Below are 72,089 nucleotides of genomic sequence, written 5' to 3' on the forward strand. Positions count from 1 at the left end.
TTTTCTACTTGTAACGGAGAATCAAACATTGATGTGACCGTTGTCTCTTCAGGGTATGATGGGAGGATTCTACATTGGGATGTGAATCATATGGTGAATAGTGACCATACCGTTATTTCCTTTCATATTGCTCCTGAGTTTGTACAGGAGAATTTTTTGAGAAGATTTTCAATGGACAAGGTGAACTGGGATAAGTTTGGTAATTACTTGAAATCAATATATAACATCATAATGTAATAACTCTAAACGAACTTAACGCTCAAGAGTTAGTAGCCCACGTTGAGTATCATCTATATCAGACAATGCTACAGAGTACTACAAGAAAACAATTCAGATTGGCCCCGGTTCCTTGGTGGGCTCCGGCGCTGACTGAGTGAAGGTCTCAGGTATTAAGAGCTAGGAGAGCGCTACAACAGAGTAGACATTTGTCGGAGCCAGATGTACAACTGTTCAGAGAGAATTATAAAACATTGCGCAGTGAATATCATAAGGAAATTACTCGTGCTAAAATTGATTGTTGGCAGAGTCTTGTTAAAGAGGTGGGTAATTCAGACCCTTGGGGATTGATATATAAGATCTCGCAAGATAAGCTTTTGCATGGAGATATTTATAACACTGTTGTATCTAACGGAGAGGAAACTGATAATTGGTATGATACCGTAGAGCATATAGTTAAAGAACTCTTTCCTGAGGATGAGCTTGAGTTGGATAGGAGAGATCAATCTAGAATACGTTTGGATAATGCTGAGTATGTGGATTCATCTGATATAGGTCTTTTCTCCTTATTGGAATTTGGAGTTGCCATTGCTAAACTGAATGTTAAAAAATGCCCAGGTCTAGATTTGATTGAAAACAAAATGTTGATTAAACTTTATGATCTTTGTCCACAAATTCTGTTGAAAATGTACAAAAAATATTTATTAGAGATGACGTTCCCAAGATCTTGGAAGATCGCTCTGCTTAAGATTCTGCACAAGCCCGGAAAACCTATGCAAGACCCTCGAGCGTATAGATCTTTTTCTCTTTTGGCTAATCTCGGAAAGTTGTTTGAAAGGCTGTTGGCTCCTCGAATTGTCGAAACATTAATTGAAAATCATGTTACATCAGATTGTCAATTTGGGTTAAAAAGGGACACACGACCGAGGAAGCTATTTTGGCATTAATAAACTACATAAAATCTTCTTCTGAAAAGTATGTTTTGGTTGTCTTTGTTGACTTCAAGGGTGCTTTTGATTCTGTTTGGTGGGAGAGTGTTTTGAAGTCTTTAAGAATGTCTGGATGTGACAGGCATATTTATGGAGTTATCCGTTCCTACTTCAGTGATCGGCTAGTGAAGATTTGTGTGAAACATTTGATGTTTGGTAAATATGTCAATAGGGAATGTACGCAGGGATTCGTTCTGGGGCCGATATTTTGGAACGCAGTTCTGGATCAGTGGCTAAACAGACCAAATGCTTCACGATGCCTGCAGGTGGCTTATGCAGATGACTTGGTTGTGGGAGTTTCTGGAGGATACAGAATGGTATTGGAGCAGAAAATACAAGAAATTTTGGTGGACCTCTCTGCGCGGGCCGCCTTAAATAAATTAAAAATTTCGTCAAAGGAAACCAAGTTCATGGTATTCAAAAAGCATTTTGACTATAACCGTCCGCCCAGAGTACTGTTGAATGGAAGTCAAGTTCCGCTTGTGTCTAGCATTAAGTACTTAGGAGTAATATTGGATGATAGATTGGGCTTTCATCTGCATGTGTCGCATCTAACTGACAAACTAAAGAAATTCACCTCCTCTGTGATTCGTATTTCCAAGAAAGAATGAGGAATTAATAAAAGAACTTCCTTGTATTATAAGACTATCTTTGTGCCAATTGTTGCATATGCTGCTGTAGTGTGGATGGGAGCAGTGATCAAAGTCAGAATAAGAAATAAACTTATGTCGCTTCAAAGATCAATGTTGTTGGCCTTGTTGCACGCTCCGAGAACCGTATGGACGGCTGCGCTACAGGTTATTGGGTGGTCCCTTCCTCTTGTCCTATTCATCGTTTATCGTGGGATGCTTTATGCATTGAGAAAAGGAACTCCTACTCATTACTTGGACATTTCCATTAACCTGGCTGCTTGTATTAAAGAAGAGAAACTTAGAATTTGGAATAGTTTAATTGAGATATGGAGGACTCATTGGAGCTCTTCTGAGGATGGAGAGGTAACAAGGAAGATAATTCCATTGACGGATTTTGCCATTTCAAAAACAGTTTCGCCATGGTTTTGCCCCTCGATGTTCACTAACTATATACTGGCAGGACATGGGTAATTTCGTGATAAACTGTGTTCTAGGGGACTGGAGCCGGATCCGTGGTGTTCTTGTGGTGAGGCGGAGTCTTGGTAGCACGTACTGTTTCTTTGTCCTTTTTATGGTGCTGAGCGGCGTCGTCTTATTGGAGAAATTTCTAATCTTGCTGAGGATAACGTGCAGGTTCTTCTGAGTGGAGTATCTAGTTTCCAGGTTTTGCAAACTTTTGCTGCTGCAGTGTTTGCCAAGAGACTGATTATAAGGAACCTATCAGAAATTGAACTGGCACCATATGTGAGCAATGCATGAATGCATCTGGTCTTGGAAGCTTCAGACCTGTGAGCTGTTTGCTTGGTCTGTGGCTCCCAAGCATGTACCACTACGGTGGTTGTTTTTTTTTTTTTTTAACTCGGTTCGTGGGTTTGGGCAGCCTGAGACCGGGAAAGCTGGCACCCAGCAGTATTGCACTTCCTCTGTTGGGTGTGGGATTGTGCTTTGGCACTACAGCCGATAATAGTAGAAGTAGGTCCGGCTCCACGTGCCCGGGACGGGCATAAGTTGGCAGCTGTTGATGTCAGCTGCTTCCTGATGGCAAAGTGACCTGACATTAACAACACACTAAACACACAAATACTTCTTTAATACATTTTTAATCTTTTCTATACAAAAATTTACTATTAATTTTAGATACTTGCGCTTAAAATTGTCATCAATTTCTCTTGTTTTGAAAATTCAATTTCTTAGCTATATGTCAGGCCCACTTTACAGTTTTTCTGTAATCTTTAACGAATTAGGTGGAGAGGGGCATATGCCTAGGAACCACCCCGACACAGTACACACACACACACACACACACACACACACACACACACACACACACACACACACACACACACACACACACACACTGATAGGACAGTCCAGAATACTCCCCACTCCCTGCTCACTCCTGCGGGCTAGGTCAAATGTAAATCTGTGCTGTGGATACTTTATTGCGAAGCTTTAATCGGTAGGTTACATGCTGTCTTCAACTTTAAGTTTCGTGATCACTGCTGGCACTCAGCTGGGTGCGAGTTCAACAAGAGAGCGCTATGCCAATGCCGTTCGCGCAGGCGCACCTGCCGAGGACTTTTATTCCCCTTCGCTACACCAACTTCCATTAAATCCATGGTGAACTTTCTTCACTATTAGTCCACTTTCTTTCACTGCACAGTCTGGTCGAACTCTCTTCAACAAAAAGGTTCTTTTTTGTGGCCTCTGTCAGGAAACTCAGGCGAACCTATCAGAGACCAGCCAGAGTATGATGTGAATCTGGTTCACCTCCCAGTGGTGGTGGCAGGCAACGCTGGGTATCAATAGGGCCCTGTGGCCAGGCAGCCAGAGACACGAAAACAAAATATAACGTTACTCTGACACAAACCAGACGTTACACTTTTTCTTGGTTTTAAGCAGAGATTCTGTACTTCTTCACAAAGTACCATGGCGCAGATGTGGGGAACCAGCCGCAGCGCCTTCCACCAAACACTATGCCACTATTCCACTACGATTCCCTTTACAGCCAAAGTTCTTTGTATATCTCGTTGTTCAATACACGTTTCTCCAACTGGAGGTATAGGTCAGAGGAAAAACAGAGTTTCTTAAACAATACGAGATCAATATTGTTCCGAAGTTTTGATTGTTCTTGTTCTTGGTTATCTTCAGAAAATTAATTTTATCCAGCCAGCAAACACACTCTTGTTTAATTTGTTTATTATTACCAAAACGAAAAGCTATTGCAATCATAATCAGTATGCATTTAATTAAAAGTAACATATCATAGAATTATGATGAAATTCCGAAAAAAATTAGTTGTTTATTTTGTGACATTGGTGAGCTCAGTTTTTAATTGGGGTAGTTAAGTTCGTGTTTGTAGTCATCTGTTTCTTTGTAGTCATCAGTTTAACAAAATCATAAACTTTAAAAAAAAATTTAATAACTTAATCGCATACAATGATATTACGTAATTATTATTTTTTTATAAAGAGAGGAAAGGGTCACAATCTAAAGATAATTGGAGAATACGTGACCAAGCATCTGGCATTGATAGTTAACGATCACAGAGAAGGAACAGAGAGATGCTTGCTCCAAAATTAGACAGGGTGTCTTATCTGGGCTCTTGTTTACAGCGCTTATCTCCCCATTCGTTGAATCTGGGCATGATTCGTTATGCCATGCTGACGATATGACGGTCCCACACTTATTTCTCCATACGATGATCTCCTTGTGATAACAGCACCAATTAAAAATACACTCCTGGAATTTTCAAACTATCTCAACCAGTTTGGATTAAAAATAAATTCAGAAAAGCTGAATTTATGATATTCTCATTGAGGAAAACGCCTTCCTATTTTCAGCCAGCACTGTGAAATTGCCCTTATCCCCATTGTCAATGAGCATACTGATATCGGGGCTGTTTTTGATTCTAAGCTCTCCTTCAGGGACCACTTGGACAAGTTGCTCACCCTGGAAGCAGTACTCCGATGGATTGCTAAACAGAATTTACATTACATTAATGAAATCACAAATACCAGAAAATATATAAAAGTACGGTTTACTCTCCCCCTTTTACATGCTGCAATGGTATGGATATCTACTGCCCCTACCAAAATTTAGACACTTTTTTCTGCTAAGTTTGTCTTTTAAAATAGGCCATAAACAAACATAAACGTCCTCCACAGTTGAGGAGAACTGAAATGGCCAGTTTGATACCAGTTCACAGGCGGTTCCCCACGCTTTTTATGATGAAATGCCTTACCACGACTATTAAAATTATCGTTGGCAAGATTTTGGCACCATCATTCTGGGACTTGTGTTCGGGACAGTCCTTCAACCTTCCCTTAGAGCGACTCAAACTCTTTGCCCACATCTCAGCCGTCTCCATTCTTTCATGTGCCCATTCATCGGATGCTGACCTAAATAAGTTTTCTTTTGACAGGGAATACAGAATCTGCCTTGAATTGTACTTTCCTGTTCCTGATCCTTCTGCTGGAAACTCGTCTTAATGCCACAAGCCAACAATATCATCTGATATGAAGATTCGTTACCAACTTTTCAGTATTACAGTGAGCGATGATCAACTTACTACCTCCGTATATTACTTTATAAAATTATTTGTTTCAATCGAGATCTTCTTTGAATATTGTGATGTATATAACTGAATTATACTTTTAAGCTGTACTTCCTTTTATGCGTCTACATATGTATTTCCTTATGTTTGATTTATCAACGTTTTCTGTTTATTATTTTTGTAGCAACTTGTTAACGCTTGGCCTCATGGCCTTGACGGGTAATGTTGCAATACATCGATTTGTATTATTATTATTGCAATAAAAATTTCTATATTTTTTTTTCTAACCTTGTGTTTAATATTTGGATGGTTTAAACTGCAACATTAACTATTTTTGAAAATAAATTGATGGTTTCTTAAGGTGGTTGTATTGCACACATATAGGAGATACACAAGAAAAATTTCTCTTATATCCAACGACAAAAATGTCTCTCTTATTCTGCAGAATGTCTCTGGTTGTCATTTCACCAGGATACAGTAACACGCTCTTATCCTTTTTGACTGCTGTTGAAACTGAGCAACCAATAATGAGTATTGAAGCATTAGGAGAGTACAGCTTGGAAGAATTTCTTGTGGTACCATAGTGTATCCACCGTTGCATCCTTTTTTTTCTAAATGATTCTAATTTTATAGTTTTATTTTATCCTTAATATTGAACTGTAGTTTCAGGCGTCATTTATAACAACATATATAAATAGATATGCACATTTCAATAAAGATGATTTATTCATTCTTTATTCTAACAATCATTGCATTAAAACAGGACCGGCGTACTTTATTGTTTCCAAGATTGTTAACAAAAATAATTCGTTTTGTTAATCTCTCCCAACAATTGCAGTTTGCCATTTGAGTGATTTCTACTGACAAGTTCAGAAGCAAATATTTTCTCAGAAAAGTTTCGATAGACGCTTTAATTATACTGATAGAAAAAAAAACAGATAGAAAAGATAGAAAAGACTGATAGACAAGATAGAAAAGATAGAAAAGACTGAATATAAAAGATAGAAAAGAGGAGACTTTAGGAACAGTGGTAACAAGACATCCAACATACAAAGGTATCGACAGGCCTCAGAAGATAGAAACATTACAGCCTCACTCGGGGACGAGGAAGACAGCTAATACTTCAAGCTTTCACAAATCAAAGCTACACAGAGGTAACAGGCTTATCTTTTTATATTTGGACAGAATTTTAAAAAAAAGCGAATTTTCATATAAGATGGGACGAATTAGGAGAGCAATAAAACGGATTACTCCATGTTTTTGTGGATACGTAAAAGAAGACAGCGCCATTATACCGAAGGATCTCTTTAAAGAGAAAGATAGTGACTATTATGACAGACAGGATCGTGCTGTTCTTGTGGATAATGAACCTGTTTCAAAGGAGGACGATGTTTCTCTTCATTTAGATGATGAACATGGAGCGAATAAATCAGACACTCAATTTTACAGTGCATTGGAAACTGGAGATTTCTCTGGCGATAACAAAGAGGTAAATGACTTTTCGGAACAAGACTGGCAAGATTGGATGAACGACTTACTTCAAAAAGTGGAAGAAAATTTAGTGGAGAGAAAGGAGGCTGATCAGCAGCCAGAAATAAACAATAATTTGCCCGAAAATGAAGAAGTTGCTGAGCCGGAAAATGTAGTTGTTGTGCCACAAATAGCTGTGACATTTACAGAAGATGCTCCCATCATCCATCAATATGTAGTCAGCAGGAAGCAGAGGAAGTCCGACCAAAAACATTATAAAAAAATGAATGCCAAGTGGGAATTCCGCGATCAACTTGAATCGCTATATGAGCATTACAGAGGAATGACAATGCCTTTGATAGAAAGTCCAAAGAAATGGATCATCACGCCGAGTGTAATGAAAAGGAAGGAAGATGCCACGTTCTTCGAACGGATTCATTTTTACTTTGTGTTCTGGATGTGGAGGCGCAACGAGCATTAGGCAGGAGTTTGCCCTCCTTCGGGTTACTAGAAGCCCTACTACAGATAATGTGTTCCAAGTCTGATTGGATCACAGAAGAAGCAATCATTCTTATGCAACCGACCACTTTTAGGACTTACAAATGTAGCTGGTTATCCTCCAGAAATGAAAAGCCACTCGTCTTTGTTTGGCAATCACAATGGTATTATGATTCAAATTCTTTGAAAATATGAGCACAGAATTCTTAATTACAGGAATTGATTCTTTTGGGCGAGTGACTTGATGGTTCTCTCTCCCCTTCGAAGATGTTTTTGTGCATACATGAATGCCATTTTATATATTTCTAGTAGTTCGAATAAAGAAAGATACAAAAGTTGCTACTTATTTAGTGTTTTGGTGAAGAGATGACCGAAAATCAACGAGCCAGCTAAAATAGTGAAAATTTAAGAAATTCTAAGAAATTCTAAATCTTGTTCCACGTTACAAACAGTCCGATGCTATCTGCATTTCATCAATACTATGTTTATATAAAATAATCATACGTCATTTAATGACACTGGAAATTACGTGTTATTTTATTTCAAATTACTCTGTTATTTTCAATAAAGTTTAAAAAAAAAAGTGTTTTGTGTTCTGTACCTTGACACAACCAAAAATTAAAATTTAAATATTCACCGAGCTTAGGGGCATATCTATTGAAACTTACCTATTTAGTTTAATTTATACTTTACTGTTTAATTTAAACATTACTACTGCATTTCATTTATAATATTTGAATAGCCAACAATTTGGATAAATTGACATTATTCTCTGTCTTAATACATCGCATGACATAGCAGAGGGAAAACAAAAGTGAGAGTTGGAGTGTGTTATAGAGAAACTGGCCAACTCGATTTTCTGCATGAACAATTCTACAGAAAATCGAGTTGGTTAGTAAACCGGAATATCTTATAATGGAGAATTTTAACTTTCCTGATATCGACTGGAACTTTTGGGTTGGTTCCTCATTATCAAGACTTTTCTGGATATATTGGATAAGTGTTCCTACACCAGAGTATTAGAGAGGCAACAGCACAAATATACTAAGTTATACCTTGGAGCTAAATAATTTTGTGATAACTGAGAGCAAAGTGAAAGAGAAATTGTTGAAGATAAATGTAAATGATGAACCTGGTGTTTGATGGAATTTATACAATTATATTAAAAGAAGCACCAAAATAGGAAAGCAAACGATTGGCCATAATATGAGAGAATCCTTGGATTCAGAGGAGTCATCTATAGATTGGAGATGTGCAAGTATCTCTCTCTCTCTACCATTCTCTAAGGAGTAACAGAGGATGACTTGAATATCTACAGACCAGCTTGGTTTCTTTAACAGGAAAAATAATGTAGTCACTGTTAAAAAAGCAATTCAAATCATCTTGGAAGTAATGCTGTCATACAACAGCAATCACTGCATGGATTTCTTAAAAGGAGAAATTTGTTGAAACAACCTAAACCAAATTTTGTTTAGCTACTATGTCAGTAATAAAGAAACTGAATACAAAATTAAATTTGATATACATTTAGATTTCTGGAGGTTTGGATACTGCACATAAGACTTGTACAGACTGGAGCAGTGTAGCAATACGGAAATATTGGTGCATGGTTAAGGGTTTGGCGCCATGAAACAGATTTGTATTAATGTGTTCAATAGTCTTCTTGGATTAACGTTATTGCGAGAGTGTCTCAAGGTTCATTGCTGGACCCTTCATAAGAGATATATCATCAACCTGTGGTGGGTGGTTTTTTATTCCCCTTCAGATAGGCTGGTATTCAGAACAACAAAAACTAAACACATATTGGATAAAAATAGTTTATTGTACATATTTACAAAGATACATCAACACAAAAGAAATTTATTAAACTCATGACCAAATAAATTCAATTTCACCTACTTAGAACTGAATGCATATGAGCAAAGGTATATTTGCCTATTGAGTATAATCAAGCAGGGTTATCTCTTTTACTTATATCATAATCAAATCTCCCCTCTTTTAAACTAACAAAATAATAATGTTTCTACTTCCTTATTCCTCATCAATTGACTTTTAAAAGAATCTGTTAACATTCTCCTTTCATTACAAAACACTCCAAATTGATAAAGCTCCTATACTCTTAATTTCAGTATAAATCATTACTCTGTTGCCTAATTACACCACTATCAAATTTTTACATTTAACTACTTGCACATTTGAGGGTTACTGACATCCGTCTATTCCCTCTATCCCCTTCCAAAATTCATACTTAGTCATTCACTTATTTAACCAATTACTAACAGGTATCAATCACTTCAAAAAATGTATATATATCTATTCCCTTCCAAAAATTTTTATATATATTGACTTGCCCTGGCTAATGTCCTTCAGTTCATACCGTTCACTAACTTATTCATTACAATATAGTACTTATACATATCTCACAGTGTTTAGTCACAAGTTCTGATAAATTGGTTATCGGGTGTCTATAGTCTTTGTGTGATGGTGAGAGTACTTAAGTAAACTAATCACTTACTTAGATAACTTGGCGGACTTCGCGGTACATCCTTCATCCTTCTCTAAGCGAGTAGTGGATCTTTTCCATCTGGGTCGCATCTCACAATCACTGGGGGAGTTCAACATAAGATACTGGATTCCTTCTTGGGTCTCGGGTACCTTTATTTCTTAAAAACGCATTATTTTCATCTGATCAGAATGGCTGTACTCTTTTTTTTTGTCCGGCTTCGGATTTCATCAGCTCCAGCATAATTGCTCTCTGGAATATCAGGCAATCTCGTTCCTTGATAATGGAGTTGACTCCTTCTCATCTACTTTAAGGATCTTGCAAAATTTCCCCTTTCTCTACGGCACGTGTTCTTCATCTCTATCACTCCTTCACTTCGAAACTCAGTCTATCTTTGATTGGTTGACTAACTGTCTGACCGTCTGTCTGACTGACTGTCTGACCGACTTCTGCATCTCAACTTCATCTTTCCACTTACTCGACTGCCTCTCTCACTAACTTATTAAATCAGCGACTTAACTGTTCACTTTCATTTTAAAGCTTATCTACCCCTCACACAAACTGACTACACATTAAAACTTAGCCACTTTTCTCCACCGGCTACTCCATCTAAAAAAACTCTTTCTTTTCTTTTTCTTCTCCAATCTGACTCACTAACTCATTTCACTAACACTGCCAAAAATCCCCACTTTTTGTTTTTCTCCGACCCCTTCACTCTCTTTTTGTTCTACTCCTCCCACATCTTACTCCCAAGTTCGGCACGCCTGTTACCAGTGACTCCCTCCAATCTTATACTCATCTTCGGATTTCTTCTCCTTTCATTCGTTAGAATACCCTTACTCAGCCTGCCCAGAAACATGTGTTTCAATACTCCCCCTTTTACTATTCTACCAGATCTGCTCCCATACGATGTGCCCTTTGATGTTTGCCGATTATCCCAAAAAACCACTCCCCTCTCATCTAACGCCTTGACCCTGTAACGTTTTAAAAACACGAAACTCACTTCTAGTGACCACAGCATCTATTTAAGGAAACTTAAATGCTGGTCAAGAAACCACTTCCTGTTTGCGCCTGACGGTATCCTGTTTGAAGCAACTTTCACTTCTAAGTTCGCCCCCGCATAAATCTTAATTCGTCTGTTTGTGCTTGGACCCATGCTGCTTTAGTGTAGTTTTCCCTTAGTTTATTCCCCGAGTATAACGAAGTTAATGGCTTGGACCTTGCCTTTATTTCTTACCCCTCACGAACCTATCTATTTGCGAATAATTTTATTTTATTTTATTTATCTTACGCGGTATTACTACTTTATTTAACTTGCGACAAGAATCTATTAGTTAATAAAACTAATTTCCAAAGTTTTTAAAAAGATTTTATTCTGTAAGATTTTGTATCTTACAAACCAACATAGATAACAAGTTTGATGTTTACGTACACTGTAGATATAGACACTGTCAAGTGGCTATTGACAGAAATCAGGATATGATACTTTATCAAACCTAGAGAAAATAGGCAGATGGGAAATGGTAAATGAGGTTTAATATTGATAACTCCAAGGGGCTGCATTTAAAGTAGCAGTTATCCCAGAACAACACACCAACTGAGTGGATATTTGAAAAGGTGTGAATGATGATTAATCTGAAAATATGACATGTTTCGAATGATGAAGTGCTCAGTTTTTGTGCTGTTTTGCTAGAAATTGGACTGCTATACTCACATTTACTTCTACACTTATTCTTGAAGCAGCAGGTCTATTCTTTGGGGCTACACTCCTTTTCCAGTATCCCATTGTGTGTCTTTCAAACAGCTTCGATTTTCTGACGCAATTTCTCATATCAAATTTTGTTTTTCCATACTTGTTGAATGCAGACTGTTATCTACATCCTTTCGATAGTTGCTCTAAATAAATCGAGAGTTTTAGTTACTGATGTCCCTGCTAAACGAGCACCAACAATTTGACCTCTTTCGAAGATTTGTTATTTTCTTCGTGTACCTTTTTATATCAATTCTAAATTAACATCAGCTTTTTATCGGCTTTCGTTTACAGTAATACCTGCAAGAAACAACAAAAATCATCATGCATATTCATAATACATCACATAACCATTACAAACACTATTACTTTCATATTAGGTGCTTCCATTATTTTGTCCACCCCTTCGTATATGTGATATTTTCGTTGTCATGATATTTTTCGATAAATAGTAAAATATTTAAACATTATTGCTCATAATTTATGGACCAAGACCACTGCTAAAGCAATTAAACCTTACAACCATCCGGATAGTTGTAACATATATAATAGGATAAGTTTATATAGTTTGAATTTACTGAAGGCACAAAAAAATTGCTTATTTACATATTACATGTATATACATTGCATTAGACCAAAAAAAAGAGATTTTATTGTGTCATTTGTGCTGAAACCTTTTGCTTTTATGACAGCCTTCAATCTTCGCGGCATACTTTCAACCAGTATTGTTAATAAATGTCAGGTGATATGTTCCTCAACTCGGCCTTAAACGCAGCCACCAGTTCGGCCTTGTTTTTTACGCCCTGTTTTTCTTCCAGCAAAACAGGCAAATCGACCAGAGAAAACATGCAATTTATAGACACAAATACGGGTTTATGTAGTCATTTACGGGAAACCCTAATATAATAATTTGATTCGAAGAAATTAGGACTGTCTTGACAAGTCTGGATGAATGATGACATTTTCCTATGATGACCCTCTTTGTTTCGTTTTCTGGTCGGTGAGGATCTGCGGCATAAATTTTGCACATACCTTCCTTTTCCCTAAATCTTCATGCAGAATTTGACAAATCGTATCCTTTTTGATATCCAACTCATCAGCGATCATTCTTAGGGTCAAATGACGATCTCATGCCACATTTTCCCGAAGTTTTGAAACTCTGTCCTCACTTCGAGAGGTTGGCTGACGTTCTCCCACTTTTTTAGGGCATCGCGAACATCCTTATGGCGTCTTTGAACCACTTACAGCATTCAAACACACACTGACTTAACATTTCAACACCATAGACAGTTTTAACATTTGATACATTTCTGTTGCAGATTTTTCCAGTTTAAAGCAAAATTTGATAATCGTTTGTTGCTCCATTATAAAATTGGTCCACAATCTGAGTAAAGAAACTCAGTCCAGTAGACTGTCCGGTTTCTGACAGCCCACTGGACAATCTCTGTACCACCATCCGTTGGAGGAATACGACATACCACTTCCGTTTATTTTCAAAATTTCATCGAACATGACTGCAATGGCACCAGTCCGGGAAAAATTTTATTATCACAACTATGTAGGAAGGTAACTAAGTGGATAGCAAAGTGGTTATTATCGCTGTCCTTCCCACACCGGTTCGAAACCCATTAATGACACGAGGAACTTTTATAGGCATTTTTCACTACGTGACTCAATTAGTCGGTCTCAAGCGAGGACAGCAAGGTTCCTCACCCTGGAAACTGTGGTTTTACGTCCATAAAAACAGGCAAATCGACCAGATACACGTAGACAGCGCTTGGATTGTGGTTTAATTGAAAAATTTAAACCACACTATTCTAAAGTTCTATGTTCAACTTCAGAATAAGCGTTGTAAACAATGTGGACACTACCTTTAAAAAAAGTAAACCCTTGTGGCTCATTTGTGCTATATTTGGTGGCAGTTGATTTCCTTGTATCTTAATGCAGCGGTTAAAATGACGAATAATAAATAATTGCTATTGAGTACTCACCCAACTCCAAAAAGGGTTCAGAATATATCCCCTTGAAAAGCAAGTTACAAATTAGAAGCAAATATTTGCTGTAAAGAGACATTTTTCTTAAGGAGTATCATATTCTTAAAACCAAGTACAACATAAGCCTCACTATTTTAACCAGAAGAAAAGAGATACAAAAAAGCAAAATTGCCAATCCAAGTTGATTATTCGACATTTATGTGGTTGGTTTATCAAACGTACGCTTCAAGTACATCATCCATTTCCATATTGAATCTTTCCATTGACAGAGAAATGCATTGCAGCCTAAAGGCTGGTTTACTCATAGTAGTTGGTCAACCGACTTGAACAGACTATTAATGACGTAGGAGAGGGGATGAGGAAATCTTGCGTGCAAATTCGTGAGAATGCAAAAATCATGAATATTTATAGAGCTGCAAATGAAACAAAACTGCAATATCAAAGCATATACGAGGAGTGGCAATAAAGTTTCCGGATTGGTACTGGTGGGTCGTGTTCGATGAGTTTGAAAAATAAATAGAAGTAGCTTGTATTATGCATTTCCTCCAGCACATTTCTTCTAGCACATAGATTGCCCAGTAGACTGTCAGGTTGCATATAAAACCAGTTTCGTTAGTAGCGTTAATATTCTGTCATCATTTTGCAATGGAGCAACGAACGATTATTCATTTTTTGCCTTAAACTGAGAAAATCTCCAACAGTAAAGTATGAAACTTTAAAAACTGTTTGTGGTGATGGAACGTTAAGTTACCAGTGTGTGTTCCCCCAAGAAAAACTATCTGACCCTCGTGTCGACATTGACTAACTCACCTACGGTTTAAAAACCCAATTATTGACATCTGGTGTGTATACACCAAAGGCCAACATAAAGCATAACTTAAAGCGCATGATGTTCCTGTTTGCCTATAGAAACATTTTAGTTTCATAAAGAATAATGAAAGGGAAAGTGTGGGTAAAAAAGCATGTCATTCATATATTACCAATACACTTTATCGAAAAAATCACTAATGAAATATCAACAAGTGGGTTTATTTTTGTTTATTTCTACCTTCTGTATAGCAACGATATGCATTATTTCTTTTATGCAATTCTGCGGTCCTCGTAGCAGTTGGTCCTGTTTCTTGTAGAACGCCTCTCTGATAAATCGCATGCATACATACACTACATAAAAAAGCATGCGCGTTAATGAAATAAATCCAACGAAGTAGCGGTTTTTGCAAGGAAGCAAAAAAAGCAGCTCTAAGAGATGATATCGGCTTATATTGACGTAACCGAAATCCTCCATGGATCCACCAGCATGGATCGGAATCCATGCTGGTGGCTTTTTCTCCTGGAAACTCAGGTTTTACGTCCAGAAAGCAGAAAATCGACCAGAGAACACATACAGAGTTTACAGACAATATACACGAACCAATAAGGCCTTAGTCGTTGATGCTCCTAAAACCCTGCTACAACAACAGCAACAATCCATGCTGGTAACCATTAATCAGATGAAATTTTTCGTGACGACCTCAATCACTGGGAACCAGTCCGTCCTTTCTATACGAACTAAAATTCCAGTTAACGACCCATTGCGCTTTTTCAGCACATTAGAAGTAATTGAGAATCCATTAAAGAACATACTAAGTTTTCTGTAATGCAGCACGCACGTGATGTTGTACATAAAAGCATCTTTACTTCTGTGAATTTCTTTATTTAGGTTTCGACAACGCGAGACATTTCCAGTCTAAAAAGTATAAATAATAAATTATGCTTTTGTTACCAGCGTCATTTAGCATCAGTATTAGTATTGACATATGATGCAAGAAAGCGAGCTTAAACAGAATCAGGAGAAGAAAAAAAAAAACACCAACCTTCCCATATCACCTGTCACGCCCTCTAACAATTTATATATTTTACCCTAGAATTTATCCAAACTAATCACTTCCATAACCACAGTTGTTGTTGTTGTTGTAATAGAATTTTAGAATCATTGGCGACTGCGGCCATAGTACTCCATAATATTGTCTGTAAATTGCGTGAGTTCTGGGGTTGATTTTCTATTCGCTGGACGAAAACCAGAGTTCCCGGGAGAAAAAACAATGCTGCCCTAACTCAGTCACGTTGTGAAAAAGCCCACAAAAATTCCTCATGACATCGGCGAGATCCGAAATCAGGTCTTTTCCACCCGGTGTAGGGAGGACGGCGATTCTTTTCAATGCCAGGGGTTTTACATTGGCTGGTGGACAATAGCCTTGGAAGTACGCGGCCCACATAGAGGTCCGGGCTCATTCCCCAGAGCCAACAGCAAAATCAGTGCCAGATTATTTACAGAATATTATGCTTTTGACAGTATTTACAATGTATTAATAAAGATATTTATATTGTATTTATATTCATAAAGATATTCTTGACTTTATTCACAACACATTCATAAAGCCATCGTACTTTAAACATTGTTTACAATATATTGGGCATTATTATGTTGGCCATATCAATGTGCAGTTTGCCTGGCCTAGGCTCTTAAGGATCTGTCTTCGGTACCTCCGATCCTTCGAAAACTTGCAGAGGTCTCCGTCAATTGATTGGATTGTGGGGAGCATCTCCCTGGGGAAAAAGCGGTCACTAAGAGCTAGTCTGTTATAGTGGGCTGTGAGCATGGGAACTGACCTCGGTCTGGGTAGAAGGATTCTCCAGCCCCACGGTTCCCAGATGCTTGGCTCCGAGACCATTCCGGTTGTCATTTTGGCAGTGAGAACAAGGCGTTTTTCCAATACAAGGATCTGGAAGTCGGGCAAAATTTAGTGAGATCGCCATCGCAGTTGTCCTTTGCTGGGGTGGACGACGATGTTTATGCGTGATCCAGCGAAGGAGACAGTGTTCGGTGGAGTACATGCGCTTGATGTTGGTAGGGTCTGCGGACGCCCAAATTTCCCAAGCATATAATACGACGCGTATAGTGAGATGTATACGTACCGACGAGTCACATCCAGATCCCTAACGTGGAGCAGTTGTTGTTTGGTGGTCCAGCGCATTTGACAGAATTTTGCTGTGAGCTTGTCAATGTGGGCGTTGAACTTCAGTTTATAGTCGAAGACGACTCCCAAGTCTGTATGCATCTTGACCACTGGAAAGGGAATGCCGTCTAGAAAAGCTTGGATTTCAATGGGTTGGCGCTTCAGAGAAAAGACAATTTGGACTGATTTGGCAAGGTTAATCAGGAGGCCAAACTGATGGAGATAGGATCCTAAGTCGTGTAACTTTTCATTGATCTTTTTATTGATGTTGGAGAGATGTTCGCCGGAGTTAATCTGAGTACATATCTTAATATCATCGGCATAGCAGATTATGTCTTCTCTCTATTGCACAAACGGAATAATAACTGCAGTGAATAATGCTCCGGAGAGGACTCCGCCTTGGGGAACTCCCAAGTGATCTTTCTCCAGATTGTGTGTTGATCCGCTTTAAGAAGAATGGTTCTGTCAGAGAGCAGGGTTGTGATAAACCACAACATGGCACCTTTTATGTAGAAGTAATTTTCTAGGAGGTGAACAAGCGAAAGGATACTGATTGAGTCGAATCCAGCTTCCAGGTCGATGTACGTGACGGCAAGCTCTGCTTTAACTTCTAGTGCACTGAGAATGGTGTTGGTTATGGGTGTTAAATTGGTGACTGGATCTTCTGAGAATGACATAGTGAATCTATGAGGATTTGTGAGGCATGATTTCATTGGTGATGGTTGAAAGTAATGTCTTCTCCGTGAGTTTCAAGAGGCTGGAAGAATGAGTTTGGCCTGAACTCTAATGATGGTTGCAGATTGGCATTTAGGGTGTGGCCTCACGGCATATCCGTTCCAGAGAGGTGGAAAGTAGTGCTGTGTTAAGACATAGTTAAAAAATTGATAGTAGGGGATCGATGATAAACGAGCTAAGACATTTAATCATGAACTGTGGCACAAGATCGGGGCCTGCAGTTGCAGTTGCAGTGGGAGGCAATCCATTTATGGCAGTTATAAGCTACTTCCTGGTGATGTGAACGGTGGCGAGCCTATCAGTATGAACGTTGTTGACGGGTAAGTTGCCTAGGTACATCGGTGCCACAGGATTTGAGAACCGTGCAATGTGATCCATCCACAATTCAAGGTCCAGTGTTTTTGGAATTACTGTGTGCTAAGAGTCACAAAACGATTTGCCTTTTCGTAGGGTTGCACTTAAATAGTTTTTAGTTGCAAATGATTTCTAGCGGTTGAACACTGTTCGGACTCTGGAGAAGACAATAAGATGTTGCTGCATAGCGCCTGACTCTTTCCATCTCTTATGCAGATTTTGTTTTCTTTAAAGCTGTCGTTCAATGCTGGTGTCTACCAAGCTCTCGAACGGGGAGTAATGCAGAATGTCTTTGTAGCACCATAACTTGCAATGGTTCAAATCCACCTGGTCATGAGGTCAACAGCTAGCTCGAGATCATAATTATAGAGAGCCTCTCAAGGTATCGAGGATGCGGCTTCGAGACATCGTGGTGGATCAATGAATTTGGGTGCTGTGATGTCTTTTTTTTTTTTTTCTTTTTAGGGCCTTGGATATCGATGTTAGGTGCGGCTAAGTGCAAGAGTATGGCAATTGATTCGTGCATCGGATTGAAATAGTTTGTCGGGACTGTCTTCAAGGTCGCAAGGTGCTGAAGAGAATATCAAATCCAAGAGATTAGATCCTCTGGTGGGTTGGCAGTTAACTAGGCTGATTACCCAATGAATCCAAACTGCTAATGAGTTTCCTACTAAGATATGTGAGAGTAGGTGGAAGATTTAAATCTCTACAAATAACGTGGTTAGCAGTGGTGATTTACCAGCCAGTGAATGACATCTTCAATTATGTCTCTGTTTGGGCCTGGTGGAATGTATACTGTTGCTATGTCTATCAGGTTGGCGTTGAACTTGAGGGACACCAAAAGCAGTTTCAAATGCAAGGGATTGGGTTACCACAGAATGTGCCAATGAGAAGATAGTGGTATTATAGAGTATTGCGACTCCCCCTCTCTACGATCCTCTCTAGAGGAACAGAGAATCTGGTACCTGGCCTGAGGAGCGCAGGCAAGGGAGTCCCGCCCATTCCCAAGCCACGTTTTTGGCAATGCAAAGAATATCAAAAGTTTTAGAGAGGAGAAGCTGTTTGACGGTGTCTGGCTTGTTACAAATACTCCTTTCATTGTAATAGACAATTCGAATGGTGGTGGCCATAGTAACTGAAGTTCATAGAAACTTGCCACCAGTACTGGTGGCAAGTTTCTTTTTAAGGTTCGTACTGGTCTATTGTGCATTGTGATGTGTACAGGGATATTCTTCGCAGATCTGGAGCCCTGGGGATTGTCCATTATAATCTGCTGATAGTTGGATTGAGTGATATGTGGACAGTTTGTTTCCTATAGTAACTTTGTTCTCAGTGAAGTAATTTGATTTCTCATGCGTTTTGTTGGCTTGGGACCTTGGTAGCTTTAATTGCTATTGCGTTTGATATTGATGTCAGTGGTTTATTGCGGTTCTTGGCTTCTGATCTAGGAAGGGTTGACGAGGGTTCCAGGGGGCCATAGCCTTGGATCCAGCACGAAGCTCATCTTCTGTGGGTGTCAGGTAAGGATGAAAGAGGCGTATGTTGGATACCTGGTTCTTCTCGGTCTCACATCAATATTCATCCAGTGTACTACTACAAACATGGCCTTAATGCTATCTGGTTTAGCAGTCGGTTCCAGTCGAGATACAAAGATTTGTCCTAGAGTCTGGACCGCTGTGACGTTGTACGAATTAGAATGAGTCCCCTTCGAGGAAAGTTCTGTGGCATCTCTATTGTCCTGTTATCTTCCATGTTCCATTTTTTGATATGTTGAATATATAATCCGGGTTTCGTTTTAGTAAATCTGTTGATCAGTGAGAGATGCCTTCGGCAGGGAATAGATGCTACCTATAAACCTTACTGATGGGATCTTTTGGTTATTCTCAGCATCTTTTTGGCCGGTGACTACTTCTTCAAATGTGGGTCTCTTGATGCACCCTTTCCAGTATGGATTGTCTCCTTTAACATTTTAGGTTTGGTGTTATTTTGGGTGGGTAATGTGGAGAGGGCCACCCGAGAGGTCTTTGAGTGGTTGCCCACGGTGTTGTTAGATACAGGTTTGGGAGAATTACCGTCATTGAGACCTGCATTACAGCTGTCATTGGACTAAGGATGATAGGCATATAAGCCATTGCATTATACATAATTTTGGGAATATAATTCCTTTGAACGTTGGAATCATGTATCAATTCTACTTCTTGTGGCTTGTTTTCCGAGGTTCCCTGAGCCACATTGAGTGCGGCGTTGCTGGGTAAACTGTTTTCATTGGGCATAAATAAGGTTTCTAGTTGACGCACTTGATTGGTTAGGAGACCTATTTCTTGTTTCATGTCATTGTTCTGTACACCAAGCTGCTGGTTCACTTCAGATAAATTCTGCAGACTGTCAGAGATTGATGTGAATTTCCACATTATGTTTTCCAGAAATTCTGCAGTTTGCATGGAGAAGAATTTCAAGTCTGCACAGATGCCATCAATGTTTTTCAGGAACCTGTTTTGCTCATCAATAAGGAAGTCACTTTCCGCTTGGCTTTCTTTCCTGCATTCCACACGGTTTTCATGTGTCTTGATGATTGGTTGTTGACTACAGACCTCTTGGTCCATTTCACACTCCGGGTTATCCGCTACTGAGTCAGTTTGACTTGCAGCGTGAGTCTGACTAAAGTTTGATGTTTGGACGTCTGTTTGTTTATTTTCTAGTTTATCTTCCGAGTCATCCTGAATCCACACATTCCGCTGCATTTGTCATTTGTTCTTTACTTTCTTTGAGGAATGGAATGGGCAAATTTACTTCTGACATCGATGCTTGTTGAACCGCTTTATATCGCATTTGGTACAGGCCGCACAGTAAAATTGCTGACATAACGTACATTGGATTACTGCTTCCTGATCTGCTTTACAACTTATCTCTTCTTTCTTCCAGAGTTTCAAGCCCAAAAGAATTTCCACCACTCTTGATATGATTTCTCATTATATTGTAATCCACCCTTAAAATAAATGTAATGTATTGCTATTTTTTTTGTGTTTTCTATTTCTAATTTTTGATAGGACGCGTGGAGAGACCAAACCTGTGAGGCGTATTTTAGGGTTAACCTAACATAATTTTTTTAAAGAAACATAAATAATGCCAATTGATTAAAATCTCTGCTAACTCTTTTAAGAATGTTTGAGATATGGAGATCAAAGGTGAGTGATTCTCTAATATCCAAAATTTTCAATGTACTAGCTTTTTTTTAATTACATTATTGTTAATACAATATCAAAACCTCAGGTAGTGTTTTTTTTTTCAGCCACTCAATTACTAATTGCAAAGTTTCATTTAAAATTATACAGTCGCTGTTATTGCGTATTGCTTTATAAATTTTTATATCGTCAGCAACGTTGTTAATTTTAATTTGGCATTCCCCTAAAACACTAAACATGTCATTGAAGAAGATTAAAAATAACAGGGGACCCAAGAACCCTGTAGAACACCAATTTCAGGTTTAAAAGGCTAATAAATTTTACCTTTAAAAGTCACGGACATTTCTCTCCCTTCCAAGCAGTTTGCGATCCAGTTTAAAGCCTGTCCTCTGGGTCCCTAACGATCCAATTTTTCTATTAATCTCTTGATGAACCATTCTTGATGAACTACCTTGTCAAAGGTTTACTTAAATCAAGAAGATAGCATCAATTTGTTCTTCTTTACCTAAAGCCTGGGATATATCTGATACAAAAGAAATCACATCTGTGCAGGTGGATCGTCCCAACATAAATCCTTGAGTGTAATCCGACAGATTAAGTTTCATTAAATTTCGGCAGCTGCTTCATTACAATGGATTCAGTTATCTTTGAGAGTTTATTTAATTGACAAATTAGTCTGTAGTTGTTGGGTGAATATGAGTCTCCTTTTTATAAATAGAGGAAATAAATACCTTCTTTTAGCGGAGCGGGATAGACTCAACTCTCAACATAATTTTATTAAGTGAAGGCTTTACCAATGTTGTTCCACATTTTTTCCATAAAATAGTAGAAATACCATCAGGACCTCGAGCAAGGTCCGTTTTCATACTGGATGGTGTTCAACAATTCGGCTTGATTTCTCTCAAATATACTTGTTGCACAATGTTTTGGTCCTTGTATATTGTCATATCTTTATCCTGAAAGTCACAACTGCAGGGCTTTGACCAACTCTTAATCCAAGACTTGAACTCATGCGAATTTTTCTTTTATGGTTTTCTGAAAGAGAAGTTGTTCGGCAGGAACCCTCCTACACTCATGAACTTGATAGCCAAGAATGCCCAGCTTTTTCGCGAAAACAAACGTTATTGTACTTTATTATTGGACATTGCTGTTCTTTAAGAATTGAATATTTTTTGTCAAAATGGACATGTAGTAAAATGAGAATATTTTCCAACGATCTGAATAGACAAATTCTTGGCGTTTCTTAATTAATTAGTGAGTTACTTAAGAAACATTTAAGTGCGTATGATGTTTATTGACACTAAATTCGTATATTACTAAATATACAAACCTTACCTGAATTTGTTGATTGTAAGATACAAGACAAGGGCGACACAAACGAGATCAGCAAAGCTGCACATCCATATGGTGAAAACATTTCTATCAGTTACTGCAGCATTGCAGTTGAATCATTCAACTGGCCAGCATGACATTTGTGTGTGTTATTTGTTACTGAGCAACCCATTATTTATGATTTAAAATCACGCAAACCGAATGAATACTATTTCAACTTTTTTGTTTGTTCTTCCACGTGAACATAATTAATGTTATTTGAAGCTGGATACCACATACGAATGGTACGGAGATTTAAAAAAAAGGTATGTAAACATTCAGTAATTGAATACAAATTCCATTATTTCTATATGATATTTGTAATTAATAATGCTCTGCGTTGTCAGGTTTTGCACACGAAAAAGTAGAAATCACTGACTTCATTTATTTGTTGGAATGGATTTAATTCATCCACCCACTGAGAACACTTCAATATTTCTTCAGAACTAAAATGCAAAAATGCAAATGTTAATGACGTCTAATGAACCGCGAGTGTCTATGCAGACATATACGTTTATAAATTAAGCGCACTGATAAATGCTTCCATTGGTAAACAGCCTACGTGTGAGGAAAACTGTAGATGAGGCATTCAACATCAAAGTACACGTTAGCTACCTTTGTTGATGTCGAGGGCGCTTTTGACTCTCTATGATGGCAGAGTGCTCTCGAACGGTTACGATCAGCTGGATTCTCTCAGCAACTATACCACCTGTTCACAAGCTATTTCAGTAATCGTCACATTTTAGTGAAATCTAAATTTCAGGAGGTGTCTAGAGAAGTTTCGAGGGTGTCCCCAGGGGTCTATCCTAGGGCCTCTTATATGGAATATGGTATTACAGGGTTGGATTTCCCGTAGTTTCAGTAGTACCAAAATCATCGCTTATGCCGACGAGTTACTATCTTAATTCATGGTTCATCTAGATCTGCTATCGAAAGTAATGCCAATGATGTCTTACAAAATTTATTTCAATGGACAGTGGATAATAAATTGACAATAAGTTCGTCTAAGACTAAAATGATGATCTTTAGATCACATTTATACCCTCAACGACCCCCTTTAGTGAAGATTAATAATAACAGGATTCCATTTGTCTCTGAAACTAAATTACTTGGGATTACAATCGACTCAAAGCTTAATTTTGTCTCTCATTTAAATAATGTAACAACAAAGATCAGAAGATTCACTGGTGCTATTGTAAAAATTTCTCGTTCAGACTGGGGACTTTCTAGACGTACCATGAGAATCTATTATAACGCCGTATTCCTGTATTCCTTCCTATGGCTACTTATGCTGCAGGTGTATGGTTTCACAGGCTTAGAACTGTTAAATTTCGATTGAAGTTGGCTACTATGCAACGAACAATATTATTATGTGTGTTAAGAGCTTGTCGTACTGTTTCAACACCTGCAGGTTCTTGCAGGTGTATTGCCATTGGACCTTCACGTAGCTTACAGAGGTCTTTGTTATAGGTTAAAAAACCAACTATCAACTGAATTTATGGGTTTGGTTCTGAATATTAATTCAGATATTAAGCAAGAACGTAATCGTTTGTGGAATGAAATGATAAATCTGTGGCAGACCCGCTGGGATACGTCATCTGTCGGATTTGTTACTAGGACTTTTTTCCCTGAGGTGACCTTTTGTGTAAAGCAGAAACCTGTTTAGTTCTCTTTAGACTTATATACATCCTTCCTCTTAACGAGAAATGGATCTCTTAACGAAAAACAATGTCATTTTGCTCTTTCTATAACGGAAGTTTGTCAATGCGGGGAAAGTGAAAATTGGAGCCACATTTTATTTGAATGTCCGCTGTATAATGACTTTAGAGATGTTCATCAGTTTCTACACTCTCTCATGGGCATGAAACCTTGCTGGTGGGAGACAAGAATTCTTATGTTGCTCTTCAGCAGTTTGCATCTAATGTTTTCACAAGAAGAAGAATTAGTTATATGGCTACGAATAATTCTACTCCTTTGTCTGGTGGAGCTGCTCAATAGGGAGCAACATTCCCTAAATTTTTTTTATTATTATTTTATATTATTTTATTTATTATTATTTATTTTTTTATATATTTTTTATTTATTAATTTTTTTATTTATTTCATTTATTTATTATATATATATATATTTTTTTTTTTTTTTTTTTTTTTTTTTTTTAACACCACGGGGAAATTTTTTTTTTCTCCTCTGGAGTGGGCCCCAGAGGAATCTCGCCCATCTTTTGCCAACATCAGGTGGGTCAGAGTCTCGAATTGAGACAGTGCGAGCTCCATTGAGAATGACCCACCTTCCCGTGGTGTGGACGACTACCCAGAATCATCTGTCCAGGTGACTAATGATTCTGGGTAGCCAAGCGGTCAGACACAACAACAGAACACACACATAATACACACAAACATACACTACTTATTTCTGGCCCTTCTACAGTGGTACTGTTCTTCACAGAGATACGAGGCGGAGATGAACTGGCGTTCTAGGTGCCGCCCATTACAAAAACACATGTCCACATGTAGATGAGGCATTGTATGTGTCGGGTGGAGGATCAGATGATTGAGGCATATAGTTGAATGGGCATAAAGCACACTTCTGGATGTCCAAAATTTATTTTGCGCGGTACCAGACGCTGTTGACGATGGGCAGTGGTGAGGGGTAATCGATGGACTGGCCAGTACGCACAACGGTCCCATTTTGCCAATTAGAGTGCAATGGCTCGACGTGTGATGGGGACAACCAACTGATGTCAAGCTCGTTGGATGGCGGCCAGCGTGGCTGTAGGTGCGGTGTAAAACTATCAACGGATAAGACGATTCTCCCGTTCTGTAGTCCTTCGTCATACAACACGACCCATTCGAAGAGCGGTACCTTCCCGCAGCCGTTGTTTCCAATATTTGTACACTGTGGTATTGTCACCGCTCACACTTTCTGCCACACGACGAAGCACTCATCCATCCTCTCAATGGCCGGTAATCCGTCCCCTGACGAAGTCGCGGACTTTCTGATATCGGCGTCGAACGTGACACCTGGGCATTGGACATTCTCTACAATCTCCTTGCATTCTGAAGTCGGTTTCTGCGAGAGAGAAGCCTGTTCAGAGCCGACTTTATGGTAAGGCTTTTTGGGGATAAAAGGATAAAGTGTTCATTGTCTAACGGCCCCAGGGGTTCCCCCATTTCTGCGTTGTGTACTTTGTGTGTCACAGTACTCTGCGAAAGCCAGAGGTTTCAAAACGTGCAAAGGGTATGCTAGTGTCATGTTATGTTGTTCCTCTGACCATTTAGCCGTTGAGCCTGTAATGGGAGCCCCCGTTGCCCATCCTTATCGACATGAAGGCAGGTCAGGCAGTAGAGGGATCGCAATGGTATGCTGGCAGGTCCTGCCGCCTAATTTCCGAAGATTTCAGCAGCACGGTCCTATGTAAAAAAAAAAAAAAACACTACAAATTAAAGTGTGGGGTTAGAGACTGAAGAAGAGGGGAGCTAGAAATATGGGGATGACAGAGAAGATGTCCCCGGGGTCAGTGGAGTTTTTGGGCTCCACCAGGCGAAATAAGGGGGTAGGGGTATGGGAGCAAAGATACCACGCAATGAAACGTGGTTCAGGTCACCAAGCTGGCCTGTTGGCAGCAAGATGCTTGAAGTCATCTCAGTGAGTTCAGATCGAGAAGAGGGTCAATTCCAATGCTGTGAATTCCAGGGAGGTTGATCATATTTAGGTTAGTTGGTCGCCAATTCCCCTAAACCTTGACGCAAATTGGCAAAATTAATCATTCTTAAAAATTAAAATCTTCGCACCATCAGTTAATGTGGCCTAGGGCGCCATAAACCCTTGAATGGGCCCTGAGCCTGTTAACTGCGTCACACATTCCTTTCAACTCCATGATCTGCACGTTCGTTTTCATATCAGCCGAAGCTTCCTCTCGATTGGTCCCGTATTTTAATCATTTGTATATATTACAGGACATTTCATGCAAAGATATTACTAATTCAATTTGCATTGGACTACATGTAATTCAAATATCTTTCATATGTAATGAGAAAATTCATAAATAAAAAGAATTTCAATTATATAGTGTGATGTTTATTTGCTTTTTTGTTGTTATTGTAATGCTAACTCAAGTAGTGTCTAAATGAAAGAATGCTAAATTACTTTTGTTAAAGTAACTAACTCAGCAAAAAAAAAAAAACAGTCAAAATTTAGTCACAGAGAATTGTGTTCCAAATTTCTCATTGGTTCCAGATGTTTTGTATTTCTGTGAAGTATATTTTAAAAAAAGTGTATTATTGGCTCTGGTTAGCAGGTAAATGATGCAATGTTGATAGAATTGTGATATTGTCCATCGCAATCACAAAACTTTAGAAAATTCTCCAGGAACTCCAGCAATGCAATGTACCAACCTGTTTCAACATGCTCAAACTGATGGCTCCAATGTCTATGCGTTTTAACATGTAACCGGGATTGACATTGTCGTCTATGAGAGTGTCCACTCTGTATCTTACTACGTATTCTGTGGTTTGAGCAGTCTGTCGATAACTAATAAAGACTGATGCTTTTCAAGATGCGTGCAGAGCTAACGCCATCTGCACCCAGCACGAAAAAAAAATCTCTTTTGTATGTTTTTAATTAAATTACGCATTGCATATCCGGCCAGTAGCTAAACGCTCATCTAGTAACAGGCATAAAGGTACGAATGCCACAACTTCGCATTAAAAATCATCGATCTCTGCTCTGTGGTTAGCCAAGTAGTCGACATTTTCTGTTCGGTGTAAAAGTTGAAAGGGCTCATAAAATAAATGGCTGTTCGGTGGAATTATATTTTCTTCGTTTTGAATTTCGTTCTAATTATGATGTGTTCTGGAGGTATCGTATCATCCGGTGAGTAGTAAATGAATCCTACAACGATAATAAACCCTTAAATTAATGTTTTGTGTATTATGATCGATTGCACGACGTTATATATTTTTAGTTTGAATAAATTGTAAGATTGGTCAATTAGTCGCTGTTTCAAATTAAAATCCAGAATAGAGTATCTTCATTATGTTTGGCAAGAACAACATACTTCATGGCATATTTTATTTAATAATAAGATTATCGTGAGGAGTTCTATTGTTTTGTTCAAATTAATTAAATTTTTATTGTTTCTGTGATTAACAGAAATGAAAATTACATAACTAATGAACTCTTAATCAATTAGTTATACACTGCCCTACCATTAATATCCAGACACGTTCCCTTCGACAAAAAAAGAGCTTTTCTTGTGTCATTTAATATTTTATGCTGAAACCTTTTGCTTTTATGATGGCTTTTACGCGGCATACTCTCAACCAGAATTTTATAAATGTCAGCTGATATGTTCCTCCATTGGGCCTTTAACGCAGCCACCAGTTGGACCTTGTTCTTTGGGCTATCTCAAAATGCACGTAGCCAACGATCCAATACATCCCAAAGATGCTCGATAGGATTCAGATCAGACGGTCAGCTGGTCAATCCAACTTTTCCACACCCATGTACTCAAACCACTGTGTTGCGACCAGAGCAGTATGGCATGGTGCGTTGTCTTGCTGATACAAGTATGGGTCTTCCCAGAAGTATTTCCATAATGTTGGAAGTGCATAATTGTTCAAGTAGTCCTGGTTTTGCACAGCATTCATGGTTTTGTCGATAACAACTAAAGGGCCCAAGCCAAATTACAAAAGGAGCCCAATACCATGACACTGCCTCCTCCAAACTTCATTGTTGGGAGGATACAATCAGGAAGGAACTGTTCCCCTAGCATTCGTCACACTCAGGAACGGACATCAGACTGGTAGAGTGCGAACATCGCCTAGCCTGTCCATGGGACTGTTTTCCACTGCTCTACAGTCCAGGATTCGCACTCCTTACACCGTGTTTATCGGCGTCTAGCATTTGTTGAGGTGATCAATTCTGTTGAACTGTTCAGGTAATTCTGTTGAGAGTGCCATCTTGCATGCCCACTTTTGCAATTGTCTGTTCGAAGCGCAGTGTGCATATTTATAGCAGGTTCTGTGACGTGTTAAATGCATAGGACCTGTTTCCCAGTCCATGGAGGAGTGTCCCGGTATTAATAGTAGGGCCTTGTATGTATTTTCACAGATCATGTGCAATTAAATAGAATAAACAAACAGTAATAATTAATTATTTATGTAGACATGGGTAGATAAGGCAATGTCGAGTCATTTTGGTGTGACATAAGCACTGGGAAAGCAAAAATGAGGGTAGGTGTGTTTTATAAGCCTAATGACTCTGATGAGCATAATGAACAACTGTACAGAGAAATATATTGGGTCAGTAAATCAGGTTGTCTTATAATGGATGATTTTAATTTCCCAGATATTGACTGGAACTTGTGGGTTGGTCATTCGCACACTAGTAAGACTTTTGTGGATTTATTGGATGATTGTTTTCTGCAGCAGCATGTTTGGAGGCAACCAGAGGGAGTAAAAATGTTGATTTGATTATCGGTAGTGATTCTTCAAGCAATTAGGAATCTGCAGATAAAGAAACCACTAGGTGCTAGTGATCAAAATGTGCTGAAGTGGAATTTACTCAAAGAGGAAACTACCATCAGGGGTAAAGGGAAGGATTTTTTCTTTCGTAAAGGTAACTAACTATGGTGGTCCTAGACAGTTTTTAAATTCTATACAGAGGGTTTAATTAATCATGTTACCAACAGAAAATTCTAAATAGGAAGCATTCAAAGAATTTATCTTGGAAGCTACTAGGCTTTACATACCAACTAAGAAATATAGTTCAAGGTTTAGGCTTAAATGGATGTCAGATGAACTAATGAGACATATGGCAGAGAAGAAAAATGCATGGGATACATATAAATTAATGGGTAACATGGAAGCCTATGAGAGATATAAGTTGGTCTGTAACGAAGTCACGAAGGAGATTAGGCAGGCAAAACAGATTATAAGAAATCTTTGGCAAAGGATGCAAAGAGAAAAAGAGTTCTTTACTTATGTAAACTCTAGAATGAAGGGGGTGAATCAGATTGGTCCACTTGATATCGATGGTTCGACTGTTGATGATCCTGCTAAGGTAGCTAACAAATTGAATGAGTATTTTGCATCAACATTTTCACATCAGGAGTTACTCAGGGAGGGGCATGCCAGAGGTGTATTAAACTCTGGCAGTGAGCTAAATGATTTTGTAATAACTGAGAGCAAAATGGAGGAGAAATTTTTGAAATTGAATATAAAAAAGGCACCTGGGGTTGATGGGATCTATGCAGTTATATTCAAGTATTCAAACTCTTAGCCATAATTGTGAGAGCTTCCTTTGACTCAGGGGAGGTACTCATGGACTGGAGATGTTCAAATGTGACCCCAATTCACAAAGGAGGATCAGAGGGTGACACAAGTAATTACAGACCTGTTAGTTCTGTTCCAGGAAAATTATTGGAAGCACTACAGGATCATCTAGACAAAACTTCAGTTATAGTTCGGATACAGCAAGGGTTTGTTAAAGGGAAGTCTTGTCTAACCAATTTGATTGGATACTATGATGTAGTCACAAAGGAACTGGATGCAAAGAATAATTTTTATATCATATTCTTGGATCTTAGGAAGGCTTTTGATACTGTTGCACGTGGAAGACTACTGTACAAATTGGAGCAGTGTGACATTGAGAGCAGCTGCTGCTAGGGATAAAGGGTTGGTTGAGTGTGAGAAGACAGAGAGTGGTAATCAATGGACACTGCTCTTCGTGGACTAATGCTAATAGTGGAGTTCCCCCGGAGTTCAGTGTTGGATCTATTATTTTCTGTATTTATTAATGATATTGATGAAGGTAAATCAGGCTTGATGTCTAAGTTTGCAGACGATACGAAGGTTGGCAGGGTTGTTAATGATACCAATGATAGTACGCTACTGCAACAGGATCTAGAAAAGTTGATCAGATGGGCTGAGAGGTGGCAACTGAAGTTTAACATTGGCAAATGTAAAGTACTGCATATGAGTAGCAGTAACCCCAGAGTAACGTATCAACTGTGTGGTACTACCCTGACAGCGGTAGAGAATGAAAAGGACCCGGGGGTAATTGTGCAGTCAGATATGAAGTTTTCTGAACAATGCAGACAGGCTGCCAGAGCAGCTCGTGGGGTCTTGTCAATGATATACATTAATTTTGCTAGTAGAGAAAAAGAGGTGATTATCCATTTGTATAAGGCAATGGTCATATCACACCTTGAATACTGTATACAGGTCTGGAGGGCCTCACTTTAAGAAGGAAGTAGAGCTGCTTGAGCGTGTACAGAGAAGGGCAACAAGATTGGTGAATGGAACAAATGGTTGCTCCTAACAAGAAAGGCTTAAACTCTGCAAATTGCAGCATCTGGAAACTAGGCACGTGCAAGGTGATCTGATTGGGGTGTATAAGGCCTGGAATGGTATGGTTTGAGCATGCTTAGTGCTGATGTGATTCTTCCTTTTGCCCAGATTAATCGCCTGAAGACAGATTTTTGAATTTTTTTTTTTTGAATTTACAACAGATTTGTAAATTCAAATCTGTTGTTGTAGAAATTGATAGCTGAAATAAATAAATTCAAGGCAGAATAGACAAAAATTTGGAGCAAATGGATGGGTGAAATGGGAAGGGTTCTTTTTTTTTTTGGCTGATGCTGTATGAGCTTACCTAACTCGACGATGATTGAAAAAATTCATAAAAGTTCATCATATTTTCACAGGATTTGAACCTAGGCCGTCTATAAACGGAGTGGATGGGCAGCAATTCAAACCACAGTGCTTGTTGCGAGGATATATACTAAACATCACAACACAACAACACAACTTCTAATGCGTGATGTTCCTGTTTGCTATAGCTTGATTAAACACACTATTTTTATACAGAATAATGAAACAGAAAATGTGGATAAAGAAGCTTGAGACATGTTCAGTTATTATTGAAGTATTGCAACAGAGAACCGAAATAAGATCACTTACACAAATGGGTTTATTTTTATTTATTTTTCCCCTCTTGTGTCCCAAAAAGGATATTATTTCACTAATTTGATTCTGCGGTTTATCATCGAAGCAGTTGGTCCTGCTTCGAGGAGACCGCTTCTCTGATAAATCGCGTGATACGTAGACTACAGTTAATGAAATGAATCCAAGAAGTCATTTGTGCATAAGCACAAAAAAAAAACAATTCTAAGCAACGACTGATGCAACTGAAACCCTCTATAGACCGACATTGACAGAATCTGTGACGGTTATCATTAATCACCTGTATTTCGTGACAATCAAGCACATTGGCAACCATTCAATCTTTTTTAAACGAACTGAGAAATCAAGTCGATGGATTTCTCAATTTCTTCAGAAAGTGCTGCTGAAGTAAGCACAATGGGCCCTTAAAGGGACAGAAGAGTTTTTTTTTTAAGTCTAAGCGAATCAGAAACACAGTATGCTCACCAACATCTCACACAGAACTTTATTGTTGTTATTTGTTTCTGTCGCAAACAAACTCATACTAAGTTTTCTTTATGGGAGGGAGTTTATATCAACATTCATCTAATTGTATCATTATTATTTTCATACTAACGGAGAAATATTGTTCACCCTTAGACCTAAATGGATGTCAAATGAACTATTGAATCATGTGGGAGAGAACAAAAGTGCATGGGATGCATATAAATTATCGGGAAATACAGAAGATTATAATAGATATAAATTAGTCTATAATAAAGTCACAAAGGAGGTTAGGCAAGCGAGGCAAATTATGAAAAGTCACTTGGAAAAGAATGCAAAGAAAAGCAGAAAAGATTTCTGTCTGTATTAACAGTAGAAGGAAATTACTGAACTACATTGGGCCTCTTGTTGTCAGTCGGTTTACTGTTAATGACCCTCCTCAGGAGACAACTTGAACAAGTATTGTGCATCGGCATTCACACATGAGGAATATTTTAGGAAAGGAATGTCAAAATTTTATCAAACTCTAACAGGGAGCTAAATGACTTTGTGATAACTGAAAGAAAAGTGGAAGATAAATTGTTGAAGTTGAACATAAAAAAGGCTCCTGGAGTGATGGAATCTATCGAATTATATTAAAGGAGTCAGCAAAGAAGGTAAGAAAACCCTTAACCATAATTATAAGAGCATCCTTGGTCCTTGGATTCAGGGGAGGTCCCTATGGACCACAGATTTGCGAATGTATCCCCAATTCATAAACGGAGACCAAACAGTGACATGAGTAATTACAGACCAATTAGCTTAACGTCTGTTCCTGAGAAAATAAGGCAGTCACTGGTTACAGAGTTAATGCAGAACTATCTGGACAGGAATGTACTGTGATTATACTGCAGCAACAGCGTGGATTTGTTAAGGGGCGGTCTTGTCTAACCAAACTGATAGTTTACTATGATGCAGCAGTGACCAAGGAACTGGATGCAAAAAATAATTTTGATATCATATACTTGGATTTCAGGAAGGCTTTCGATACCATTAAACATAAAAGACTGCTGTACAAACTGGAGCAATATGGTGTTAAGGGCAAGTTATTGATATGGATAAAGGATTGGCTAAGTGGAAGAAGACAGAGAGTGGTTATCAATGGGCACTGCTCTTCGTGGACTAATATTATTAGTGATTGTCCCTAGGATCTAGTGCTGAGCACATTGTGGTTTTCGATATTTATAAATGATAGTGATGAAAGTATATAAGGCTTAATGTCTAAGTTTGCAGATGATACAAAGATTGACAGAGTAGTTAACGATAGCAAACACGGTCAGCTACTGCAGCAAGACCTAGGAAAATTAGGTTGATGGGCTGAGAAATGGCAGTTGAAGTTTGACATTGACAAATGCAAGGTACTACCTATCGGTAGAAGTACATCCCAAAGTAACATCAACTGTGTAGTACTACACTCAAGGTAGTGGCAAATGAAAAATACCTGTGGTTAATTGTGCAGTCTGATATGAAATTCTCTGAGCAGTGCAGACATGTGCCAGGACAGCTCATGGGGTTTTGTCAATTATATACAGAAACTTTACTAGCAGGGATAAGGAGGTGATTATCCTCTTATACTAGGCCATGTTTAATCTCCATCTTGAGTACTGTATATAGGTCTGGAAGCTTCACTTTAGGAGAAATGTAAAGCTGCTGGAACGGGTGCAGAGTAGGGCAACCAGATTAGTGAAGGGAACAAAAGAGTGCTCGGTATGTTTCCAAAGGCTTCAGTTCTTCAAATTGCAGCGTCTGGCGACTAGGCATCTGCGGGGAGCTCGGACTGAAGGAATTAAGGCCATGAATAGATTAAGTACACTAAATTGTAATGATTCATCAGACCAGCATGCTCGTTTCCAGTCCTCCGGTGTCCAACCAGCATGTTGATACTCCCAGCATTCGCCGTCGACGATGATTAGCGGTGAAGAGAGGATGGCTGTTAGGTTGTCTGCTGTGGGATCCCTTAATTCTGAGTTTGCAGCACATCGTCATTTGGGATATCGTTCCTGCATTCCCCGTATTGTATTGCGATATCAACTGTCGGGACGGTACAACGCGTACAATCGACCAGGAATGGTACAACGCGTGGTTCCCTTCACTTACCTCGAATTTAATAATAATCCATCCTTTAATAATCCATTTCAGTTCTGAAGACAGGAAGTGTTTGACCCGTTCGATACCATTCTTTGTACACCTTAACCAGAGTGGGCCGTGAGACACCGATAATTTGTGGGGCACTCGACGCACGAGCTTCCATTATCATGCCCTTTTGAAACTCCGTTATATCTGTACTACGTCTCATAACTACTACGTTTTCAGCCCTGATTTGCACAACCACTACTGTAGAGTACGCAACTGTTCTGATTTTAATACTGCGAGCTATGTGGCATAGTCCATTACAAATGGGGTGATGGTGGTTATAATTCAGTAGCCATTAAGTGTACATACATTATGTATGAAAAGCAACTTTTAGGATTTAACGTGGTTGATCTTTCTAACAGAACTATGTTACTTTCCGAAGAAAGGATGAGAAAAGGTGGAAAACTTCATTTGAGTGACACAGAGAACAGTAATGGAAGAATTAATTTCCCCTTTGTACCCAAATACGGCGCCTCCGTAGCACTCCAAAAACTCTGATTTTTCATTAATCAGAGCATAAGATAAACCGAACAGAGAATACGCATGATTTACAGACATGTATATTAATACCTTACTACCTTAGTTGCCTCGGTGCCTAGTTTAAAGACCGAATCCGACTCTGACTGAATATGAATGTTTTATGTGTCATCTTTGAAGTTGTGGAAACTCATTCTAATGTAGTAATTTAAATATTTTTAAATTTCTTCTTTCCTATTTTCAGAATGGAAATGTCATGCAGTAACAGAACTCATCAGAGAACTGTATAGTAAAGAAGTTTCTGTGATGTTTGATATTTTGTATTTATATTCGAAATCATACAGTAAGTTGGCTTCTTTTTCAATTATGTTCTCCATTATGCTGTAGAATATTTTTGTTATCTAAGTGACTTTTCCAATGTACCAAAACGTTAAATTAAAGGAGATATATATATTAATTTATATACATTAAATTACTTACCAGAATTTGGAGTGAGATAGCGATCATTTTTAAAAATTATAAGATTGTTTCCAAAAAAACAGGCAGTGCATCATGAAATTTTAATCACTATCATGTCTAAAAAAAATACTTTCAAAAAATACGATTCGGAAATTTAGTGGCTCAGGAACTACATTTTGCTGAACTTAGCCACGGCTCAAGAATTAGTCCAAAGAATTCGATTATGCATAAGTAGATGGCAAAGAATATGGCAAAAATATGCATGCCACAGACTTTATTTTCAAAAGAGGCGCAGATAAAAAAAAGAAAGCTGATGGATTGTTTCATATTAAGGCAACTAAAGGGCCATGTATATTATTTAGGTCCTGCTTGCTGGATGAAAAACCATGGTAACCGCCTGAGACCGATTAATTCGGCCACGGTTTAAAAAAAAGCCCATAAAAGTCTTTGCAAGTAAATCATCCTTCCAGAAGTGGAAATAAACTTTGTACAGCCCCTTGAAAACCTGTAAATTAATCGGAAAAGTTGGTAAAAATTATTAAAAGCCCTTCCAAAAAAATTCACATTGGCAAAGGATGAAAAATTTATTTTAAAGATATCTTCATATTTATTTTAAATATAAGATGTCCAGCACTTTTACTGACCTTCTCAGAAGTGAAAGCCATTCAGCTACTTCTTCTGAATATCTTTGAGAAAGTAATCATAACAGCTTTCACAAACCATCACATCTACATAATCTCATTACCAAGAGATCAAAGACCACAAACTGGCTAGAGACCCTTATTTGGATACAAATCGAGGACTTTAAAAGCAAGCTAAAAATTTAACCTCATATTCTTTGACATCATATCAACATATGATAACTTATAATACGTTGATTGCACATCATATAATCCGCGGATCACAATTAAGCATCTTAGAAGTAACCATGATTGCTAACCATGAAGTAACCCAGACTCCGAAAATTCGGTCATCCAAATTACAAATACAACTACATGATTTCTAGGAGTATTCTATCATCATCATCAGTAATTCAGTTTTGTGACTGGTCAGTTCCTCTGATGAGCTGTCGCCATCTTTGTCTCTCCTGTGCCGCTTGTTTTAGTTCCTCAAAGTTCTGAATTCCTATTTGATCCAGCAACATCCCGATAAGGTCTACCTCAGGTCGTTTTCCCTCCACAATCCCCCTCCATTGCATCAGAATCAATCCACCATGCCGAATCACGTGGCCTGCCTATTTTATTCTAGTTGATCTTATTCTACTTAAAATTGCCTAGTTGATATTATTCTACCTAAAAGTTGATCTGATCCTATTCTACCTAAAAGTTGATCTGATCCTATTCTGCCTAAAATTTGTTCTTGGACATGTCTTAATACTTCCACATTTGACACTTTTTCAGTACATTTAATTTTTTTCCATCCTGCGCCAGCACATCTCGAAGGCCTGAAGTTTCTCTCTCTCTCTCTCTCTCTCTCTCTGTCTCTCTCTCTCTCTCTCTCTCTCTCTCTCTCTCTCTCTCTCTCTCTCTCTCTCTCTCTCTGTCTCTCTCTCTCTCTCTCTCTTTGTTAGAATCCATGTCTTTGCTGCATATAGTTCCATTGACCAGATATATGTCTTTATTATCTCCTTCCTAATTTCTTGTGACATCTTCTGTGTAATCAAGGACAGTTTATTCTTGAAAGATTGTTTTGCCGTTGCAATTCTGGATTGAATCTCAGTTTGACATGAAATGTCCTGTGTAAATTAATACCCCAGTTACCTAAAGTTCTCTACCTGTTCTATTCTTACTCCATCGACCTTAATTCGGAAGGGGATTAACCTTTTACCAATCATCATTGCCTTAGTTTTCATAACGTTTATCTTCTATAGGAGTATTTTTTTTTTTTTTTATGAAAAACCCCAAACATGAAAGGTATCAAAACTTATAGTACTTAGTACCGTGCATGGGTTGAAGGAGAAGTATGGGGAGAGGGGGATGCCGGAAACTTTGCTCTAGAGACTAAACATGGGTTTCACCACTTCAAGCCTCCAATAAGCAAAGTGGTGGTATTTCACCGATTGATGAAAGTCATCTACCACCTATGAGTATGCAACATCCCTGAAAATCAGTTGTGGATTTCCCTCTTTTCTGTAGTGCTTGAATCTCTTCTGCCAACAATTAAAATTACCTGTCATGCGTAGATGACCTAAAGTAATTTGTCACGTCAGAGAAGCTAGATGATTCAATTGCTATTCAAATACAAAGGTCTATAGAACTACGATGATATCGGCCTGAAACTAATAAATCCAGAGAAATCTTTTCAGATCTCACACGTCTATAAATGAATGATGAATTCATCACCTACTCTCAGTACGCTTTAGTTAAAAAAAAAAAAAAAAAAACGCCAGATTTCATACGGACCTTTAACTCATGGATAATGAACGCCATAACTTCTAGACGCACTTTTAACTATGCAAAGTCCAGTCAAACATTGTGGTTTTTAGCAATCGGCAGCTCCTTGCTGCATGGTGGCACGTATCACGGTGAGAAGCGGTAAATGGGATATTGCGGGTTCATAACATGCGGTCCACATGATGTGGGCGCCCGCCATTGGCCCAGCAGAAGTCACTGGGCCAATGGCGGGCACTCACATCTCATCGATGGTCATAGTTAACTCAGTTCTCTCCAGCCTTGTGAGAGCCGATAGGCAAAAAATTGTAGAACGCCTTACCATAAACTGCGCGTAGCTTAGTGGTTATAATCACCATCTTCTCCAAACCGGGTGGAAAAGGCGGGGTTTGAATCCGGTCAATGATGCAATGAACTTTCTTGGGCTTTTTCAATGCTTGGTTGAGTTATTTGGTCTCAAACGTGGATAGCAAGGTCCATCCCCGAGGAGGGGAGATACCCGTGCAGTCAACGCAAACGTTTGACATTTTCTGCTATGCGGTATGGACGGTAAATGGAGAGTACAGCGACAAACTGCAGAGAGTAATCACTATGATGTTCTGGTCCAGCAGAAACAGGCAAGTGGTGGCAATTATTTTTATGGGAATATTTTGCTGGGAATCTCTTGGAGCCCTCATAATCCTAGACAGCTCTCTGAATGTTAAAACTACCTATCCATTGTGCCTGGTCAGAGACACCCCTTTGCAATGACTGTCTTTTAGAATAGCACAGGCGGATTCCCAGTCAAAAATAAAATAATATCCTGAATATTCCTGCAGGATAATGCACCCTGCCACGTTTCCGTTATTGCTCTAGAATTTATTTCGCATTGCAGCTTCTGGATGGTAACCATATTGTGTTAAGCCATGAGTGGTCAAGAATTGTCGTGTAACAAAATGACACAGTCAGTCAAAACTCCGGTGTCTTGTTTTTGATAGCATGTTATTGCTCGGCAATTTGACATAGAATATTGTAGGCGGACTCATTATTAATACCATCACCTGTTGTACAAGGGTCCATGGCGATAGCGATCTTTCCATTCCTCCACTCGTGGGATGATGAAATTAAAACTGTTTTTTGTTTTTTTTGCATAATATTTTACAATATTTGAATTATTGTAGTATTTTATTTACACTTTTAGAACATTTTATTGGTACTGCAGCTTTTATTAGATCATATTTTTTTACAGTAGTATGTTTGCATATTGCATATGTTAGACATTTCAAAACCTTCAGCAGAGTAACTTTTTCAGAGTAACCATTTCATTTTCAGATGGCATAGCCAGAGAATGCATAATAGAAGGCATGTACAAAAGAAGTATATCAATCTATGTAAAAGATGAGGAATCAGGCGTGAATTTTCTAAATGAATTAGCAGATCCTTTCAGTACAAAATTTTTTAAGGTGAACAGAGGAAAAGTCTTTGTTGTGATTGATGATACAAACAATATAAATGATACAATTAAAAGGTTTGAAAAGGTAAGTAGTGGAGTAAATGATTTATTTAATATAAGTAGGTGAATAACATTCTTCGATGTGATAATCGCTTGGTTAATAAATATTCCAATAGGCCATCGAAGTTCTTTGTAAGAAACTTAAAAGGAATATATTTTTAAGAAATAAACATCCCTCCCGGTGTATGAGATTGGTTAGTGCCAAGACTTCATTGATAAATGGGTATTCCATGCTGTAAATCCCTAGTTGGTTGCCTCGATATTCGACAGCGATTCTGCCACTTCTTGAAACATTTCTGTACGCGCTTTTTTTTTTAATTTCCTTTAGGATGTCCTGTTGCTTTCGCAGCATATACAATAGTTACGATGCATGTTTCATACAGTGGAGGCAAAGTGTGGGTTCAAAGCCTGTCCTAACGAGATGAAATTTTATCAGATGAAATTTGGTCAGAATAAGAGGAGGGTAGAATGGTATTTTTCCGCGAAGGAAGACTTAATTAACTCCTTGTCGCCTATGGCTATGAGGCCTTAGCTGACAACGATTTAATTTTTAGACTTTCTGGTTTCAAGGTTTAATTTGGTTGTTTAATCAGCTAAGGCCATACGGCCTTAACTCATTAAACAACAAAATTAAACCTTGCTGACCAAACGTGTCCTGCGATTTTTCATGGACTTCTGAAAGATGCCCTTTTCGCGCAATTTTAGTTTTCAGAGGAGAAATCGTTGGAAACTATATCTAATAAACAGGAAGAGTGCAGGAAAACACCCATATTGCCCTTACCCAGAAACTATCGCACATTCAGATGGGTTCAAAAGTGAACTCATCTGCTAGTTTGGCCACTGAGCCAAACTAGTAATTGGCATTTCTACAAAGAAATTATACAGACAGAGATACTGGAAGTTCCTCACTGTTATTACAGTGGATATAACGTCTTCTCTCCTGGTTTTTCCTGGTGAAGCTCGGGGTCTTCGTCCAGAAAACAAGCAAATCGACCAGAGAATATTGTACATGCAGTTTCCAGGCGCAGAATACTGACGCCTCACAACTTTAGTTGCTTTGGTGTTTAAATACACACACACACACTAAGATATTAAATGTGTAATAATTCGCGCACAAGAGTAACATTCTGTTGATCCTCTGTTATTTTATTCAGTTCAGCTCCTTCTGATTTTTTCTGGTTCCCAAAACTAAACTTTTATGCTAAAAGAGTTTTCATAGTATAGCAGAGAGCCATAAAAAACACTTTACGTACTGGAGGACATCACAAGACAAAGGATCTAACTATGCTTCCCACAATTTCGAATCACTGGACTCAACTCGCAATATAGCAACTTCGCGACCAAAAAAAATATAATATACGGTATTTCTCCCTGAAGATATCTTTAGATATCAGTAATTTTCATAATTGTAATGCACGTGATTTAATTTTAATGGTATGTTCGTAAGTTCCACGTTATATTTTATTTAGAATGTATATTCCTCTTGTGATGAAATAATTTAAATATTTAATGGATGGAAATTCATTATAAGAAAACAAAATATTTGTATAATGAATTCCTATATAATGGGCTAAAAATTTCAATGCCATTTATACATTACAAGTGGTTCCTTATATTTTTATTTTTAGTTATTAGAGATTTTTGAGAGATTTTTCCTACTTTTTCAGATACATCCTAAGAATAAGTACTTAAACAGATGGTACATAATTTGCGAAGATCCATCATATGAATTGTACGCATCGAAATACTTCATGAACTCCCTATCTAACATTTATCAGATCATCTTCATTACTCCTTTCCAAAGTAACACCTCTTCTCTAGAAAATGTAAGAACCTTTCACATATTGAACAGTGCCAAAGCAGAAATCTGATAGAAAAATAGTTTTTAGAATAATCATTTTTCTAAATTTTGAGGACAGTTAGAATTAATTATTTACTTTTTTGTTATTTCAGTTTACAGTTAACATCCAGATGTACATGTATATAAAACCTCTTTTTCCTGCATCCTCCAATACTGCCCGAAAAGTCTCTTTTAAAAAAATCAAGTCAAATGGAATTTTCTTAAACCAGCCATATGAATGTAAAAACCTTAATGGTGTGACTTTGAAAGCAGCATTCCTTGAGGTAACTTTCATTATGTATATATATATATTTAAAAGTAGATAAAAAGAAAATATGAATCGCTTAACTTTAAAGCCCTCATGAGTAGCACAGTTTGTAGAACTGCGGTCCTCCCCCACACTGGAAAAGAGTTCGAGTCCCATCGATGACGTGAGGATTTTTATGGGTATTTTATCACAACGTGGCCAAGTTAGTCGGTCTCAGGCGTGGGTAGCATAATTTTTTCTTTTGGAAACTCTGGTTTTTCGTTCAGAAAACAGAAAATTGACCACAGAATACATGCAATTTACAGACAACTTGGAAGGACATTGATTTTATTATTAGTATTTACTAGGAAGATGCACTAGCACAAGTCAGTGAGGACCGTCACCTATCAGATTTGCCTATGAAATGTGCAAAAATAAAAAAATCTGATTTTAATATATATTTTTTTCAAATAACAGCCATATATCGTTTTTGTACCGCAATCTTTAATAATTTTTTTCTTTTTAAAAAATATACTAAAGATATTTCGCAATACTAAAGACGTGTGTACTAAGCATCAAAGCATTTAAGATTATGAGGCATAAGTATGATCTGTGTATAAATTGGTGTATTGTGTGGTCGATTTACCTGATTATTGAAGAAAAACCGGAATTTCTTAGCGATAAAAGTATGAACTCTCATCCGAGACCGACTAACTTGGCCACATTGAAAAAAAAAAGCCCATAAAAATTCCTTGCATCACTGAAAGGATTTGTTGGTGTTTCAAGGCCTTCACGAGGGCCTTGAAACATCTGAAAACATTCAGTTTGCTTTGTTGAATGAATTTTAGTTAATTATATTGAATAGATAAAATTTTCCTAACTAAAGCACCCAAAAAATGTGTTTTTAGTAAAGCATACAGAAGTGAAATAAAAGTAAAGCGCAGACTTTAGCATTCAACTGACACAAAATCGTGCCAACCCACTATTCGTGAAGAATTAAAATGAAAAACGAATATTCTAACTTTATATACGCTTGCAATTTTATGAATAAAACATTTCATCAGAAGAACCATAACAGTCTTTTCCTGAAAAAAATCGATAAAATTATTATTTATATCTATTTATGTTTTTTTTTTTTTAATTTGTTTTCTAATTGTTAATATTCTTGATTTTCCCTAGTATCCCATGATTGTACAAACGAAGACAAACACTAAAGGGAAAAAAGTCCTAAGCAAAGGTCTTGGAGTTAATCTCTTCCTAATTTTGTCAAACATGATGAAATTCAGGTACGAACATCCTTCAATAACGCATAGTGAAAGTTGTATATTTATACAACTATATACAACTGTATATTTATACAACTATAGATGTTTTCTAAATTATGTAAAGTAAGTGGTCATCTTCAATTTAATTTATTTGGTATTTGAAACCCTCTTGAAAAGAAATGAAAAATAAATCCTAGTATACTTCAATTATACGCGGGTGTTTGTTGTATTGAACAAAAGACGAAAGTACTTCTCATATCGCATCAGATTTCCTACGCCTCTTGACTGAAAATTATATCTTGTTGCCTAAGACATTTTCACTGCCACTCGACAAAGATGCGCTTTAGAGATGCCACACACTAAAATGGTTGAAAAAGCTGAACGTCAGGAACGATCAGGACTTCTTTAAATGGATGGCACGCTGTTCCATGAAGATAAACAATCTCATAAGGTGCATCAAACCGAGGATCCCCTTGAAACAGAGAATAGGAGATTGTTGACTATACCCTATAAAATCTTGATCTTGCTCCCTCCGATTTTCATCTCTTCGAAAGAAATAACTTCGAGGCGAGCTGTCTCAGGCATGGATACTAGGTTTTCACTGCCCCCCACCAAAGGAAAATAGGGCTTTTCGTCCAAAAAACAGGCAAAACGTACATATGAACTTATTACACATGGGCAGGTAAGTTGGCTCTCGAGTGGCCCATTGTGCAACCCACGCCAAAAATACTGATTAACTTTACCACGCTGCGAAAAGAGCCCATAACAAAAAAATGTCCATCTAAGGCATTTTCCTTAGGGTGTGGAAGAACAATGATTCATAAAAATGTTTATCAAATATAGCCAATATCTGATAAAAAAAATTCGTGGTAAACTTTCAAAATTCGAAACTCAGACTAGCAAGAGTAATAGCCACATAGTGCAAGGAAGCCACAGGCTTTTGCTGAAAATAAATGCTTATAAATGTCGCTATAAATGCTTAAATAATTGGCGATTATGCATATAATATTCATATAACCAACAGTCTGTACACACCATCTTTCGTTTCCTCACAAATAAAACAGTTCTTTGTTTCAAAAATAGGAACTTTTTTAGATGTACCTTCATACATTTCATATATAACCTTGGAAACTTAAATCTCCCATTTCTTTTTGTCTGTTTATTCGTTAATTATACTGTTTATAATATTTTAAAATCTTCCATTTCAACAGTTATGAACTTTCTACACCTGCAGATGGAAAATTTTCAGGAATAATGGGAAAGAATTTTACAGGACTCATTGGAATGCTTTATAGACAGGTAAGATTTCAGATAAGACTTTCCTTGAGAAATAACTGATGAAGACAACTTTTAAATATCTTATATTATTCATTTGGTTTAAATATATGCTAGAAGAGAATCGTTTTACCTTTTGTAGGGTCCAAGTGGTATTTAACTCAAGGATTGCATTTTTTGAGTGTTATTTTTCAATTTTTGAGTGTCACTCCAGCTAACATGTTTTACTCCATCCAAGTAATTTATCTAGGTCTCACTGGAGTTACGATTACTGTCATTAAATACCCTGCCCGCCTTTTTTATCATAATAAACTCAAGAATTAAATTTTGATACCCACATCAATCACGTCAATAGCAGTAATAAATATTAAGGGGACGTTGGTCCATGAAGTAATATCAACTCAAAAGCTAATACTTATTTACTCTTGGATTTGACGTTCCCCTGATAATTTTTAATCCATGCATCTTTCTTCTTTTTGCATCCATTTTGGTGAATCACCAACACTTAACATCAACCCTTTTGGTGTTACGAAAAACATAGACGTTTCCAGAGTAACTTCTTTGAATTTCCCATTTTGAATGTACGCGTCTTCTGATTTTTACTTTCATTAATTGAAAATACGTTTCTAAGAATATAAATTTCTTTGCCAAGATAATATGGTTGCACCAGTTTCATATGTTTTATCCTCTCTCATTTAAAAATATCAACTAATTTTTCGGCACGCTGTATCTATTACACTTTTCATGAAATTAGTGGATCTCAATAACTGTAGTCATTGAGATATAAATGGAAGCTTATATGTTCTTAATTGTTGTTATTTTGACAATTATTGATATATTTAATTTTACTTTATTTATGAAGGAAGCCGACATTGTCATTAATGGAATGTCACTGCTAAATGAGAGATTTCTAGCAGCAGATTTTATTTACCCCCACGGATATCTCAGAACGGTTTTCGTAACAAGGTCTCCAAGATCTTCATTGAAACCCGAAGTTTTAGCAGCGCCATTTTCCATGCAGGTAATTAGTTAAAGGCCTTTTCCAAAATGATATTTCAAAGTTAAATTATTATAAAGTAGTAGCTCTAATTAAATATTTCATCAAGCATACTGTTCAGTAATATTTTTCGAATCAAGCAGAAACTTGCTAAACTTATGTTGCTTTATGTTTATTCCAGGAGTACCATTAAGAATATGTCATTGATCCACTGTCGGATCCTCGGGAAAACGTTGGACTAGGCTTGTTCTTAAATTAGTATTACCTAAGTAATGGCGCTCCTGGAAGTTTGTGTAAAGTTCAAAAAATTTTAACTTTATATCTTTCTCCTGAAATGTTATTAGATTGTGGAAATCCAGTAATATGGACATCATCCTCACCGACATTTAACTTTTATTTATATGTTTATTCTTAAGATGTTTGCACGTAAGATCTACATTATAATTTTTGTTCTTCCCAACAAACTTGATACAATAGGAAAAAAAATTCTCAAGAAATGTGTTTATTTATTTCAGATGTGGTTTTTAATATTGATCACCACGTGCATTGTGGCTGTATTGATGTACTTCATTTCATTAGTTTCATCCAGGATTTCCTGTATTACCAAAGCAAATCTCTTCGACATTGCCTGGATACTATACGAAAGTCTTACAAGACAAGGTAAAGGATTTAGAAAGTTCATTTACATATAGTAATTAAAAATGCTCCCTGGTTAACCACAAAAATGATAACCAAACTTGGGTATGACTATTTCACAGAAAGTATGATATAATGTACCGAGTTCGTTACATTTCAGGCGTATCCTATTATTTATTTATATTAAAGAAGAGTAATATTTATTACTCTTCTTTTATAAACTGTAAAACCCTCTTCTGAAACCGACTAAATCGGCCACCGTGCGAAAAAAGGTGAAAAATGGGGAAGTAGTCTAGTGCAGTCAAATGTTAAACCTAAGCAGAGCAGAGCAGGGACAATAAAGTGTAAGTTAACGTTTTTATTCTCTTTCCGCTCTCTAAATCACTTATATATACACTGCCCTACCATTAATATCCGTACACCCATCCATGGATGGGGAAACAGGTCCTATGCATTTTATTTTATTTTTATTAACAACAAGATACACAACAGGTAACCATTAACAGTGTATCTGAGATCAGAACAATAAACATAATAACAATAATAAGAGATCCAACAGGAAGGTAAACATTGATATAGATTTAAACATTAAAATCATATGTACAAAAGAGGATTGCATTAAGTTAAGTTAGAAGTAAAACAAGTAATAATTAATCAGTTAGATAATAGAAAAATAATAAAACACATAATAATAATAAAGTACAATAATTAGATGAGGGCTAGTCACTTTGCAGTTTAAGAGAAGAGGCAAACTTGTGGATGGAGTTCATCAGTGGTTGGAAGTTATCAAAGAAGTCAATGAGAGAGTCATTTGGAGATTCTGTTCAGTGGACTGAACTTCATAAAGTCCGTGGTGGCAGAGTCAAGGCGAAACGGTGTAAGGTTCCGGACTTGTCTACAAAGAGTATTGAAGTTGATTTTGCTAAGGATATCAGATGCTTCATAAGTTCCAGTGAGTACTTTGGCTAAAAGGGTGATGTCAGCAGTAACTGTTCTAGTGCACAGAGGCCTCAGATGAAAGTAATCACACAGCGATTCATAATACACTGAGTGATAGAATAGAGGATTGCGGTACGTAAGGTAACGGACAAAATTTTTTTGGACTGCTTCAATTTTGTTAGTTAAAGTCTTTGTGTGAGGATTCCAGATGGGTGAACTGAATTCAAGGATTGGCAGAACAATAGTTCTGCCAATGGGGAATAATTACTGGTTTAATAGATTGGCACCTTAGAATCCCAGTTTTCTGAGTGAGAAAAGAATTGAACGAATCAGCAAAACCAAATTATTTAATACATTTAAAGGATCGAGTTCACCGGCCCAGATATGAAGCATGTGAAAAAGTAAATGTAAAATTTTTAATGTATTATTCAATAATTGCATTTTAATCAATCGATTACGTGAAATCCCGAAATTATACAATATTGAGAGGATACCAAAATTCTGAATTATGTTAGTTTAACTCTCTTTGGTTTCAGAAATGAAGACAAATATGTTCCGATTGACCTCTTTTCGTCTCTTGACTACGTCATGGCTAATATTTACATTTGTTGTTGTTTCTGCATACTCTGGAGCTTTCCTTTCTTTTATAACACTTCCAGAAACTGATAAGGCCATAGAAACTGTAGCTCAACTAGCAAAGGCTGTTCGAGAAAAGAAAGTCAAGTGTGGCACCGAAAACAGGATTGCATCGAGCAATTTCATAAACGTAAGTGAGAGCGCTTTTATATTTATACAGTATCCCCAGTTTCTATTTGTTGTATTATGACCTGACACCGATGAACTGATCAAAGCAGGAAACGCAAGCTCAAATTAGTGCATTTGTTGATATATCTTTATAACCTGCTTGATTGGTACAAGGGATTACGATAATATTACATGGAACTAGCTGAAAGTTTGAATTCCTTGTTAACAGAAGGAATTAATTTTTATAAATGAATAATCTGTATTCCAATTACAGTATGTTGCCAAGGGTTTGCAAACAAACGGATATTACATACAGAAAAGTAAATATGCCAAAATAATACATAAAAATAACAAATAATAGTAAATATAAAAATGCATTTAACTCCAACGATGATTGGACGGTAAACCCGAACGATTTTGTATAGATGGAAGAAGAGTGAACAGTCTTCGGGAACATTCAATCTAGCCAGAATTTTGTCTGGTTGTCAGTTCAAAGAAAGAGGTCATTCGACGCAAGTTGCGAACTAACTAGCGTTGAATCACTTCTATACGCTCAATCGACTTAGTTACATTCGTGACATATATGCGTTTGTCAGCGTCCAGTTCTTGGATTCTTTAGGCCAATTGACGTTTCAAATAAAATTGCCATATTAGGGTTACTGGAAAACAACCTCATCCACCCATGTGCATGATGTCTATAAATTTCGTGTGTTCTTTCTTGTGTCTATAAATTAGAGGCACGTATAAATCTCGTACCGACTTCGTTGATTTGGTATTTTCGTAGAGTCAACTAATGCTACGAGTTAATCGGTGGCCAAGTTAGTTGGTGCCTGTAAATTACGCGTATTCAACGGTTGGTTTGCCTGTTTTCTGGAAACGATCCAAATTTTTGGGAGGAAACATGTAAGTTGGCCCGAAACTGACTAACTCGGCCATGGTGTGAAAAAGCACACAAAAATTCTTCTCGTCTGAATTCGTATTTGGCCGTAATCAATTTAGCTTTTTGACACCAGTGTATAAGCCCTAGTGGTTAGCAAGTGGTTATAGTCATTACTCTCCCGCACTGTGTGGAAAAGTAGGTTAAATTTGCATGCATTCTGTGCTTATTTTGTCTGTTCTCTGTGAGAAAAATAATTCGCTTCTCCTCCGAGACTGACTAACTTGGCCAAATTGTGAAAAAAACAACCCAAATATCGTTAAATCTTAAAACTTTATTCAAGTTTTTCCACAAGTTAGTCCAATTTAGTTGGTCTCGGACGAGAACCAAATTATTTTTCTCCCAGAAAATAGACAAAATAACCCCAGAATGCACGCAAAGATTTATAGATACAATATATACTTGCACTTCGCGCTGCACTCATTCACTCCCTAATATGATATGATATCATATAACACGAAAGTTATTCAAATCTAATGCAATTTTCATATTGTACCATCCTCGCACAATATCCAGTTTACTGAATTCTAGAACTTAAAATAAATTATGTAAAATTATTTTAATCTAAATTAAAATACGATACACGTCCCTACCTGAACTGAGCATGTAATGCAACGTGTTCGCCTAAATTCTATTAATTACCATTTCATAATTGTCGTTTCGTTTCAGGCAGATCAAAGTGAAGACATGAAAGTGATAGCTAACAGCATGAATGAGAATAGTGATTGCTCCAGTGTAGATGAAGGATTATCTAAAACTCTCAAAGAGAGATTCTGCTTCATACATTCTGATTCCGGCATTAGCTTCTCAATTCCGAAATACGGAAAGAAAAGTTTTCAACTTGGAAAAGAATCTCTTTCTTTGTTGTTCGCTGGATTGTATATGAAAAGTGGTCATCCCTGCCAGGAAAGATTTTCTATTATGTAAGCCTAAGTAGCAGTTCTCTTATTATTATCAACACTATCTGTGAATAAAATACTGTATTTTAAAATGAAATTTCTGAACTGATTTGTATTAAGCAGGACGGCATGACATGACATAAAAAAGTACCCAGCAATCTCTATAAATTAGTATACGGTATATAAAGTTCATTTTCTTGTAAGGTCCTGTTATCTTCTTTTTAACCCATACTACATCCAGCCATTTTTGCAGGGTCACCATTGTTACACCAACCGCATCCAGATAAGATTCCTTTGGCCTACTTCAGTGGCTTGGTGTCATGAAACATATATGAATTCACCTGTTAGTATAGCTTTCCATGCTTCCAAATAAATGGGATATATCGCAAGCTTAATTTACAATACGCTACCCGAAGGTTATTTTGGAGAGATCTAATCTTCTGATACTTCCGAAGATTTCATATTGGTGATCTTTTTCTAGTTTCACCTGCCATCGAGAATACAACTCCTTCATTCAATCTGCACACCATCCTTAAGTCTCCAGTCTTCACAATCCACATTTAGAAGCATTGAACCTTAATTTTCAATTGTAAAATCATATTTGTAAAGGATCCAAACAATTTTTAAACAGTAGTCTGGTTCTGGTCGTTAATCACCTACTCAAGCTTTTCATGTCCTCTTTCATGATATCATTAAGAAAGATTAGAAAAATGCTATGTAAAAATGGGGTTAATGCTCCAGCATCAGTCCCTGAGGAATGGAACTCCTCTTGTTATGCCAATCCATTCTGAAGATTGGCTATTAATGACCACTCCATCGTCCTCGCCTCCCTTCAGCCAGTCCTTTCTTGATCCATCTAAATATCTTAATACCAGTTTTCCACAGTTTATAAAACTGACTCTCATAACTTTGAGCATAGTGTAATATGGTTACAGCTGCCCTGTTGGGATGTTCAATCGCAGCCAGTACTCGGAATGGACGCTGGAACATTCCAAATCGTAATATTTTCTATTTTGAACCTGATCACAGCAGTATCTAGGATGTAGCGAGACTGGTGCCACAACCAGAACACATCCAACCATCTGCAGGTCTGTGGCCGGAGAAAATTTGTTGATGTGAGAGGCAGATGTAGAATGAAAATAATCTTGATCTAATAAAACCATAATCTGTAAAATAACGGTAATACAACAGTGGTACGAAAAGTTGGTATTTCGAAATGTACGTACATCGGAACATGTAACGAATAAAGTATTGCAGCTGACCCTCACCGGCTTTCACTCTTCTCAACTAAAAACAAATACTGTAACTACAAGTACAGCGGGGACAGGAATACCGACATAGGACATTTGAGGAATGTAAAAAGGTCGCTGAATTTGATGGATCTCGGTTTCAGCTGATCCATACTGGAAGTAGGACTGTCTGCGCGGGTAGCACAGTGGTATCGTCGCCGTCCTTCCCACACCGGGTGGAAAAGGTCCGGGTTCGAATCCCGTCGATGACGCGAGGAACTTTAATGGTCTTTTTTCATTCCGTGGCTGAGTTAGTCGATCTCAGGCGTAGATAGCAGGGTTTTTCACCCAGAAACTGAGGATTTTCTTCCAGCAAACAGACAAATCGACCATAGAACACGCGCAATTAACAGACATAAGACACAGCATGGCATGTGAATTTAATTATTCGGGTGGCCTAAAAATAACAGTTTGGTTTTTTTGGAAGTAGGACTAAAATATGGTGACAGTAGGATGAATCAATGGACCAATGGTGGCGGAACTGTATGAAGGTGTGGGAAATGCTTTCATAGCACATGTTAGGTGCCTAATATTGATGGATCAATATCTGAATGCTACAGCCTATAATCATTGCAACCAACTAAGCGCGCCTCTCCATGCCATTAATTTTTGTTGTTTTGCTTTAATTTGATATTATTAGATCCCACATGGATAATTGCATTCCACAGTTTCCCTAAGAACTGATACTGGTTAGTGACTTACTCTGGTTCGAATTCATTTATCTTTATTACAGAAAAATATTCCCAATTTCCCTGACAATTGAATTTCCCACTATGATCACCTCTCTTGGAAACAGAAAAGACAATGTGTGATGTTCCAGGGATTACATCTTTCTGGCGAGCCCCACCTGATACAGTGCAGGACACTTAAATAACTGACAAGAATTGAGGTTTATTACCTCCCAGGGCATCTATTCGCACTTTCAGATACAGTATTAAATTCTGGAGTTCTCGGATGATGTAGTGTTTCGCAGATTAGAGTCAGTAAACCAGCTATTACTTTCAAATGTGTTAATTTATTTAATGTAAGTTTAATTATTTTATTATATTATACGTAATTGTTGTTATTTAATGAAGGCTCCATGGTGGGAAGACTCTATCTTCCCCATGACGTGGGAGAATGATCCGTATCTCCCTATTGGGGGATATTGGAAGAATATACGCAATAGAATACAAGCATTCATGATGCACACCAACTTGAATTTTCTCTTGTGTGAAGCTTATATTTTCTGACGAAATAAAATATTTTTGCTGATTAGATAAAATAACAAAGTAAAATACTTTTAAAAGAAGTTCATTGGTTGTTAATAAAAATAACGTATCTAATTATGTATGGAAGGACAATGGTGTTGCTGTAAGAGGTTACGCCTTCTATTGTACAATTTTCATCACTGCCCAAGCTATTTTGATGATTCTGTTGGCTAGAATGATGCATAGGATCAGCAGTCTATCTTTAACGATTCCTTTTGTCTTGTTTCCAGCAAACCTTTTTTTTATAAAATAGAGTTTCGATCTTTTCCAAAGCTGACGAAACCGCTTCATGGAAGATATTTTCAGAACACTGGAGCTTTCCAGTGAGGTGAGACATAGATATGACAACTTAACAATAAATGTAGTCTACTTGTCACTAAGCTACTGCCCTACCAAGTCATTGAAAGGAGTCTATTATGAACAAGGAAGTTCACCGAGTTATTAAAGAGACCCACCCCAATACTACATACTTCATTGCTAACAATAATTGTAGTGGTTCATCTGGATCTATGTAGCCAATTAAACTCAGCAGTTAAAAATTAGAAAACTTTTGCAAATGCCGTCGACAGATAATTAAACGTCTGCAAATGTAAGTTGGTAAGTTGTCATATAGTATGATTACAATTTCCATGATATCAGGTATGTATAGTACGCTTCCTTGGGCTCTTCTTATTCAATACCGTAATGGGAAAGACAGGTGATCTTTCCGATTTTCAGAAAACTGTTATTATTAGAGTACGTTTAGCAGGAGAAATTTTCTGACGAATTCCTTCATTTTCGAAATTTCGAAAGCAACCATCTGAAAAGAATAGAATGAGACAAAAGGAAAATGCAGCTCTAAAACAAAGGAGTTGGTATCATGGTATGAGGTATGTTGGTTGATACGGACTGGGTCCATTTATACGATTAGAAGGTCGTACTACATCCATTGAATATCTTTCTGTCGTATCGGGTCAACTTCACCCTGCAAGTGCTTAATTTTTACTCGGATTGCGATGGATTCTCTCCAGACAACGATGCAACTGTTTACAATGCAAATTGTAAACAGTTGTAATCTGAATGGTTCGTGGAACATTCTCAAGGTTTCCAACATCTATCCTGGTCGCCTAATTCTCCAGATCTGAATTCAGTTGAGGACATCTGAGCTATATTGGAAAGGGCTGTTTGGCTTCGAAGTTCCCTACCGACCATAATACAGTAGCTGACAAATTAACTTATGGAAGAATGGTCAAATCTAGTGCTAGACTCTCTCAGGTATCTAGTGATATCCATACCATGAAGTGTACGAGCTGTAATAAGGCAAAAGGTTTATTTCATATCCACTAGATATTGACAAAAGATTTCTAATTTTTTTTCCCAGTGAGAGTATGGTAAAAGAATATTACACGAACTGTGATTTGACTTTAAAAAATAGTTACCTGAGTAGAAATATGAATATTACTTTTTCTAAAAATCTTCATATGTAATTCTGTTATTTACGAAAAGTAAATCTAATCTAATTTATTTTTCCTTCCAGGATTATGAAGGTTATGGAATCTGGAGTTAATAATAAGTGGCAAGATGAGTTAATTTTCCGCCAAGAACTAAAGTGGAAAGCTGATGGACTATCTGAGCAACCTTTCCAAGCATTAAGCATTAACCACCTGAAAGGGGCATTCGTCCTTTTAATTGGGGGTTTTGGAATATCATTTTTAATTTTCCTTGTTGAATTGTTGTTAGGAGCGTTGAGTTATTCAAAATGACTAAGGGACCTACAGATCGTGAAAAACCTTTTCAATATACAGTATTTATTTATCAATTTTAATTTCACCTGTAATGTAGTCTCAAACTTGTTTTGATATGATATAACCCATTTCGGTTGATGAAAAATTGAGGGACATATAATTGCTGTACTTCTTGATTAATATCCTAATTTTGACACGCAATGAAAAAAAAGACTTCAACTCAATGAGATACTTATTTAACTGACCCTAAGCATTTGCTATTTATTTTATTTATTTATTATTTTTTTTACAAAAGTCCCCTCGTAGGTAGCACAGTAGGTAAGAGTGCTGATGCACCTAAAATCCTACAACAACAACTTCGTAAAGTTCTTACTACGATATGTTGTTGCTTTGTATCGTGTTAAATTGTGGTATGAAAAAAAGTCCTAAAAAAAGATGGAGAGAGAGAGAGAGCATTACTAATCATTAATCAGATCAAAGATGAGACAGTATAAATAGAATTTTAAATAAAATAAATAAATTTTCTGTTTATACTCCGGGACGACCAAACGGTCAGAGGAGTTCACAAGATATACAGAATACAAGAAACAGCACCGTATTCTCATGTTCAGAACGTTATAACTTGCAATGGGACTTGAAATGGAACGCGTGTCAAGATAATAGGTACCAAGGGCAATTTACGCATATACATTATTATTATTATTCAGTTTATTAAGCTTGATTTCACCCCTTGTATAGCTGGTTGGCTAGAAGTGTGTACATAGAATTATAATTGAAAAATACATATGTATATTAAAAGGACAATAGATAACGTTGTGATGACAATGCGCTTGCCTGGAGTTGGAATAGCATATGTGTATATATTTACAAGAGGGAGAAAACTTAAACCTCAGAGAACCTCTTGAACCTCAGAGAATTTTATGCGTCTGTCGATGGCATGTGATGGACTGGTAGAGGGAGTGACTTGATTGTGTTTGTCGAGATTCACTGGAGGTCGGTGCTTCGATGCAAGTCTTCCAGGATATTCTTCCTGTATTTCGTGTCATCAAATAGTTCGTTGGGGTTAATTTGCAGATTGTTGAAATGTTCCATAATGTTTGCAGAGAACATATCTCAGACTGAAGTGTACAGGTAAGAGAAAGGTTGAACACTGGTATTTCTTCACACACATGCACATTACAGAATCAGAGTCTTAGAACTTGTAAGAAGAGTTAATTTTAAGGTTCAGGTAACGGATGCGGTTAGCAAATTCATTTGTCTCTTGAAGTGTCCAGGGATATCAAATATCTCCAGATTTGCTTTGTTGATTGAACTCGCAGTCCTGTTATTGTATTTGTGACTTCACGACGCCTTCAGTGACTTTATTTCTTTCTTTTTTTCTCTCTCTCTTTTTCTCTAGTATTGGCAACTAGAGAAATCTGCTTTTTGTTATCCTGCTGTAAATGTGAACATTCATTAAAGTTCTCTAATTTCTTGTAAAATTACAAATTATGCTTATGCTCTCTATTTGCCTGTCATGTAAAAATAAGCCAATGGTATGCATAATATAATTAATTAGACAATGTATAATTTATTAAGACAATGATATGTATATTAATATTATGATACGTATAAATTATAAGTGGATAATTAAATGTATAACTTATATTTGTATATCTGAATGTGCACCCCCTGGTCAATAGCCGCAAGCGGGTGTCTCTTAGGAAAAAATAAAGATAATAATAAGTACATATCTCAGAGAACAGCTGCAAGGAACTCCAGAAAGTCGCAATCCTGAACACCTATAAAATAATCTGAGAGTTCCTCGACCAACAGTAATAACAGCCACCATCTTGTGTGCTTGGTACCAGTACCCATTACGGGATGGAACCATCATCAGAAAGAAATAATAATATAAGTATTGAAGTATTGCTCATATCATGAAAAAGAAAATAATAATAACAAAGCAAAAGACTTCTTTCTCTGTACTGCAGACGTCTTCAATTGTAATACCTTCTGTACTGATTAGAAGTAGAAGTATTGTACTCTATACATATATGAAGTATCAATGTTCATCAATATTTGCTATTTAATTGTGAAGCTAGAAAGACTTGGGGGGGGGGGATCTCAAAAAGCGTCAGGTGATCGCCGGTTTGATGTGCCTGCTTTACAAGTACTGAGTCATGTATTTCAAATACGAGTAAACATTGGGTTCTATCACATAATACTTCATGAAATTTCAACAGAATTTCCTTCAATTTACTGTCAACAATTCTAGAATTCCATTTGCTCAGTAAACGTCAGGTATTCAAGCCGATGACTCTAATCTTTTTACTAACTTTCGATTGATAGCAAATGTTGAAATCCATAAAGAGTAAAACGTAGATCTCCAGGGTGATGAAAGAACCACCAGGAAGAAACAAAAGAATTCCAAAACGTAAACAGTATTTCTCATTTAATGGGCTGTCACAGACACTGAGTTTAATATCATATGATTAATGCAAAGACTTTTATATGACAATACTAAAATGTCACTACAATTTCTAAATGCAAACTGACTCGATTCCACTCTGTCCAGATAAAGCGAATAAAATTACCTTCGAAGTTCGGTCTAGATCTGGGATTAGAATGGACGCCAAAACACAGGAACGCATTCCACTTCGTCAAATGCATCGGGAACCCATGTACGCACGTTAACTGTCTTCTGTACGTATTACCGTAATGAGCGTTCCGTTTCGTAAAATTTTTCATTTCGAGCCCTGGTCCATACGAATTCCCACAATATTTTCTCTTTTGGTGTACATTCAGTGACAACCAAGATTCAAGCCTAGTAACCAATGCTGGTTTTACAGAGGTGTATTAATTCCAGAGCCCGAAAGTCGCAGGGAAACTCCCGAATAAAGGTTTTGGATCATCCTGTGCTGTTGGTGAAGGGTCCACCAAGACCATATTTTCGGGACTCTAAAAAATGTGCTCCAAATCTTTCGACTACCTAAAACTGACATTGCTTTGTAGCTAAGTTATGAGCATGTTTCGAAAAGGACGTTCGAATGCACAACATGCAATCATTGCAGCCTGCAAATTCATATTAAATTAATCTTCGTCTTCTAAATAACTAAAACAGTTATTGAATGGTTAAGAAAATAGTTACCCCAAGTTTGTTCACAATTTCGCCTTCGAGTTTTGCATCTACAAATACATATCATTCACATCGAATTACACACAGAGCATTCCTATCATTCGAGAAGTCCGTGCTAGCAATTGAGTTTATGATTACAACCTGAATTAAATACTTTACTTTTTAATTGCGAATTACTTAATTGAGTAATCAATTCTACAGCCAACATGAGCGCTTCTGCCGTTCACTGTAGGGGCAATAGACCTTAGCAACGCTAATGTAAATATTTATGTTAGCAAGAAAAGGGTAGCGTGGTGAGTAGAGGAGTCGGGTAGGTGCATTACAGTCTTTTTGATTTCTTTCTTTCTTTTCTATGCGTGTTCAACTAGGGACATTGAAATGATATTAAACGACATATCGCATTGTATTAAAAGAAAATCGAACTTACACTGAGTGGACACTTTTAGGCACCTGACTAATAAATAATAGGCCACACTTTGTCGCACAGAACATCCTGGATTCGTCGTGGCACGATGGACTGAAAGTAGTATCGAAAACGTGCCACAGAGATACTGGTCCATGCTCAACTGCTTTGTCAGTTGTTGCACATTGGATTGTTGCGGATGACACAGAGTACTATTTCTTCAAAGCCGCTTAAATCTTTCGCCTTGCCCAACTTTACACCGAATTACACACAGAGCATTCATATGTGTCTACCTATCTACTTTATATCGTATGGTAAGAACACGAGATGCTGTTACCGAATGAATGCTCCATTTCAAGGGGAGATATTCCTAATGAAGTAGCCACTCGTCGAATAGATTTGCATTATTAACCCCTGCCTATTTCCTACATCTATCCCTACCCTATCACGTTGTGAAAAAAGCCTATAAAAATGCCCTGTATATTAACAGAATTTGAACTCAGGTCTTTACCACCCGGTGTGGGAGAGGACGGTGATTACATGCACTGTAATCACCGTCATCAACATGCTGTCCCACGAGGGCTTTAATTTATTAATCATTCAAAAATTATTTTTAAAAAATGAATCAATTTCTATGAACGATTTTTGAAGGAACTTCAACTGGTGATTTTGGCAACCAGTTTCTTAAATCGTACCTCGAGTTAACTAAATCGCACTTCATTGCTAGGAAATAGAAAAACTGAACTGAAATTCTAATCTGGCTCCAATAATCATTCCCAATTCGGAAATCGGTTAGATCATAACTATGGTTGATTGAAGAGTGGACAGCGCAAAAAAATAGACTCATCAACCAACCAATTACAACCACCGAAGGCATCCATCGCTCGATCAGTCTCATGAGAAGCAGATCCCATCAGCAAAGGTCTTATTTTTGGTGTATTACCTAAACAGCATCGTATTGAAGTACAACCAAACGATCTTGGACGTTTTGCTATGAAGACAATAAAGTGGAGAAGATTCAAGGAAGTTCAAAATAGCTTAAATTCTATGACGGCACTTGAATATGTTAATTTTATACAGACTCATCTTTTCCTCGCAATGCAACAGTCTGCCAAAAGAAAACAGCCCAAAAAAGTTTTAATTCCGTGGTGGACCCCCCGAGCTGTCCTGTTTGAAGACCCAAGTTTTCCAGGCGAGAAAGAACTATCAGAGGAACAGACACTTTTCAAATGAGGATGTACAGAACTATAAAGAAACATATAGTAATCTTAGGAAAAGGTACCACAAGGAAATTGCCAACTCTAAATGTAATTGTTGGCAGAACTTGGTGAAAGAAATAGGAAACACGGAACCTTGGGGTTTAATATACCGTTTAACAAGAAATAAAATGATTGCTGGAGATGTGTATAACACTGTCTTGGTACAAGGTCAGGAAACTCATGACTGTGAGACGAGAATTGAATCTATTGTCTCTAATCTTTTTCCTAAAGATATGCCCGAACTTGACACACGGGAACAACAGGAGATAAGGCAAAATAATGAAATGTATCAAGGTTCTATGGACCGTTCACTCTTTTGAATCTTGTAGCTGCTATTGGTAAACTAAATAGTAAGAAATGTCCCGGCACAGATCTGATTGAGAACCTTATTATAGTCAAATTTTTTGATCTTTACCGACAGATCTTATTAAATCTTATGAATGAATGCCTCCTAGAGGGACATTTTCCTAGGCAGTGAAAAGTGGCTCTGTTAAAGATCCTTCATAAGCCAGGGAAACCAACATCGGATCCCCATGCTTATAGACCTATCTCGCTGCTGGCGAACTTAGGAAAGCTATTTGAGAGACTGTTAGCCCTAAGACTTCAAAAATGCTAGAAGAAAAACAACTCTGTTCTAAATTTCAGTTTTGTTTTAAAAAGGGAAAATCAACTGAGGAAGCAATAACAACTCTGACTTCTTTTGCACAAAACACTGCATCCAAATATGTCCTGGCCGTGTTTGTGGACTTCGACTCGTTGCGGTGGTTGGAGAGCGCCCTCAGGTCCTTGAGGTCTACAAATTGCGACGATTATGTCTACAAAGTGTTAAGGTCTTATTTTTGTGAACGTTCAATCAAGGTTAGTGCTAAGCATCTTATTTATAGTACTCAGGTTTCCAGAGGATGCCGACCCCTGGGGGCATCCTCTGGAAACCCCTGGTGTTGGGGCCAGAACTGGAATGCAGTTCTCGATCAATGGCTCTTGAGAACGCATCACAATGTACTCAAAATTGCTTACGCTAATGACCTGAGTGGCTGTCGAAGGAAGTTCAAGAAAAATCGTTGAAGAGAAGATGCAACCTATTATCGATGATTTGTTATCCTGGGCCAATACTAACAAATTGAAAATTTCTCAGAGCAAGACAAACTTTATGACTTTCGGCAAACATTTTAATTATAACAGACCTCCTAGGACCCTACTCAATAATAGACAGATACCTTATGTACCTCAGACCAAATATCTAGGTGTTCTATTAGATGATAGGATGAATTTACAGCCACATGTCTCATTAAAGAACAAAATTCGGAATTTTACTGCATCGGTGGTCAGGATCTCCGGGAAAGATTGGGGCTTGACTAAGAAAACTTTATTACTATACTACAAAACAGTTTCCCCCTGTGGTGTCCTATACAGCTAGTGTCTGGCACCAAAACGTTATCAAAGTAAAGATGAAAACTAAGTTAATTTCTTTGCAGAAATCCGTATTACTGACGATACTTAATATTCCTAGAACCACTTTAAACAATGCTCTTACAAATCTTCGGAGGAGTGATGCCCTTAGATCTACACATTGCATATCGTGGAATGCTGTACAAACTAAAGAAGGGCCTATCGATTACTGCGCATGGCATAACATCTGATCCTGCAAATGATCATCATCATCATCATCATCAGCCATTTTCAATCCACTGCAGGATGAAGGCCTCTCCGGCAACTTTCCAGTTCCTTCTGTTTTGAGCACTGGCCATCCATTTACTACTCAAAAACTCATGAATTTCATCTATCCATCTCCGCCTTTGTCTTCCAGGTTTTCTTCTAGCTCCTCTTGGGTACCATTCTGTTATTTTCTTAGTCCATCTGTCATCATGTCTTCTAGCTATGTGTCCTGCCCAAGACCATTTTAGTTCTTTAGTTTTGATAAGAATGTCCTTTACTTGAGTTTGCTGCCTAATCCATGTGTTTCTCTTCTTATCTAACAGTCTGATTCCCATTATAATTCGTTCCATTCTTCGCTGTGTAGTTCTTAGCTTCTCTTCCATTCTTTTGGTGAGTGCCCAAGTTTCACTTCCATAAGTCATGGTGGAGAGTATACATTGGTTCATTATTTTACGTTTCAGACAAACTGGGATATTGCTCTTCAGTATGTGACTATATTTCCTGAATGCTATCCATCCAAAATTTATTCTTCTCTTGACTTCCAGCCATTTATCATTATTACAGCTAATAACTTGTCCCAGATAAGTATATGACTCCACCTTTTCAATTACTGCTCCTTCAATCATTATTTCCCTTTCCGTGGCATACTTGTTCATCATTACTTTTGTTTTAGCCATATTCATCTTTAGTCCAAAATCCTTACTAACTGTGCATAACTGATTAAGATTTTCCTCTAATTCTTTGGGATCGTGGCTTATGACCACAATGTCATCTGCAAATCGTAAATGGTTTAGGTACTCTCCGTTCACATTGACTCCTTTCTGCGACCAGTCTAATCTTCTGAAAGCTTCCTCAAGGGCAGCAGTAAACAGCTTCGGAGATATTGTGTCGCCCTTGTCGGACTCCTTTCTCGATTTTAAATTTCCTACTGTCTTTGTCTAGTCTAATAAAGGATGTAGCACTCTCATATATTTTCTTCAAAATCATAATATATGGGGTATCTATGCCTTGTCTTTCCAGTGCCCGAAACATTGCCTTATGCTGTATGGAGTCAAATGTCATTTCATAATCCACAAATGCCAGGCATAATGGTGTTTTATATTCATTTGCTTTCTCCATTAGCTGTGATATTACGTGAAGGTGATCCATAGTTGAGAATCCTGTCCTAAAGCCAGCTTGCTCTTTCGGTTGATTCTCATCAAGTATTCTTTCTAATCTGTTAGTAATGACCCTTGTGAACAACTTGTAGATATGGGATAACAAGCTAATTGGTCTATAATTTCCAATTTCTGATTTATCTCCTTTCTTATGCAGCAAAACTATGATTGCATTATTCCACTGCTTAGGCATCACACCTTTTCTAATGCACTTTGTGAAGAGCCTTGCCAGTTTTTGTGTTATGTCTCTTCCTCCCAATTTTAACAACTCTACAGTAACTTCATCTTCCCCCGGGGCTTTCCGATTCTTCATTTTCTTCAATGCATGTTCTACCTCATCAGGAAGAATACCGGGTATGTCGTATGTGTTGCTACTTTGCAATCCATCTTCCCCACTGCTGGTATCATTCCCTCGCTCCTTGTATAATTCTCTATAGTAGTCTTCTGCTATTTGAATTATGCCTTCTCTGCTGTTTATAAGTACATCATCGCTATTCTTCAGTTTCAGTATCATTTGTCTTTCTGTATTACTGCTCATGGCTGCTGATTTAAATCCTTTGTTTTCCCTTAATGCTTGTTCTACTTTTCTTGTGTTAAATCTTCTTATGTCCTCTCTGAGTCTCTTTCTAATGGCTTTGCATAACTCAGTATACTCAATTTTCTCCCTGTCAGTGTTTTTCTTGCTCTTCATTTGTCGTCTTTGGTTCATCATGACAAGTGTTTCTTGACTAATTTTTTCTTCTTTGGATTTCTGTTTCCCTATAGGTTTCTTGGGCTTTATCACTTTCAGAAAGTTGTAATATTCCTCGTCGATATCTTGGTCCTGAGCAGTCTGCAGAAGCTCAAACTTGTTCTTCAGTTCCAGTACATACTGCTTTTTCTCCTCCTCTGTTATTTCAAAGACCTTTGTATTATTTACTCGAGTCAGTTTTTTCCTTTCCTTTCCTACATCTATATCAAGTGTACATCTTACCATTCTGTGATCACTTCCAACATTTACCTTATTCAGGACGGTAACATCATTCACAATATATCTTCTGTTAGTGAGGATGAAGTCGATTTCATTAGTTGTTAATCCATTTGGACTCTTCCATGTCCACTTTCTGTTCACCCTTTTCTTGAAAAAAGTGTTCATTACTGACATTCCTTGAGATTCTGCAAATTCCACAAGTCTTTCACCTCTTTTATTTCTTTCACCAATTCCAAAATTTCCTATAGTTCCTCTTTCTGCGCTGTTTTGCCTTTTTCCAACCTTAGCATTGAAGTCCCCCATAATAATAGTGTAGTGGGTTTTCTGCTCATCTAGAAGACTCTCAATTTCAGTGTACATTTCTTCAACCTCTTCATCATCATGGCTCGATGTTGGTGCATAAATCATTATAATCTTTAGCTTGTACCTCTTAGAAATCTTGAGTATTAGTCTTGACACCCTTGGTGACGTACTTTTGAATTCCAAAATGTTGTTTTTAAAATCTTTATGGACCAGAAACCCAACTCCACCTTCACTCCTTTCACTGTTTCCATTGGTGTACAGCAGATTTCCACTTGATAAACTTATAAGTGATTCATTTCTTCTTCTTGTTTCAGCCAAACCGATGATATTCCAATTCACATTTTCAAATTCCTTTTCCAGCTCTAATATCCTGTCTTCACCGATGAGTGATCGTACGTTATAACAGGCCAAGTTCAATTTCCGTGCATGGCAGCCTGGTCGTACCCAGAGATTCTTAGCACCCTCTGCTTCCACTCTGATCCTCTCGCTGCCGTAAGAGGGAGAGTGAAAGCTGCTGGGGACTGAGGGCCATTTGTATTGTTGTGCTCTCATTGCTGGAGGGTTTGGTCTTTTCCTCTTCACGCTGACCAGGCGTCTTGAAGAGAACCACTCTACACGTTCGTTGCCACCTAAGTGATGTAACAGGGCTTACCATCGAGAAGGTGTGCATGAGTGGATTTTAGGGAGGCAGGCCAACCGGACTTCTCCTAAATCTTCTGTAATAGAGAGATATTGGATCCATCAGTGTTTTAGGCTGAGTGTCTGATAACACACAGGATACCTGTTCCCCTCTAAGCCTCTGCAAATGATATAAAACAGAAAAAGGTTAGAATTTGAAGAGAGCTAACAGGCATATGGCAACAAAGATGGGATGAGAGTCAATATGGCATAACCACAAAGAGATACATTCACCAAGCTGATTACTTATCATCTCCAGGTATAAATTTATGGTTCACGCCTAAAATGTATACCTCCTCTTTGTTAACGGGACATGGCTCCTTGAGTACTAAGCTTTTCGAACGTGGTTTAGAGCCGGACCCGTTTTGTACTTGTCGCGGTTTTGAGACCTGGGTTCCCAGGTCTGAAAACTGGGACACGTATTGCCCAGAGTATGTACAATTCAGGCACACACCATTGAGTCTTGTTCCAGAATTATCGGAAGAGAATGTCAGTGTTCTTATGGATAATGCTAGAACCACTAATTTATTTACAGGTCTTAGATGATAACAACAGAACTCACTACTCCTAACACCTAATACTAACACTTTTTCAGGCTCGCTTATACAGTTTCTGTACGATCACAGAGGACAAGGTGGAGATAGGCATCTGCCTAGGAGCCACCCCGATACCGGAATACACACGCACACACACGCATGTACACCCTTAGGATGGATATATTGTGAATGTATATAAAATTGTATATAAATCATGTATATAAATTAATTGTATATTTTTCTTGGAACTGTACATAAACTTTGTGTGTGTGTGTAAATAAATGAAATGAAAAATAAAATGAATCAGCAAAGGTCCAACCTTCCAGAAGCCCTCGTGGGTAGCACAGTTGGAAGGATCGCCGTTTCCCACCCCCCATACCGGGAGGAAAACACCTGAGTTTGAGGCAGCGTTAACATGTAAATTAGAAACCATCTGTAACGTCATCTTTAACCTTATTATTCAAGCACAAAAACGAGTTCACTGAAATCTTGGAACATTCTCTCTATGAACAATGAAGTCTAGAGCTGGTGCTGCGTGAAGAGAGTTTTTTTAGCCGCGTGTCACTGACGATCGTTTTGAAGCAAGTATCGTGTCGGACATACAGATTGAACGGTAATACGTGATTCGTTATTGTGTCAGAGAGAGTTTAAATGCATTGGACACAGTTAAAGAATGAAGCGTGTGGTAATGAGTGTCTTTGTAGGACTGCCATATTGCGAGTGGTTTCTCCATCAAGACAATGCCAGGCCACATACGGCTAATGTTGTGCAGGCAGTGATCACTGCCATAGGTGCCGAGGTTTTGCCACATACCCCTTATTTATAGGTCTTAGCCCAGTGTGATTTCTTCCTGTTTCCACGTCTGAAGCTCTGAAAGGCAAGCGTTTCGCATCCTACACAACGATGTTCGCAGAGCCACAACGGAAGCATTTCGCAGTCGTTCGTAAAATGGCTTGCAAGAAGCATTTAATGAAGCATATGAGGTAGTCTGCATATAAAACGAAGAGGTTATAGTGGCGACATCTATTGACTAAATTTCGAGTCAGCCTTCACCACTAAAACGCAAGTAAACCATCTTACTGTCCTGTATGTGTGATTCGCGGGGGTAGTCCAGGGTAGGGGCAAAGGGGACTAAAGCTTCCCCCTCTATGTTCAAAATAATGTGCATTATTTTACTGCTACATGATTATTAAAGCTTAATGAATCCTCCCTGGAATTCTGCTTCAATCCCCTCCCTTTAGAAAATCCTGAGACCGCAATCCCCAATTTTTTGGACTTGCAAATTGGGAAAATTTTAAACATTCTTTCCAGCTTTTGTAAGGGTTGTTTGTCCAAAATTTACTATTTACCACTCATGTGGGAAACTAATACATCTTCAAAACGTAACTACCTCGTGGTGTAGTGAATAGCTAATCACATAGAGTGTCTTCTCCTGAGACGAAGACTAATGAAAATATTTTTTAGTGATTGCAAAGAAATAAAAGCCATACTCCCTGCTCTCACCCATGATATGTTTGACCACAAACCTTCATACCTCCATAGTGTATTACCTGGACGATCCACGATCACCAACCTCATGAACACACTTTTCAGAATTGAATGTACCTTAAACAACAAAGAGCAACTTGATATTGTGTTCCTTGACATTAAGGCGGGTTTCGACAATCTGTCCATCCATGTTCCATACTGTGCGATTACTTCAAAATCACTGGGCACATTTTAGTTCTTCTTTAGAAGCTCCTACAGTCCATGACCTATGCATCAGAAATCAGAACCAACATCAACGGATTCTCTGCTGCAGAGGGCCCCCAAAGGGGTTTTCTCTCTGCCATCCTCTTTGCCGCATCTTTAGAACCCTTCCTCGCAAATCATGCTAACTTTACCATGTACGCTGATGATTTAAAGTTCTTTATCGTTAAAAAATGCCCCCAGTCTCTCCAGTCTACCACTGTAAGCTCGAACCGACAGCAACATGAACTGGAAAATTACCTTCACGCGATTGGGCTCTCCATTAACAAAGAGAAAGCAGCACAACTCTCTATCACCAAGAAGAGAAATATCAACGATGTGAACGTCATTATAGTGAACTCCCCAGTTAAAAAAGTCACCCAACATAAGGATTTGGGGGTCACCTGGGACAAGGACCTTACGTTCTTGACTAATTTTAATGCCACTCGAATAAAAATATATGCGACTTTATGGGCAGTGAAACAGGAGATTTCCAACTTTCATAATTCGCACCTTATCATCAATTACATTCTTCGATGCATAATCCAAATTCCTTTATATGCCTCGACTATATGGTCCCCCCCCCTGATCTTACCAAACCAGGTTCTTTCCCTGGAATACTGGATTTTTAAAGAGCTAATTAAGATCGCCGGTCTAACACCTACAATTTCAAAATCTGTTCTGGTCACAAATCTTAATATGCTTCCTTGGAGGTATCACATTATCTCCAAGAACCTTGTTACCTTCTCTCAACTTCCATCCGGAAAACTGAATTCACCTGATGATCAAATGACTCCCATCTCCTATTGAACTCTGTCCACTATCTTTCAACAGTAGCATACACTGGGTGATACCTCCACAAATACTAGATATTCTTTCGCGGATTTCTTTGGAATTTCTGCCCTCTTTGGTAAAAAATTTGATTACTCAAAGATACTCAATTTAATGAATATTCGTCTTTCTTCTTTTCGTACCACCTATCAATGTAAAAAATTAAATTTTAGAAACAACATATACGCTGGTGTGCAAAACTTAAGAACCAACACTATTTGTAAAGGTACAACCACAAAATCTTTACTTGAAGTACTCTTCACTGATGAGATTAGATTCAGTCTCAGCATCGATTCTGGACGTCAGCTAATCTGGCGAGAGGTTGACACACGGTAATACCCCGCAAACATCACTGAAAGAGATCGATATGACGCGATCGAAGTGCTCTCGTCTGGGGAAGCGTTATCTTGGATGGACGTACACAACTTCAGATATTGGAAGGCGGTACTGTAACCGGCGCAAGCTACTGTACTGAGGTAATCCTTCACCATGTGCGTCTGTTCCGAGGTGCCATTGGCCCTGAGTTGTGTTTATGGATGATAACTCCACACCCCATCGCACTGCAGCTATTGATATGCTTTTGGAAAGTAGGGACATTGCTCGTATAGGCTGGCCTGCCCGTTCCGCTGATCTAAATCCTATCGAACACATATGGAACGCTATGGGGAGACGCCTAGCGGCACATCCAAACCCACCAGAAAATGTTCACCAGCTGAAGATGGCGCTGACAGAGGAATGGATGATGTTACCACAAGAACTTAGCAACAACATTGTTCTATGTATGGACAGGCGGTGCAAAGCCGGATCGACATTAGGGGGTGTCCATATCTTCTATGGAGGACCACCTCTTCCCTTTGTTCCATCTTTGGCAGTGAATCACTGCCAAAGATGCATCTGTATCATGGCAGCCAGTGCTATGTTGACCTTTTTCAATAAAGTCTCTCTGTACCGTTTTGTTTCCGTTGACCTGTCGTTTCCTTCATCATTTCTGTACCTCACGAAGTTCATTTGGTATGCTTTTCCCATATCCAGGCCACTCCTATGAGAAGCTACAGGTTTTCACCTGTAGCTTCTCATAGCAAGATCCATTGCAAACCAGCTGCACAGGACGCAGGATATCGCGGTTTACTGAGGCCAGGCGACTCCACAAAGGTGGACTGTTTTCCCGACGGCCAGTACGCTGTGTCCCTTTAACACCTGCCCATCGGAGACACCGTTTACAGTGGTGAATCAAAAACAAGGACTGGACAGCAGCATAATGGGGTAAGATACTCTTTACTGATGGGAGTAGATTCAGTCTCAGCAGCGATTCTGGACGTCAGCTAATCTGGCGAGAGTTAGGCACATGGTATCACCCCGCAAACATCACTGGAAGAGATCGATATATCGGTCGAGTTGTTCTCTTCTGGGGAGGCGTTATTTTGGATAGACGTACAGAACTCCAGATACTGGAAGGCGGTACTGTAACCGGTGCACGCTACTATACTGAGGTAATCCTCCCCATGTGCGTCTGTTCCGAGGTGCCATTGGCCCCGAGTTCGTGTTTATGGATGATAAGGCCACACCACATCGCACTGCAGCTGTTTATATGCTTTTGGAAAGTGAAGACACAGTTCGTATGGATTAGCCTGCCCGTTCCATCGTCTAAATCCCATCGAACACATGTGGAACGCTCTGGGGAGACGCCTAGCGGCACATCCACATCCACCAGAAAATGTTCACCAGTTGAAGATGGCGCTGACAGAGGAATGGATGATGTTACCGCGAGAACTTATCAACAACATTGCTCTAAGTATGGACAGGCGGTGCAAAGCCTGCATCGACATTAGGGGGTGTCCATATCTTCTACGGAGGACCACCTCTTCCCTTTGTTCCATCTTTGGCAGTGAATCACTGCCAAAGATGCATCTGTATCATGGCAGCCAGTGCTATGTTGACATTTTTGAATAAAGTCCCTCTGTACCGTTTGGTTTCCGTTGTTGTGTCGGTGTTGTTTCCTTCATCATTTCTGTGCCTCACAAGGTTCCTTTGGTATGTTTTTTCCATATCCAGGCCACTCCTAAGAGAAGCTACAGGTGAAAACCTGACTAGTTTTGAACACCAGTGTATAATATAATATACACATATTATGTGTATGCACATATATAATATGCACATCCAACGCGAAGTGTCGGCTCATCAGACAAACAGAAAAAACAGTATTGATACAGGGTGTTGAATGCAGTTTCACCTGGGGGTTTCGTTTTACCTCGAGCAGGAGCAGGATATATTTAAATTGAACTATATTGAATAATAAACATTTTGTTTTATTTAAGTCTGCCTCATTTTCTTAACATATTACCAATTTATGCGAAATCGTATATTGAAAATTTCGCTCAGATGTTTGATATTACAATTCTCTGTGAGCAGTCGTTCGATCACAAGAATTATAACAAATATTAAGATCGTACAGTAGATGGAGTGGTGATGCTACAAAAACATGTTTTGACATGCCTGCGTGACGTCGCCAGGGATTACGACACTTGGTGTCGTGCTATCGTTCAACTCATTGTCTCCCATGATCCTTTGCATGAATCCAATAACGTGACTATACTCTTTTTCTCTTCGCCATAAATCACGAACACTTATGCAGTCCCAGTACTAACATACTCCTTTGGAATCATAGATTGAATCAACACCGAGCTGAAGGAGATTATGAGATCAATAATGACAATGTTGACCAAGAGCCGCCAACACAACCCGAAGTTGGCCATCGAGAGACTGACCGTAGTCTGTGAAACAAGAGAGAGGAAGGAGATTGACTAACCTCATTGAACAAGAGAAGAAGACGATTAAGAACCTGCGCGATTACTTCCAGGAAAATACAACGCCAATCTACAAAGCCATAAGAAAAACAGAAAAATGGCACATAACACTCAAACTCAACAAGGAGACCACAGTGACAAAGACAGAAGAAAAAAAAACAGAAAGATGGGCAAAGAACACGCTCCATAGCAGACACTACAGTTACCTCCATCAAGACCACATAGATAAGAAAACTTCCAACGTTTGACTCACTCGAGACCGAAAGAATCATGCTTGCCATCCAACACTAGGCGATCAACACTAAAACTACAGGAAAGACATCGCTAAGTATCCCAGAATAACACGTGACACGTCGTTGATGCCACCTGGTCTTATAAACAATCCAGCCCATCACCCACACGAATTACACTCACAGACATCACCAGGTGACTAGGATAATACATCAGAAGCTAGCGAAAAAATACCAGCTGATCAAAGAAAGTTTACAGTATTACAAGTACGAACCCCAGACCGTACTAGATACTTCTATTCAGACTATACTGGGACTATGGCATAATAACGGACAAGATGATCTCACACAACAAAACAGACATAACCCTCATCCACAAAAACGAAATGGCTACCTCCCTGATCGACAGAGGTGTCCAGCAACTCCAGAAAACATATTATTTATTTATTTAATCAGGTAAAGAAATGTTACATCCGCCCCTAGACAGCAATCAAATGATAGGAGGATAAACACAACTATAAAAATTAATACAATATCTATATTGGGTAAAATAAAATATACAGAGATCAAGTCAATAATTACAGAAGTTAAGACAAATTATGTTCAACAAGCCAAATTATGTTCAACAAATTATGATGTCAGCAAGATGCAGAAGGCTGTCCGGAACAGGAAAAGGAGCTCACATCATCCTCTAACATAGAAGCCACGTAAAGAGATGGTGGAATGAAAGATCTAAAAATGCAAGATTGTGTAGGTGTCAGCAAAAACTTTTGAACTGTAGGCTTTGTCCACGCAAATGGCCTCGGGGTTGATACTTAGATAGTTGAGGAGTCCAATCGTGTATGCTGGGAACATATGGCTGAGCGAGCTGATTTGGTTGAGGGCAGGTCTGTACTAGAAACCTGCCCTCAGCCAACTCTGATCATAGATGTTTGCTGGTTAGTAATCCTGCCGTTACTCGTGCGCAGAATGATGAGGCTATCGATGCTGGAAGCATACAGTCTACCCGAAATGAGCTTGGAGGGGACAATTATGTTACAAGTGGGGATGATTTGCTTCCAAGGGGTCATTCCATGCAGCGAATGCAATATACCCCTGGAGATAGTAAGGGGATGTCCTGAAGTCCTATTGAGGGATCGAAGAAGCCAATCTTCAATCCCCAAGAACTGCCGCAAGTAGGTTGGAGGGGCAGAGGACCAGATTTCCGATGCGTAGAGTGCCACCGGTACCACACAAGTGCGGACAAACCTAGTTATCGGCTTACTGTTGCCGTAATCCACAAGTTCCTGTCGAGCTGACCAAAGGGCTAGGAAGAATTTCTTTCTTGCTTCCTTGAAGTGCTCCAGAAAAGACAGGTTCGAATCCCCGACCAAACTTAGGTCCTTGTGAGAGTTTACAAGTTTAATTTTATGTCCATTTATATAGACGTGCATTGGATTTATTCTTCTTCTCTTTGTAAACGTCATCTGGAAAGATTTTTTGGCACCTAGCTCAAGACCAATGTGTTGAAGAAAGGTGCTTATCTGAGAGATTTGTTTTTTTTGCAGCTCTTTGGACAGAGAGCGTTTGCTCCGGCTGATCCGAATGAATGAAGAGCTTGAGATCGTCGGCGTACGATATCATGTTTTGGAAATTTGCTAGCAGAGGTTCCAAAGCCGCTGGAAACAGCGCTTCTGACAAAATGTCACCCTGTAGAACCCGTCTGAAGACATTATGAAGACCTCAGAGGGCTACTAATAACAAAGTTGAGATACTTCCCAAAAGGACTGGAGCACCACTTCCTGGACACTGAGGATGAATATAGGGCGCTCTCCCAGTATGCACAAGACCTATTCAACAGGAGAAAAACACTAATAGCTATCTACAGCAACGTACACAGAGATTGACAAAAATCGCCGCCAAATGTGACAGAAAACTGAAACCCTGCAGAGGACCAGTACTTGGACAAGAAGAGTGCTGATCACACGGAAAAGAAAAGCAAGGACGGGGCTCGCCCCATGTGTGACAAAACAGAACAGAATGCAGCACAGACAGAGAACAGACTAAGCGCAGCACAGCTGCAAACAGCCTGATGGCGATCTGAAGAGGACACCCTAGCCCTCTTCACCTATTATTCCTACTTCCTTGGGGGGGGGACGTTTTTTGTTCCCTCTCCTCCACCCCCCAAACTTCAACTCTGGTGGGGCATGGGCATGCCCCACTGAAAACTGGGGCTATCTACTCTATTGGCCCCATATTTCTGTCTTTTCCCCCAATCTCTAGTCTTCCTCTCCTCTCTACCTTCATCATAGCGAAAGCCCCACATGTCAAAAACTTAACATGATAAAATTACCTTATGCCCAAAACTCGGCCTAGCAAACCAAAGTGATATTACCCCTACGATAGCGCAGATTTTTCACTTGTTCATATTTTTTCTTTATTTATTTATTTTATTTTTATACATTTTTATTTTTTATTTATTTGTTTTTATTATTAATTTTTCATTTTATTTATTTATTATTATTATTTTTTTAAGGTCCTAGCCGCCGAAATCCCAGGAAATTAAGCGGCAGGACCTGCCAGAGTGGATCTACAGCTACTGGGTTCCTGGTCTGCCTCCACGGGGGCGTAAGTGGGACAACGTTGGACCAGATGAACAACGGTACAGAACGCAACACATGAACAATTCCCACACACTTTTAAATCTCTGGCATTTCCCAGTGAACTGGTTCACCACAATGAAAGCAACGCGAAGATGGGGGAAACCCCTGGTGCCGTAAGACAACAACACACACTTACACTTACCCCTCTGAAGACAGTAAAGGATCGTGAGAAACCATTGTGTTCAACAAGGAGCCGTCTTTCCTGTAAAATTTTTTTGAGTACAATGAGGAGGTTATCGGAGATCCTAAAGTAGTTCTTCGGAATGTTAAGTAAAGATGTGATGGCAATCTTATCATATGCAGATTTAACGTTAAGAAAAATTATGTCGAGCTGTGTTCCAGAATTTGAGGAAAAGATCAGGAAGTGCCCAGACCTAAGACAGGAAGTGAAATATATGTGGCATATGGAACAAGTAATGACCATTCAGATCATCGTGTCAACCACCAGCATGATGCCAAAGAGTCTCCAAAAAGACTAGCAAACATAAGCCTCCCAGAGAACACTTACAAGCAGGATAGTAAGAGAGTTTGTGGACTAACAGTAACAATAATAATAATAACTGGACAGGACACACACACACACACAATAACCGGAGAAACGGTTCAAGCGATGGGCAAAAGATACAAGGAGCAATGAACCATTGATTCTGCAATTATAGAGCAAATAGAGCAAGTCTACAAGAAGAGCTGCAATCAGTGAGCGGCCTATATATCGATTATCACAAGGGATTCGACTCCGTGCCTCATCGCTGGCTAATAGAGGCGCTGAAGGTCTACAAGTCAATTCGACAGGACAAACTTCCTAGAAGCAACCATGGCAAAATTAAGTACCAACATCGAGGTCGAGAATACCACAACCAGACCGATTTTCATCAGAAGAGGAATCTTTCAGGGAGATGCCCTGAACCTACTGTGGTTCTGTCTAGCACTCAACCAGCTGTCCACCATGCTCAACAACAGAAAGTGCAAATATAACCTCAAAGAAGGAAGAAAAAACTTGTACACTCTCTCCGACCTGATGTACATGGGTGACATCAAGCTCTACGCGACAACCGAGAAGCTACTCCA

The 72,089-nt window shown here is 38.3% G+C and overlaps 1 protein-coding gene across 1 annotated transcript; it reads left to right on the forward strand.

The window, feature by feature from the left end:
* Positions 1-20,865: 20,865 nt before the first annotated feature.
* Positions 20,866-52,724, forward strand: LOC150084107 (putative glutamate receptor). Its single transcript, XM_090376119.1, has 12 exons — positions 20,866-20,878; positions 34,568-34,666; positions 38,484-38,689; positions 40,332-40,490; positions 40,618-40,788; positions 41,931-42,037; positions 43,228-43,315; positions 44,154-44,312; positions 44,804-44,948; positions 46,400-46,629; positions 48,214-48,467; positions 52,499-52,724. Exons 1-12 carry the CDS (start codon positions 20,866-20,868, stop codon positions 52,722-52,724), a joined length of 1,857 nt encoding a protein of 618 aa, XP_090232245.1.
* Positions 52,725-72,089: the final 19,365 nt, after the last annotated feature.

Source organism: Mastigoproctus giganteus, chromosome 6 (assembly GCF_048544385.1).
Source record: "Mastigoproctus giganteus isolate SK-2022 chromosome 6, ASM4854438v1, whole genome shotgun sequence".
Classification (NCBI taxonomy): Eukaryota; Metazoa; Arthropoda; class Arachnida; order Uropygi; family Thelyphonidae; genus Mastigoproctus; species Mastigoproctus giganteus.

Excerpts from the sequence above, each read along its gene's own strand:
- LOC150084107 (XM_090376119.1), top strand. Across the intron at positions 46,630-48,213 it reads CATCGAGCAATTTCATAAAC|GCAGATCAAAGTGAAGACAT; the intron begins GTAAGTGAGAGC and ends GTTTCGTTTCAG. Across the intron at positions 48,468-52,498 it reads CAGGAAAGATTTTCTATTAT|GATTATGAAGGTTATGGAAT; the intron begins GTAAGCCTAAGT and ends TTTTCCTTCCAG.